Below are 69571 nucleotides of genomic sequence, written 5' to 3' on the forward strand. Positions count from 1 at the left end.
GTCACACCCCTGCCTGCCTCCCCGCCCTCCTCTCCCAGCTCATCAGGGAGACCTCCTGGGACTTCAAGTGTTTAGGGCGGCCCAGCCTGGAGCCAGCAGGCAGGCGTGACTTGGGGCGGCGAGCTGGTGAGGAGGATGTGTTTTCTTACAAAAACAGGTCTGAAGTTTTGGCTTCTCCCCGAGACTCTGGATCACGGTGGGTGTTTTCTACGCTTTGGCCTCAGCTTTTCACTGGAACACACCCACCACCCACACAGACACATGGTCACAGAGACACACATTCATTACTACACATAAACACACACACACATGCCCAAATATATGAATTAGACTCACGCACATCCACACAAACACACGAAGAGTTAGCCTCACAACCTGCACAAATACACACACTCAAACATTCCCAAACACACAAAGTCATACATACATAATCTCGCACCCACACCCACACCCCCCCACACACAAACTCATCCACACAGAGATGTCACACCCACACTCAGACATGCACACACAGTCCCTCACATGGTCCCAACTTGGAGAATGCCCTCTCCTTTTTCTCCTGTTTAAAGTGAGGTTAAAAGTCCCCCACCTTCCCTGGGATTCAATTTCTCACCCCTCCCTCCCATAAAATCCTTCTGGCCCCATCTTTTCTTGGGTCTTGTCCAGCTAGTGCTGTGTCTTTAAGGAAGTTGAAGCTGCTAAAAGTGAGTGAGAGAGAGAGAGAAAAAAAAAAAACAAAAAATTTGGCATCTTTTCCCCCTCAAGTTTCTGGTGTCACTTATGAAACACGGGTCCTTGTTGCTGCAGAGAGGCAGACGTTTTGCTGGAAGGAGGGAGTATACGGACTGCCTGGGTTCCCTTCTTGCAGCCTAGTCTCAACAGATGGTCTCAGGCACCCTGTCTGGATAAGGGCAGGCCCAGGTGTGCAGACTGAAGGTGGGACAGGGACCAGGCTGCCCCTTCCTCCAGCATCTTCCCTTGGCCCTGCAGACTGTCCAGGACTAACTCTTTCTTTGGTGCTTGTTGGTTCCATCTTAGAAGAAGCTCTGCTTGACCAAGAAAGAATAGTTTGAAGGTAAGTCAGCGGCAAAAGGGCTCCAGGGGCCAGTGGGAGGAGAAAGCAGTCTACTGGGCATGGGGACTGGGCACTTTCCTGTTGGTTCGGGGTGCTCAGACAATCCCTTGCTTGGATCTGTCCAGGGGCCATGGATCCCTCTAACAACCACGGCTCTGGAAACCCCAGCAGTATTTGGGTTGAGCCACTGGCCTCATCCAAGCCAGCTGAGAGGTCCTGGCAGGGGTTTATTTAGGCAGCTGCCTGGTGTAGTTTGAACCGAAAAGGCCAAGGGTGTGAGTCCGTAGAAAGGGTCTGGTGTGTGCTGTGGTCACGGCTGGTAGGAGCAGGAGAGGGGTGGGTGGGGCAGATGGGGGTGGTGTGCACTGCACAAGGGGCCTTGTCTAGGCCAGGGGGCAGAATGTACCTTTGGGGGCTCCAGGGGGAGGGGCTGTGGCCAGGATGTGGGAGGGCAGGAGGGAGGCTCTGCCAAATGCTGGGGGGAGGAGGCGGCTGGAAAACAGATTTCAAGTCACAAAGTCAGCTAGGAGCCGGCCGAGGCAGGGAGAGCTCTCGGCTCAGAGAAGGAGCTGGGGTCCTCTTCCGTCCTGTCTTCGCCCCCTCCTGACTGCGTGACCTCGGGCAAGTCTTGGACCTTCTTTGGGCCTCAGTTTCCCCTTTTGTAGAATGGGGGTGGTGGGCTAGGTGCTGTGGGGGGTGTCTTATCTGGATTATGTGGGCAGGGCCTTCTGATGGGGAAGAGCTCTGTGTCGGGGTGCCTTCTGTGGGTCTTTGGGGGTCACCTTGGAGGCATGTCCTTCTCCGCAGGATGCAGGAGCTGCGTCTGCTGTGCCTGGTGGTCCTCGCGGGCCTGGTGCAGGCCTGTCCGGAGCCCTGTGAATGCGGGGAGAAGTACGGTTTCCACATCGCCGACTGTGCCTACCGTGACCTGCAGGCCGTGCCATCCGGCTTCCCGGCCAACGTGACCACGCTGAGCCTGTCAGCCAACCAGCTGACAAGCCTGCCGGGGGGCGCCTTCAGGGAGGTGCCCCGGCTGCAGTCGCTGTGGCTGGCCCACAACGAGATCCGCAGTGTGGCCGCGGGTGCCCTGGCCTCTCTGAGCCAACTCAAGAGCCTGGATCTCAGCCACAATCTCATCTCCGACTTTGCCTGGAGCGACCTGCACAGCCTCAGCGCCCTTCAGTTGCTCAAGATGGACAGCAATGAGCTGACCTTCATCCCCCGCGATGCCTTCCGCAGCCTTCGCGCCCTGCGCTCGCTGCAGCTTAACCACAACCGCCTGCACACACTGGCCGAGGGCACTTTTGCCCCGCTCACTGCACTGTCTCACCTGCAGATCAATGATAACCCCTTCGACTGTACCTGCGGCATCTTGTGGTTCAAGACGTGGGCCCTGACCACGGCCGTGTCCATCCCAGAGCAGGACAACATCACCTGCACTTCGCCCCACGTGCTCAAGGGCACGCGGCTGAACCGCCTGCTGCCGCTGCCCTGCTCCGCTCCCTCGGTACAGCTCACCTACCAGCCCAGCCAGGATGGGGCCGAGCTGCGTCCGGGCTTCGTGCTGGCACTGCACTGTGACGTGGATGGGCAGCCGGCCCCCCAACTCCACTGGCACATCCAGACGCCCGGTGGCACCGTGGAGATCGCTAGCCCCAACGTGGGTGCCGATGGGCGTGCCCTGCCTGGTGTCCTGGCAGCCAGCAGCCGCCCGCGCTTCCAAGCCTTTGCCAATGGCAGCCTGCTCATCCCTGACTTTGGCAAGCTGGAGGAGGGCACCTACAGCTGCCTGGCCACCAACGAGCTGGGCAGCGCGGAGAGCTCGGTAAATGTGGCCCTGGCCACACCAGGTGAGGGTGGCGAGGACGCGCTGGGGCGCAGGTTCCAGGGCAAAGCAGCCGAGGGGAAGGTCTGCTACACAGTCGACAACGAGGTGCAGCCGTCAGGGCCAGAGGACAACGTGGTCATCATCTACCTCAGCCGCCCCAGGGGCCCCGAGGCTGCAGCAGCAGCAGAAGGGGTCTCTGGGAAGCAGCCCCCTGGCCTGCTTCTGCTGGGCCAGAGCCTCCTCCTCCTCTTCCTTGCTTCCTTCTAGCCCCACCCCCACCTGAGGGCTTGCTGACTCTTGCCCTGACCGCTGGCTGTCCCTCACAAGGGGTGCAGGGGCCTGGGGGTAGCAATTCTTGGAGCCTGCATCAGGGACTTCCCACCTTCCTACCTCCCCTTTTCATCCCTTCTAGGACACTCAGCACCCCAACTTCTAGACTTGCTCAAAGCTAGTGACTAGGATGGAATTGGATCCCCTAACTCACCGTCTATGGTGCTAATTGCTGCTAACCACACTGCACATGCTCCTCTGTCTCAGGGGCAGCATGCTGACCAGGTGATGCCCTAACCACCTAGGGGGAGCCTCACTGATGGAATTCTAGGCAATGGGACTGACGAGCTGTCAAAGGCTACGGTCAGGGCCTGGGGCTTGGGGCTGGGCGGGGAAGTAGCCTGAAGCAGATGGGCATGGGAGATGTAGAATTAGGACACAGAGCAACTGACTGGCGTGGCTTTGAGGCTCTCTGACCTGCTTGAGCTCCTGTTGACCTTTGGTGTTCTCTAACGACTTGAGGGCTTGGGAGTCTCTGCCCTCAGACAGGACTAGAAGACCCAGGATGGTGCTCATCTCCAACTCTTCCTCCCTTGGTGTACCCCTCCATCCTGGATTCCTGCCCTGCCTTCCTTTCCAGGTACACATCTACAGCCTGCCTTCCCCACCCCCACCCCCCACCTCGGGAGAGGCTAGCCAGCCTGGGGGCGGCAGAGAAATAAATAGCATTTCTGATGCTCCCCTGCGTCTGCCTGGAGTTTTGTCTGGATCTGGGAGCCCTGCTGCCTCCAGCCCCGCGCCTTTCCAGATCAAAGGGTGCAATGCTTAGGGACAAGAGCCTGAGAGAGAAGCTCTGAAGCCTCTGACCAGAGCCCCCAGAACTGCTGAGACTAGCAAAGTGGAGACAGGGAGGCCCAGGAACGTAGGGTAGCAGCTGTGAGACTTGGAGCCTGGCCAGCCCCGCTTCCCCCTCCTTCCACACGCAGTATCTCCCCATCCCCCCCGTCCCCGTCAGCTTGCAGCTCCCACTGAGCTGCTGTCACCAGAGCACATGTCGAGGATGACTGCACCTCTGATGGAAAACAGCAGGATGGAGCCAAGTCCCCTGTGCTATGTTACCTTGGGTGAGTCACTGCCCATCTCTGGACTTTGGTTTCCTCAGAAAACAAAGGACGGGGTAGGACATGGTAAAGTCACGGGTTCCTTTGACTCTGAGTATCTAAGGCCTTATAACCCTAACCAAACGTGGGCCCCTCGACATCCCTGGCTCTGTTCACAGCTGAGCAGGTTTAGCTTCTTGCAGTAGGATGTGGGCCTAAGACCTGAGTCGGGGGTGGCTGGGGAACATTTGTGCCCTGAATGAACTAGCTACTGGCTTGTTTTAAAGTCACCTGTGGCCCCCGTGCCCTCAGGACGAAGCCCATGTCTCTGGTCAGACATTCCTGGCCCCTCTGACTGGCTCTCTGAAGCCACCCGGCCCCACCCCTCTGGGAACAGCTAATTAATTGTCCCTTGAACGCTCTGAGATGTGTCATCCTCTGTATATTTACTTACGCTGTTCCATCTCTCTGGTCATCCTCCTGCTTGTCACTCGACTAAGTCAGCTTTTGAGACTTGGCTTAGGTACCACCTCCTCCAGAAATCTTTCCGGGATGCTTTCCCCTCACCTCTTCAAACAGGACTAGGCCCCCTCCTCTGGCTCACATAGCCCTGAGTGTCCAGTTGTCCCCGTCTGATCACTCTCTTGTGACTCTGTTTGCATATTAAGGACAGACCCTGTCAATCACAGACACAGGGCTAGAAATACATTTTTCAACGGGCTTCAGTGGGATCAACCCTGCCTTCCTTGCCCTCTTCCTGGGCACCCTTGAAGGTGGGTTGGAGCTCCCTGGCCCCCCACTGGCTTCCTGCCAGTTTGAGGCTGTAGTTTGGGTTTGGGAATGTGGTGGGGTCGGGGGTGGTCTTCACTAGCTGTACAGACATCTCTTGAGGCCCCACTGATCCAGGTATGTGGGGTGGCCACATTTGCCCCACTCTCGGTAGCCCCAGCCCCACAGTAGTCCCCACCTCAGCCAACCCCCCACAGGCGTGGGGGACCCCCTCAGCGGCCCTTCCCTTTGCAGGCCAGTCTCCTCCCACCTCCGTGTGTGTGTGTGTGTGTGTGTGTGTGTGTGTGTGAGAGTCAGTCTTGTCCAGCTCTTTGCCACCCCATGGACTGTAGCCCACCAGCCTCCTCTGTCCATGGAATTCTCCAGGCAAGAATAGTAGAGTGGGTTGCCATTTTCTTCTCCAGGGGATCTTCCTGACCCAGGGGTTGCACCCCCGTCTTCTGCACTGTAGGCAGATTCTTTACCCTCTGAGTCACAAGGGAAGCCCCCCCACCCCAACCTCCATACTCTTATTCATATTGCTTTCTCCTGAAATCTCTCTTCCCCAAATCCTGCACATTCCTGAAGACCCAGAATCAGTCCTACACCCAAAGCCCACATCACACAGCTCAGGGGTGGCACCCTGGGTCCCCAGGCTCTCCACCACCCAAAGGGATGTGGCCACAGGTTCCCCTCTGCCCTCTCCACCCAGCCCAGCATGTGACCAGAATACCCCAACCCCACCCAAGCCCCACAAACACAGTGTTGATTCACTGAGAGTCCGGGTGGTTTTCCCCACATATCCCCCTCCCCCCGCACCCCCCACCTTAGGAGGACTGCTTCTCAAGCACAAGTTTATTACAGAGAGCACACTAACCTCTTTCATAATCTCTAAGGGCATACCAACTACAAAAATATCAGGCTCTCAAGTGTGGCCAGCTTGGTGTGGGGCCTGGTTGAGCCACAACTTTGCTGTGGGGTAGGAGCCCATGGCTTCCTCCTGGGCTGCCTTGCAAGCCATAAGGGCCCCCAGAAAGAGAGGGGGAAGCTTTAGGAGACAGGAGGCACTGCGTCTCGTCATGGTGGTGAGGTCCGTCTGAAGCTGAGGGGGCCAAGTTGGAAGGCTAGGTTGCCCTGGCCTGAATCGCCAACCCCGGTCAGGAGAAGACTTCAGGGAAGCCTGGAGGCTGGCGGCAGGGCCGGGCATCGGGAGGGGCCTGAACCTGCTTCCTGGACCAAGAGGCAAAACCACCGCTTGCCTTCTCTAGAGCCCTCACTGGCTTCCCAAGGTCAAGAGGGGCAGACCAGAGCCTTCCCGAGGCTCGAGGCTCATAGTGCTGACAGACTTCCATCCAACCAGAGTGACCCCCCGGCTGGTCCCGCTAAATCACCGGGACCTGCGGGCAGAGATGGGGCCAAGCAGAGGGCTGCCATGGCCATGGTGATGATGCTGGGAGAGCCGGGGAGGGACGGGCTGGGAGGCAAGGACACGGAGGTGTGGGCTTCCCCCGCCTCAGGGCTGGGAGCCATTGGCCCGGGCACCCGGCGGGGCTGTCTTCCGGAAGGCCTGCAGAGCTGGGTTGTGCAGCAGCGTGTACGCCAGACCCCAGCGAGCCCTGCCTTGACGGGCCCTGGGCCCCGCTCCCTTGGCCACCAGGTCCTTGGTCTGTAGCAGCTGAATCCCTGAGAAGAGGCCTTCTGTGAGTCACTCAACAAACACCCAGCCAAACCCCCCCTTCCCCCCCCAACCCCAAGATGGGGGCAGAATCTGAAAATCCCACGTGTAAAGTGGGGGAGGTTGATGAGACAGGGGCTCCAGGTGCTATTTCACAGGGTGGGAAGCTGGGAGAAGTGTGGGGCTGCAGAAGGGCTTTGTTCAAGCTCAAGGGGTCATCCTCTGGGTAGCTGGTATGAGAGGGAGAGGAGGAGCTCTGTGGAGGCAGGGATGGGACAAGGGGCTGGAGCCAGCTCCGTGCCCTGCTCCCTACCACACCCAGGCAGAAGCGCAGGGGAAGGACAGACTGCTTAGAAGGCGAGTAGGGGGTGGCCTGGGTGGTGGGGGTGACTGAGCCCCTTAGCAAGACAGAGGACTCATTCCCCAAGTAAGAACTAAGTGTGTGTGCATACATGTGACAGTGTGTATATGTTAGTATCAAGGAAAAAGTTACCTTGAGACGGGCCAGGGAAATTCTCACTTCTTCTCTCCCACAGGCAGCCCAGAGAGGAAGTAAGCATTTTCCTGGCCCTCTCTCCCTTGCCCGTGTTGGAGACAGGGGCATGCCTTCCTCTTGGGAGAAGCCAGGTGGGTTACACTTGCCCCCCATCCCCAATGGAAAGGCGCACCTTCCTCTTCCTCCCCCAGTCTGAGGCCATCCTGCGGGGTGACGCGGGGCTGGGGCCTCTGAGTTCGCAGGAGCAGGGCACAGAAGGCCATTGCGGCTGGGTGTGACTGGCTGACCTCCATCTTCAAGAAGTTGCAGTATGTGTGGTAGCCTGGGTGGGCGGAGGAGGCAGCGCTAGTCAGGAGGACCCAGACGGCCCATAACACAGATACAGGGAGTGTCCTGCATGCCCACGTGGACACCTGAGCACGTGCACTGTGAGTGGCCCCCTGCCCAGGGTTACGGACATCCTCCAAGGAGACTAGGTCAGGGCAGACCCGCCCTCCCTGATTGGCCAGCCTGAGCATCCCCTACCCTCGGCTCCTGCCCAGTGACCTTACCGGGGTCAAGAGTGGCGGCTCTAGGAGGCAGCAGGCTGAGATCCATCCGGCCAAGGTGGACGGCATTGTAGAGGGCAGACAGGAGCACTCTCCAGGCGGCCACCATGGCGCCCACCAGCACGTTGACAGGGAAGAGAAGGAAGGTGGCTGCATAGAGCACTCGCCTGGGGTTGGGGAGAGGAGGGCTGAAGCAATTCCCCACACAGAGGCCCTTCCTCGGCGTCAGTGTCAGACTGACAGGACCACCGTTGCCGTGTATTTACTGAGTACACCTCTGTGCACCCACCTTGTGCCTTATGTAACCCAGCTCACCCATTCCCCCAATCTGGGAGGCCCGGAGAGATGGGGTGACTTAGCTAAGGCTGCCTAGCTGGTCAGTGGCAGATTTGGGGTTTCACTCCAGGTCCACCTGGGTCTTCCTATGATCCTTGTGTCTCCCACCTCCCTTCTCTGGGTCCCTTGTTCAAAATTCTAAGCCTCTCCTGGGGCCAGGATCCTCTCACAGCCTAGCAGAGAAATGACATGGCTATTAACCTCCTTCCTGCAAAGGGGAGAGCAGGGCTGATCCCCAAGATAGGGAAAGCTCAGCGGGTATTTCTGGCCCTGTGACAGGTAAACAGAGGCATTGTGAACTAAGCTGGGCCACGGCCGCCTCTCTGTGGATAAGGCGAGCTCTTTCTACCACCCGCTGGGGCCCCCTGTTAGAGAAAGGGGAAAGGCAGCAGTGGAGGGAGAAAGGCACAGAAAGGAAGACAGGGAAGAAGCGGCCAAGGGCCTGTGGGAGCCACGAGCCCAGGAGCCACCTCACCGGTTGGTCAGCCCCGGGCGTCCATGGTGAGTGTCCAGGAAGACCCAGTGGGCCGCCGCGTTCTGCAGGGTCACAGCCAGGACCAAGGTCAGCCAGAAGGGCCTGTGGGAGGTGAGGGGATGGGGAGGGTGTCACTGTTAGTGGCCCTTAGGGAAGGGGTCCCAGAAGCCTCAGCCCCTTCCTCACTCACCATGAGGACTTCAGGTAATGGAGGAGCAGGAGGTTCCTGCCGTGGAGCATGGGCATGAACACCAGGAAGGCCAGGGTCAAGGTCCCCAGGAAGAAGAGGATCTGTTGTACCAGGAGTCCTGCCAGCATCGGGAGGAGGGGCGCAGCCATCAGCCACCCCTGCCACTCCCAGACACGCAAAGCTTTGGAATCAGGTAGACCGGGTTTCAGATCCCTGCTCTGCTGCTGTTTAGCTGTGCCACCTTCAGCAAGTTACTTAACCTCTCTGAGCCTTGGTTTCCTCTGTAAAAAGGGGAGAGGGCCCCCCTACCCAGGAGGACCGTGCTAAGGAGGCAGTGAGACAAAATCTGTGGCCACTCTTGGAAAACCACAAAGTGCTTTGCAAATGTTATTTTTCCCCCCAATTGCTCCTGCATCCTTGAGGACAAGACAGTATTTGAAAATAATGTTTACATTCCTACTGGCCAGAGCCTGGCCCATGGTAGGCACCTGAAAGCTGTCTATTGAAATGATGGGCTAATTGTTTACCTAGGATGTGTACAAAAGGGCTTCGGAGGCTTAAAGTTTACTAATTCAAGGAATTATGACTTTTAGTGCTTAAAGTTCCTCTACCCCTTTTTATCATCTTTTCCTACCTTACCCAGAGGTGAGAGCTGAAAGAACCAGCAGGAAGGGAAATCAGACCCTTGCTGGCTTCGGCCTGCTCACATTCGAGAGGACTTTACTCACTGCAGTGCCCAAGGGAAGAATCAGAAACTTGAGGTCCATCTGGTCCAATTCTCTCAGAGTAGGACCCCCTTTGCAGCCCCTAGTAATGGCCACATAACCACGCTAGTGGAGGATAGGGAAGCCTGGCATGATACAGTCCATGGGGTTGCAGAGTCAGAGGTGACTTAGCGACTGGACAATAACACTCATGCTTGAATACTCCCAGTGACAGGAATCTCATTACCTACGGAGAGCCCATCATGATATAGCCCTCTCTTACAAAAGCAAGAATGTGCCTCCTTCAACTTTCCAGCCCTGGGTCACCCTCTGTGCTAACACCTGGTGGCACCCAGGAGCCAATCTAGTGATGAATGTTCTTTCACCAAAGGCTCCTGCACCTAGCCCCTCCCGCTCATCCCACCTATGTGGACTCCCTGAGGGCAGGGGAGGCAAGGTGGTTCTTTCCTTTTGCTTTTACGCCAGAGCCAGCTCCAGCACAGGCAGGCAGACCCGCAGGGGCAGCCAAGACCTGCAGCACATTCTCCACCCTCCCCACGCCCAACTCGGGCCAGTGTCTGGGGTCAGATGGAGGTCAGTGCTGAGGTCAGGTGGAGTGGACGAGGGGGGCTCACCAAGGCAGGTAAAAGCAGTCTGGTAGGCAGTGAAGCTCATCCAACAGAATACAGCCTGGCGGGAGGGGCGGGGGCTCTGGGTCAGGAGGCCCATGTCCAGGGCGCCCCCTCGGTGCAGAGCTCGCAGGTTGGTCCTAGGGTGGGAGTGAGGAAGGCAGGGATCTCAGGGAGCACACGTGTTGCCTTATTCTCAGCTCTGGGCCGGCCTCTGGCTGAACCCCCAGTCTACCCCACAGCCACGGGCAGGGAAGCCCAGGGCTGTGGGAGCCCAGTGGAGCCTACTAACCCAGCCTGGGAGGTTAGGGAGGGCTTCCCAGAGGAGGTGATGCCTGAGTGGAGTCTTAAAAAATGAATAAGAGTGAGCTGGTAGCGGGTGGGGCAGGGATCAAGGGAGACAAATCAAAACGGAAGACTCAACCTGAGCCAAGTCAGGAAAGTGAGACACAACAGTAGGGATGGAAAGTGACTTGCAGCTCAGCCACCAGGGCGGGAGGCCAGGTTCCAGGTAGGCAGAGGCTTGAGAGCCTGAGCCACCTGACGCGAAGAGCCAACTCATTAGAAAAGACTCTGATGCTGGGAAAGATGGAAGGCAGGAGGAGAAGGAGGTGACAGAGGATGAGATGGTTGGAAGGCATCATTGACTCAATGGGCATGAGTTTGAGGAAGCTCTGGGAGTTGATGAAGGACAGGAAAGCCTGGCGTGCTGCAGTCCCTGGGGTTGTAAAGAGTCAGACACAACTTAGCAACTGAACAACGACAACAAATGGTGCCAACCCAGTAAGAAAAGATTCTGGAGCAGGAACCATGAGACCTGATCAATGTAAAGTATACAGACCAGCTTCCTGCTAAGTCCCTGGCCCTCCCCTCCCCACCCACCCTACTCCCAACCAGAACCTTCTCTCCTTCTCTGCTCACACTTCTTCAGTGCTCCTTACCATTCACCATGAAAGGGCGAGGTAGGCGGCTTGGCATTCAATATCCCACAAGAATCTCTCCGGAGCCCCAGGCACCAGCCGGCCCACCCCCTCGCCCACACTCACACTTGCTCTTGCCCATGCAGCTCCTCCCACCCTGCCTCCCTCGTCTCCCGGTAGGATGCCAGCTCTCCCAGGTGACCCGTCCTCAGAAGGCAAACCCCACACTTCAGCCCTTTATCAGCCATGCCCTGCATTATTCACGGACATTTCTCCAACCAGACAGGAAGACCCCACCTCCACCCACCGCAGGGCAGCTGGCCTCAGGGACAGCTTGGTCCTGCAGGTATTCTCCCTCCCTCTAGTCCCGATTTCCCCCTCCTGGGTCAGGGGTCCTGCAGGCCCGACCTCTCCCCCACATCTGTATCAGGGGGTGTCAGAGCCTGCCACTGACCTGTGTATCACCAGCGAGTGGACCAGCATGAGGAATGTGAGCAAGCAAGACAGGACCAAGGCCGAGATGTAGCAAACTGGAAGGCCGAAAAGGAAGCAAAGTGGGAGGTCAGGGCCTGGGGCAGGTCTCCTGGGAACCTCTGAACTGCTGTCAAGGGGGTGATTGGCTGGGAGTTACCCCCACCCCACGCCCACACTGAGCGGAGGCTTCTCGTCACTTTCCCTGTTCTCAGATCCAGTGTAAGTCAACAACTTCAGTTGGTCCATCCTGCCAGGTGATGTCTGGTGGCCAGGATGGGAGAGGCCAGCTCTGAAGTTGTAGACCTGGCCCTCACCCTGGTCTTGCTGCTTCCACTGCTGTGTGGCCCCCAGTGAGGGACTCCATGGGGGTCTGCCTGGCGTGTGCCTCCAGCTCCATGACCTCCTGGCTGTGAGGCGTCAGGAGATCATGCCATCGCCCAGCCTCAACTTGTCCATACCAGGCACACCGCTGGGCTGCCCATCTCCCAGCATGTTGTGAGCCCTAAAATCCCATCAGGGCCAGCATCAGTGGCCTTGGTTCAGAGCACAGAAGATGCAAGCGACCATCAGTGTGACCTGAGTCCATCAGAATGAGGGATGTGACCGCTGCTACCCATCTCCTCCCCAACTCCCCATCCACCCTGGCCAGGAGTTCCTTGTATCAGCAGTAACTAGGAGAGAATGCATGGTGTGTTGTGGACAAGCCTGGTCTTTAAGCATAGCAGGGCTGCAACCCTTCCACCCTATATCCACAGCCAGTCTCACGCAGTACCCTCAGAACAACCCCACAGGAGAGGCCCAGGGAGACATGGGACCCACAAAGAAGCTGAGACTCAGAGCTGGTGGGCTTGACCCACCAGCCACACCGCTTGGAAGGTATGGAGCACGTTGTGCAATCTTCTGATCTAGGATAAGCCTGGGAGGTCTGCACCCTGGTCCCATTAGTCATCTGAGGGAAGTGTTCCTGGTTCCCATCAGAGACTCAGGAGGGGAGCAAACACACATGGGAGAGGCAAGCACTGGGTCCTTGAAGCCACAGGTACTGGAGATGTGGGTCTTATCACTGACAGCATATTAGGAGCTGTTTCGGTTCCCATGGCCCAGGGACTTCCAGTGACCCAGTGGTTAAGAATCTGCCTTGCACCATGGAATATTACTCAGCCATTAAAAAGAATTCATTTGAATCAGTTCTAATGAGATGGATGAAACTGGAGCCCATTATACAGAGTGAAGTAAGCCAGAAAGATAAAGACCATTACAGTATACTAACACATATATATGGAATTTAGAAAGATGGTAACGATAACCCTATATGCAAAACAGAAAAAGAGACACAGATGTATAGAACAGACTTTTGGACTCTGTGGGAGAAGGCGAGGGTGGGATGTTTCAAGAGAGCATTGAAACATGTATATTATCTAGGGTGAAACAGATCACCAGCCCAGGTTGGATGCATGAGACAAGTGCTCGGACCTGGTGCACTGGGAAGTCGCAGAGGGATCGAGTGGAGAGGGAGGTGGGAGGGGTGATCGGGATGAAAAAAAAAAAGAATCTGCCTTGCAATGAAGGGGACATGGGTTTGATTCCTGGTCGGGGAACTAGGATCCCACATGCTACTGAGCCTCTGCATCACAGCTGGAAAGCCAGAGTGCCACAAGGAAAGATCCTGAATACTGCAACTAAGACCCCATGCAGCTAAAAAAATAAATAATTAAAAAAATTCCCATAGCCCAAGCTGTGCCCCAGAGCAAGTAAGTCAGAATTTCTGGGCATAGGACCCAGACCTTAGCTTTTTGGAAAGCAACCCCAGTAATTCCAACGTGCACTTAGGGTTGAGAACCACTAAACTGGGTTTTTTTCCCCAAAGTCAGAGCCTTAATGATCTCTTTTAGTCAGCAGTTGATTGAAATCCATCAGGCCAACCAGCACATGTAGAGCGCCAGCTACAAGTGGTTCTCAGACTCAGTCTTGTATTTCAATCATGGAGAAAACTTGTCCAATCACAGAGGCTGGGCCCCACCCTCCAGATTTCTGAAGTCTGACTAGAGCCTTGGGATTTCTTCAAAGTTACCAGGTGATTCTCAGGCACAGACAGGGGTGAGGACAACCACTACAGAAACCTGGGGCCACTGTGCCTGCCCCTGGTTCAGTCGTGCAAGGAGGCAGAGGTGGGCCCTTTACTGAACAGAAGGCCAGGAGAAAGCCCTGGGCATGTGCAGCTCTGCTCCACCCTGTCTAGAGCCCTGCCCTCCTGGAGCCGGTACAGTGCCAGCAAAGATACACCCTGGACTGTCTCAGCCAGGAGGCAAGGAGTTTGCCTGCTGAGCCTGCCAAGGTAAGCAAACAGGTTAACTTTTAAGTTTGAGGTGTGTTGAGTAGAAACCAAATCCCCTGTCCTAGACATGTCTGCCTCTTGAGTTCCTGCTCTGTGAGAGGAGATCAATGATGCTGACCCAACAAGGCTGCTGTGAGCAAGGTCTGAGCTTGGATATGGACTGGTAAGGGTTATGTCTGCTCCTGCCTGTGGCTCAGATTGTGACCAACTTGGAAAATCTTAGAGATGTCATTTTCAGCCCATCCAGAACTTGTCACCTGTGGGCTTTAGCCACAGTTCCAGGACAGATTCTGGTAGGGGAGCAGATGCACTCAGGAAAGTGACGGTCAGGAAAGGAAGCAGTCACTGCATACACCTCTGCCCGCCCCTACTCCCTCCGTGATGGTCTTGGTAAGGAAGAGCTGCAGGGCAGTCACACCTCCACCCACAATAATGGCAGCCTAAGCTCTAACCATCACATGTTACTCCTCAGGAGCTAGGGTGCCTGTGCCAGCCAGAGACTCCCTGGCCAGAAGAGGGTGTAGGCCCCTTGACATCTGACCACCAGGCCCTGAGTCAAAGTGGTGGATAGTCCCAGCCTGGGTTAGGAGACTTTGTTCTCTCTTGGCTCTATTTCTGTCTGGCTGTACAAGACCAGTTCTTCCTCTTGTGTCAAGTGAGGATGTGTCTTAGTCTCCTGCATAGGGCTGTGGAGGTGAGGTAGGTGGGTAACAGGGCTAAGGGCTAGGGGAGGCATCAGACCACAGAACTGGGAGGAAGAGGGGCGGCTGGTATAGTTTCAGAGCCCAGGAGCTCATTGTCAAGGGAAGGAAGGAGAAAGGAGGTGCCTTAAGGACAGGCACTGGGGAGAGAAAGCATTTGCCCTTCCTGACCCCACCCACCTGCCATAGGATTAGCTCAGAATCCTGGCCCGCCATCCCACCACAGTGCCTCCTCTCCTGCTTCCCTCAGAGCCTACAGCTGTCCCCTCAGTTCACACACACCATGCCCTCCTGGACCTCCACACCTATAGAGAGGGGCAAGGTCGCTGGGGGTAGGGGTGGTGGTGGGGGTGAGAGATCCCACACAAGCTGACAAGGGGCCAGTGAGATGACCCCTTCAGGTCTCAGAGACTCGGAACTGGAAGCTCCAGCTGTCCCAATTTGTAGATGAGACAGCCGAGACTCAGAGAGGGGATGCCCAAGGTACCCCACGTGTCCGTGGCTCCTGAGACAGAGCTCAGGCATCCCAGCCTGGGTCCCCACTGTGGCACCTCGGGGGCTCCTGGGAGGCCTCACCTTCTAGAGCCCACAGGTGGTGCTTCACCAGCTCCACCACCTCCTGCCTGTCCTCTGAGAGCACGATCCCAAAGCCAGCCAGCAGGTAGGAGACGTCCGTGGTGATCCCTGCCCTCACCTTCTGGATGGTGGGTACCACGCCCACTAGCAGCAGCAGGGCCACCTGGAAGAACCCCGAAATCAGGGCGGCAGGGCCTGGCTGTGCTCACACCAGGCACTCCCATCCCAGGAGAAGTGTTTTCTGAGACTTCAGGAGATAAACTCCAGCAGCCCTGGGCTGTAGCCACGTGCCCATCACTCATCACAGTGCTCTTATCTGTCTCTTAAAGCAGCATCCTCGGGCCTCTAATCAGCATGTTACAGATACGACTTTAGCCTCATCGACCCCAGACATGCTTTCAAGCAACACAAGTGCATGTGCGCATCTCTGAATCATCTATCTAAATTTAGTATGAAATTTCCAAATTTTTCATGTTGGAGAAAGCAAGGTATCCCATAAGTGAGCACAGGCATTGAAGCTAGCTGGACCCGGATTCGAATTTTGGCTACCCTGAGATATCAGCTGTAGAAACAAGGCCAAGTCAAATTCATCTCTCAGCCTTAATTTCCTCCATATGTGAAAGGGAAAAGACTCATACCTACCTCCCAGGATCTTCAATTTTTTGGTCTTTTTTAGGGGGAGGGGTGATGGTGGCGGTGGGGATTTATCAAACATACATTATCTCACTAAATCTTCTCGACTGAAAGGAGAATAATTCTATTTCCTCCATTTCACAGCTCAGCTAGTGGGTACAGGGATGTTGAGTAACTCATCCAACATCACTCAGGAGGTAAATAAAGGAGTGAGGATTTAAATCTGTGTTTACATGACTCCAAAACTCATGCTCTGACCCTGTGTGAGCCCAACAAGGGTTAGCATCCCCTCCCTTCTGTGTAGGCCAGCATTCCCAAGATGGCCAGAAGCAACAGGATAGGATTGTGGGTGGGGCTCTTGGAGAGCTGAGCGGGGGAGCCTGAGTCATCTCAGGGTTGGGGGTTGGGAGCAGGGGTCCAGAGGCAAACAGCATGACAGAGGCAGGACATACCTGGTAGATGGCCGTCCCTGTCAGGGTGACTGAAAGCACCAGCTTCAGGGGGAGTCGGAATCCTGCAGTCCCCAAAAGGAGGGGCATGGTGAACCCCAGCACCACCCAGGCCCCAGAGCCCCCTCCCGCCCAAAGGACCCGGGAATAGGACCACAGGTCATAGGATCCTGGACCACCCAGGCCAGTCAGGGGCTTCCCCTTGTCCCAAGCTGGGGTTGTTGCTCCTGATGACAATGGTACTAAAGGTCGGAGCTGGCTTTCTACAGCACCTGTTCTGTGCAAAGGAGGGTTGAGGTCACCTGTCACTCTTGACCTCAGGTCCCCACCCCATACCTCGCTGTGGAATGTAGATGGAGTGTCTGAAGTAGATCCAGGCCCGAGATGCGAAGCCACGCTTGCAGGTGTGGGAGCTGAGGAAAGACCCAGTCAGGAGGGAGCTCTCAGGAGAAGCTCCTGCCCCGAGCCTGGGCCCCAGGGTCTGGTTGGTTCTTCATCTCTGTCCTACCATGTGGCCCAGTGCCAAACTCCCAAACAAACCTGCCTGCCCAGGCCTGTCCCCCAGCCCTAAGGATGTGCCTGGAACTTCACCTGCTTTTCAGCTTCTTCTGGCAAAGGAGGGTCTTCAGATATTCTTCAGAGTAGCTGCTCTGCAGGCCCTGTGGGGACAGAAGGACAAGAAGATGGGACCTGTCTTGAGCCATCCCTCGGGCCCTGGCTCAGGGTACCATGGTGGGCACCTTGTAGGTGCTCCACACAAACCTCTTGGCTGTGGTAGACTACAGAGAAAGGGCACCTTGTGGGGATAAGGGCCATGCCCCCCAAAGCTGCCCTCCCCTCCTCCTTAAATAAAAGACTAATCCGTCTCCTAGCTAAGAACTCTCAATGCTGGCAAGTTTTTCCTAAGGGCTATTTCCAACCATCCCCAACTTTACTCAGTCTCTTCACATCACTGCTTTCCCCCTGGCCCTCAGGCCTTTGCTAGCTGAGACGGGGGTTAAAGGGAGTCTATGTCCCATGAGTTTATCCCTTGACCAGGACACAGGCTGGGCCGTTTTGGGTCAGATGCCCCAGGCCTCTCCTACTCCAGGGAGATCACAAGGGTGACCTGATTTGGCTAAGCCACATTCCAGGCCTTAAGCTGCCTGCCAAGTGGCAGAGGCCCACAGTAAGATGCGGTGAGCCCCTGGCCCCTGATCATTTGGAAAATATAGGCCAAGTCACCCATTGCCATGGGAACCCTGGGATCCAGGGCAGGTGTGGATCAGCTCAAAGAATGACTGTGTCCTTTGAGGATTAAAACTCTTTGACCAAGGGCCAAAGAGGATTTTATTTCTCCTAAGACTTCCCAAGAGGAAAGGCGTGAAATGGAAGGAGAGGCTGAGAAGATCCCCAGGAGAGGAGGGAAGGGCCTGAGCAAGGCAGAGACGTGCCTGGTGTATCCTGGGGAGCCGCTCCCCTCCTCTGAGCATCTGGAGGGCAGTAGTGACAAGTACCGAGGACCCTACTGCTACCCTGTGAGCATGAAACCTGCAGTCAAGTGGGTCAGCGGGGGATCCAGAGCCACCCTGGAGATGCTGAGCCCACCTACCTCTTCTCCCCTCTGTGGGGACCTCACTCCTTCTCTGGTTTCAGTCCCAGCCCCTCTGTTGAGCTCCAGGTCCAGGGTCCAGCTGCCCGCCAGACCGCTCGGCACCACACACGCACAGCTGTACATCGTCCCCCGCATACCTGCTCTCATCCAGGGCTCTGCATGTCGCCAGGAACTGGCGCCAGCACCCACCCGCTGTCTGTCCTGGATGCCACCCTTCAAGCTTTTCCTTCAACCTCCCCATCTGCAGAGCAACCAGCCTTTTGCATCTCTGTGGGGTAGTTTCCCTCCTTCCCCTCTCTCACCAGGAAAAGACTCGACCCCTCCTCCACCCACGCTCTGGAGTTGCAATTCTCACACTGCGCTGTAAATATATGTCTCTGTATCCATTGCCCCCAGCACGCTGGGAGCCCTGGAAGTCCAACACAGGTCACCTGGCCGAGTCCATAGCCCCAGCCCAGGACCTGCATAAGATAGGTGCTTGGAAAATGGAGAATATGATTGCCATATCTAGTAAGAATTCTCCCTTGCCATGACATATTCATCCACACACCCACCTACCCAAAACTTCAGAAATATTTGCTGAGTGTCTACCATGTCTACCATCTCCATCATGATGCTGGGAAAGTTTGAAGGCAGGAGGAGAAGGAGGTGACAGAGGATGAGACAGTTGGATGGCATCACGGTGTCAATGGACATGAGTTTGAGCAAACTCTGGGAAATGGTGAAGGACAGGGAAGCCTGGCAAGCTGCAGCCCATGGGGTCACAGAGAGTCGGACACGACTGAAAGACTGAACAGTAACTCATGTGCTAAGACCTGCCCAATGCTGCAAATCATGCAAGAATGAAACAGATGCAGCCCATCTCTGTACCTCACACTCTTTGCTATGCCTGCAATGCCTTTCTTTTTCTCTCCCTACTCTAGGTCTTCCCTGTCCTTTAGCCCCTGCAATGTCTACTTCCTCCAGGAAGCCCTCCAAGCATTACTTAGTTCTTCCAGCCCTCCCCTTTATCCATTATCCAACCTAGGGTTGATTCATAATGCAATTCTGCCCCAGGTGCTCCCTGAATCATGTCAGCATCTGCAGAGCTTCTATTAGGCACAAGGCCCTGGCCTGTCTCATTTCTCCAGCTAGATCCTCCATGTTCCAGAAATAGAGCAATGAGTTCCCTGTCTTTCAGCCCACTTCTCCTTTGTTGAGTTACCACTCTGCAAACAGCTTGATGCTCTAGGTATCCTGGGTGCCAGCCAAGGGCCTGGCTTGGCCTTTGCTTGGGAAGGGAAGACTCACCAGTCCCTCAGCGACTCAGCAAATGTTTTCTGAGCACCTTTTATGTTCCAGGCCCTACACCAAGCATGACCACATATGGGAGACCAAAAGACCTGGGTGAGTCCAAGGTATCTTGAGTGCTGAGTACAAGCCCACCCCAGCCCTGCGCCTTTACCTTGGAACCCGTGGCTGCCCCACGACTGAAGCTTCTCACCAGCTGCGCTGGGTACCAAAGGCTCAGGAATCCCAGGCCCAGAAGGAGAGGCAGCGAGGCCAACAGGGAGTAGTACTTGTAGATCTGGAGGGACGGACAAACACCAAGGCACATCCACCTTCTGCCTCCTTTCCCCACTCAAAGACTGAGATTCATTTCTCTTCCCAGCTCACAGGGGCCCCTGAAGGTGATCGAGGGTGTGTGGGAAGGCTTCTGGCTCTATCACTACCCTACAACCTAGGCCACTTGGCACCGACTCCTACTTCTCCTTCTCTGGCCCCACAGAGGTGCTTGCCCCTCCCCCAGGCCCCTAGACTCCCAGGGCCTTTTCAGGAGCCAAAGGGAGGATGTTTTGTGAGCCCCTCCTACCCACCCCAGGGGGCTGCCATGGGACCTGAAACAGGAGACAGCCACCTTCTAGGTCCTGGTGCTTTGACACTGGCCTGTTTTTGGTTTTGTTTTTTTCCCTGTTACAGTTTGCAACCTGAGCAACTGCAAAGAACATGCCCTGCCTCCTGGGGCTGAGGCCCTCCTAGGGTTGAACATGGATTCATTTATTTGTTAATTCTGTACGTTTTTACTGAGAGTTTAGTATGTGCCAGGTCCTGGCTGGTGAAAAAGACCAACCAAGTCCTTACTCTCACGGAAACCACCTGAGCTTCAACTCTACCCTGAGGGATCTGTGTTATCAGCTTCATTTATGGGAGCAGGGTAGGTAGGTGAGGGAACCTGAGCCTCAGAAAGGTGATAAGGTGTTCTCAAAGAACCTGGCACCACCTGGCATCATTACATGCATTTGCTTGTTTGACTGTGTGTCCCCTTCCAGAAAAGGCAGCTCTTGGGATGCCAGGGACTTCATCGGTCTTAGTCACAGTGCTACTCAGTGACTGGAAATGCCCCTGGTACAGAGAATATCCTCAAATATGTTTATGGAATGAACTAAGGAAGGAAGGGATAAAGCTGGATTCAAACTTGGCTTGTCTGACTCTAGGCTACACCTACACCCTTTGGGCTCCAAACCAGGCAGCTTCAGACCCCAACCAGGCCCAGTGAACCAGGTTCTGAGGTTCTGGACTTCTCTTTTTAGCCCTCTGAGACCATCCCCCAACTCAGCGCTTGTGTTCTGCAACTTTCTTCACTCTCTCTCCAGCCTGGCCAAGGAAAGTCTGGGCAATTAATAATGGGGAGATTTCAGGGTTCCTCTCCCTCCTTCTCTGCCCCTTCCCTCCCCTCCCCCTCCCAGACAGGAAGCTCCTGAGGGCAGGCCCGGCTGTCTCTCCCACAGAAGGGCCAAGCTTGGAACCAGCACATGGCTAAAGGCATGAATCCCTGCCCAGTAGAAGGCAGCAGGGAAGCGTGTAGACAGAGACGAAAGGAGCCTCGCCGGCTGACGCAGCTGCCCCATACCGCACTGTCCCAGGCCATCCCGAGTCCATGGTTACCTTGGGTGATTCGGGACACTCTGCCCTTTGCCAGACCTGGACCCCTAAATGAGCCCAGGACAGCACGCTGCCTAGCAGGTGGGCGGCTCCATGCCTGACGGTGGCACAGGCAGCCAGCGGATAGTAGAGGGCAGGGTAATAGAGCAGAGCCAGTATCTTCCGCGGCCCTGGAAGGCAAGACGGGCAGAGAGACACGTGATGGAGGAGCAGAGGTGGGGCCTGGATCCCGCCCAACCCCACTTCTCTGCTATCTCTATCTTCCCAGCCCCTCGACTGGTTCAATAGGCAAGAGCCCTGCATTCAAGCCAGACTCTTGACTAGTATCAGCTCTGTGATCTTGGGCAAGTTACCTCTTGAAGTCTCAGCTTCCCCATCTGTAAAATGGAGTAACATAGCATATTAGCAAAGATCAAAGAAGAAGGTATGTGTAGGGTGCCTAGCACCATGCCTGAGTTAGTACTAAATAAATTCAGCTACTATTTTATCACTGTTCCCATCTCTGACCCTCGGCCTCCACCACTGTACCAATGGAGCTGATATCTGCACTTTGCGGAGTCATTGTGAGGATCAGATGACCTAAGGCGACCACATTGGAGGGCGGTGGCTCCTCTGGATGGTGGCTGTGCTTTCTACCACCACTTCCTTAAGCCCAGATCAACTCTCCAGGACCCCTCTCTATTCCCCTCCCCTGCTCCTTCACATTCACACGGGACTAGGCTGTCTGAGGTCTGGGGGACTCCGTCTGTGCCCCCTCACCCAGGGGGGTGGAGTTTGTACAGGAGCACAGAGGGCAGCATTGACCCAAGGATGGAGCGACAAGATTTCAGACACTGTGGTGGGACAGTTGGTGAAGGTGATGGGACAGCGTCTTCTGGGCGATGGCGCACAGCTGGGATCAGGAGCCCCAGTGCTCTGGATTCCCACCAGCCCCCTGCCATCCATCCAGCCCAGGGCCTTAGCCATGCTGGGTACCTCGGCCGGGTGGTGAGGTGAGGCTCAGGAAAGGCAGCGGGTCCTCGGTGGGGAGCAGCAGACACAGGGAGCTGAAGAGGACCATGAAGACGGCGGCAGGCACGGTCCGGGGCCTGTCCCCAGCCAGGAAATCCACAGGGCTGGTACAGAGCAGGGGCGGGACAAGAGGCCGTCACTCAGGCCCTGCATGCCCGTTACCACCCTGTGTTCCACACACTGGAGAGGTGGAATCCTTCCCCTTCCAGATGGGGAAACTGAGGCCCCTTCATGTATTCATTCCACAAATATCTGTGGAGTGCCTCCTATGGATCCAGACCCGGGCCCTATGGCAAGTGACTCAGGAACACGCCCCCCTCCCCCCAACATACAGACGCAGAAGGAGCAAGCCTAAGCACTGCTCCCCCCGCCCACTCTGGAAGCTTCAGGAAACGGCCGCCTCCACACTAATCGGTCTGTCTGGGCTGGCAGACCTTCAGAGAGCTGGAGAGTCACAACATCCTTATGCAACGGCCGCCGCCCTGGCCTGGGAGTGGCCCCAGGGCAGAGGGCAGACAGCGGGCACGGCTATCCCAGGCATTGCCCCTCTGAGCTCAGAGCAAGCCTCTGAGACCCTCTGCTTCGGTGCTCCAGCTTGCCTCCAGGCCCAAAGGGCTCCATCCTGCTTTGTTCACCCCTGGGCCCTCCCCTAGGCAGGGCAAGCTCTTTTTCCTGGCCAGCCAGTGCAGCAGAAACCCCCGGCTCTTTCCCGTCAAAACCAGCATGGCAGGACCCACTCCGGTGTGCGGTGTGCATTCCAAGTTCAAGGCTGTCTACACTGGGGCTCCACCTACCACTTCCCCCGATTCTTCAGTCTCTCCCACACACACCTGCCCAGTCCCAACTTCTCAGGGTCATCCCCATCCCAGGCTCTGGGGTTGCAAGGCTGAAGGAGGCTGGGGGAGAAATTTCAGCCAGAGGGGCTGGAGGTCAGTCCCTCATAAAACTGTGTCAGGTCTAGGAAACACCCTCGGGGAAGAGGGTGAAGATGGCGTGGAGTGATCATGGCCTGTCTAGACCATGGGTTGCCTGAGGGGGTGTGTCCTGGAGCTGGGCCCTCTTGGGCCCGATCTCCCTGGGGTCTGGAACAGGAGTGGGTGCCCCTGAGCGGGTCCCTCCCCTTCTCTCTGGGGGTCCCAAGCAAAGCTGGAGATCTCAGTGAAGGGGGGCGGGATGGGAGAACCTCCAGACTGAGAAAGTTCTGGGTGGCACGGAGGCCCAGGGACCTAACAACTTACCACCCCTCCAGAGTGGCCCTGTCAGCTGGGCCCCCCAGAGAGGAGAGCCGAGGCTAAGGCACCAACCTGGGCAAGCCGGGCCTGCTGCGCCCACAGCGGGGCCAGAGCTGGCGGCGCCTCACCAGCATGGCCAGCAGCAGCAACACGAGGATCTGAAAGAATAACACAGAGGCGGGGCTAGGGTGCCCAGGCCTTCCCCCAGGGGCTGAGTCAGAGCCCTCGGCCCTGGGAGGCCCCTAACCCCCCGTGCACACTCGGGCAGCATGCTGGGGACCAGCAAGGAGGTGACAGAAGTTTGAGAGGTTAGACTCTGTCTGCATCCCGGTTTGGGTTCCCGCCCGGGGAGAATTCCCAGTACCACCCCCCGACCATCGTCTCCCTTCACCACCCCAGCCTACATCCCCCTGGCAGTAGGCCAGTTTGGACTCACCGACAGCACGGCCAGGCAGGCATGGTAGAGGCCGGGTGGCACGCTGGGCTGGCAGGAGGGGACCAGCCTGCAGAGCAAGTGAAGGCTGGTCAGGCCAAGGTAGGGAAACCCCAGGTGTGCGGCCAGGTCTGGGGTTCCAGGCTCACTAGGCTGGGTCTCTACCCACCACCTCCCTTGACCCCTCTGATCGCTCACACACAGTTCCACCTTCTCAGGGCTGTTCTGGGCCCCATGACCCTACGGGTGCCGCTCCCATACCAAGGCTTAAGGTTATAGGGCTGAAGGAGACAGAGGGCTCCAGGGGAAGACATGGGACAAACAGAATGGGTCAACTCAGCCTTTCTCTCCATCAAGGCTCACTTCATTCCTCCCTCCTCCAGGAAGCCTCCCGGACTGCTCCAGGTGTCAAAGACCGCTTCTCCGAACTGCGGCTGAGCATACCACCTGGATCCAGCAATCAAGCACTTGGTTCTGTGATCTGCCTTTCATTCACTGGCATTTGAGTTTGGTCTGTCTGTGACTGGAATGATCTACCTTGGTCTTCCAGGATTTATGTCTCTACTTGTTTTACTTTTGCTAAGGGCTGGGTCATGTGTCAGAGAAAGGTATTAGGTGGAAGCCCTGAGCTCAGGATTGGACCTGAACCTAGAAAAGCAGATAGGATTGGGTTCCTGCAGGAGGGCTAGACCTCTGGGTTTGCCCAGCTGGAGCCTGGGAGTGCCAGAGGGAGGCCACCAGTGTGGATGGGGCCACCAAGTTCTGGCGGACGAGGCATTGGAGGAAGCCCCTGCTGCAGCTGGGCCTGTCCTGCCCAGGGGTGGGGGCAGGGGGCTCACCCACCCTGATGGGCTCCGTCCCCTGTGTGGACAAGACGAATCTCAAGGGTGGGCCTGAGGACTCTGTGCTAGAACAGCCCAGGCTTCCTGAGCTTGGAAATCCCAGAGAGTGAGGAGCAGGAAAGAACCCAGTCCTGTGGACTTGTCCTTCAGGTGGCAGGGTACAGAATAAGCCTTCTTTGTGCAACTTCTTGGCTCAGGCAGCTCCAGCCTCTTTCCAAAGCAGAATAGTGCTCGTGGTAGAGTAGAGTAGGCGCCACAGGGGATCAGGTTCCTCCTGTCTGCACTCAGGCCTCACACGCCCCACTTACAACCCTACAGCACCTTACCGGAGTACGTGGGGTGGGGTTTGGGTGAGAAAGGGTCACTTGCCAGCCCCAAGAGTCCAGAGCCCCCACTCCTGGCCATCTCTGCTGGCATCTCATCACTTGACAAAGTCCTACTCAGTCCTGCCCCCCACCCCCAGGCCCAGCCAGAGCAGGGGCTCAGCAAACTGTCCCTGGGCAGCCTGACCCTTTCCCATTCATCCTAGACCAGGAGGCACCCTGGACTCCCTTAAGGGCCCTGTCTGGGGGAATCACTGGCCTTTCTGTACCACCTGGCACCCGCCTCCATCTACCCTTTATTTAGCTCCGTTTGGCTGAGACTCATGAACCCTCAAATGTTTGCGGTCTGGGCAACAGAAACTTGGCTGAGCAAATGTTGATGGCACGTGGACCCATATTTTGCGCCGTGGGGCAGGCAAGATGGCACAGACATGAAGAACACCGTGGTAGGGAGGGTGGGAGCTTGATCCTAGAGGGAACACAAGCAGATGCTGAAGGATGAAGAGGGGTAGACATTTGGGGCAAGGCCTCAGAGCGGGTGGTATCTGAGTTTGGAAGATGGTTAGCATCTCTTCAGGCAGACAAGGGCCAAGGGAGCTCCAGGTAGAGGAAAGAACAGGAGGAAGTGCAGTGACAGGCAGCAGCGAGTGGAACTGGGGCCACACGAGGTTTTCAGCTTGATCGGGGCCCAGAGGGCAGGCTGAGAGCCGGTGATAGCAGGCATGGGAGGCACTGAGGGTGTTTAAGCGGGACAGTGTTCTAGATTTTAGGAGATTTCTGTGGCTACATTTGAATAAATACAACAGCAGGGACTTCCCTGGTAGTTCAGTGGTTAGGAATCCACCTCCCAATGCAGGGGATGTGGGTTCAATCCCCGGTCAGGGAACTAAGATTCCACATACTGTGGGGCAACTAAGCCTACACTCCACAACTGAGCCCGAGTGCTCTGGGGCCTATATGCAGCAACTAAGACCCAATGCAGCTAAATAAATAAACACTAAAAATAAAAAAATGCAACCTAGTACTTACTAAGCATTGAATAAGTGCCATGTACTGCCTGTTCCACATACTAACTCAGTTATTACCTAAGAGGTGGATGCTGTTAGTATCCTTGTGTAAACGAGGAAAACAAGGCTCAGAGAGGCTAGGTGTTTTGCCCAAATCACACAGCTAGTAAAGCACCAGAGCCAGGATTCAAACTGAGGTAGTCTGACTCCAGCAGCCGCAACTGAACAGGATATGAAAGATAAGGAGTATGTGGAAGCCATTAAGTTGAACCATATGAAACTGCCATTTCTTTACATCAGAGAGAGTTGCATATCAGCATTGTCAAATGGCTCACCGTAAACAGTCTCAGAGGTATTTAGGAGGAAGAACTGACATGACTTAATGTGGAGGAGTGGGAGGGAAGGGGCGTTTCTGGGATGGCTGTAGGGTCCTGGGCCTTATTCCAAGATGAAGAGTGAGGACCAGAGTCAAACGGAGTCCAAGGAAGCAGAGAACTGGTACTGGGCAATTCAGAGGTGGTGACAGGCCCTCGGGAACAGAGGCCAGACTGCCATGTGGTAAGGACAGTGGGACAAAGGAGAAGCCAGAAAATTGTTTCAAGAGTTTGACTCTGAGCAAGAAGCTGCAGAGGGCCCCACCCAGAGCAGAGGGTAAAGCACAGCTCTGGGGGTGAGAGAGGCTGACTGTCTGGGGCAGGGGTCTGCAGGCCTGGGCTCCAGGGGGGCCTGGAGCCTTGCTCCCTGGCCCTGTCCCCCTCCCACAGCAGAGTGACCTGCAAATCACCCTGGCGTTAGCCTCGCTTGGTAGGAGGGCAGGCCATGGAGGAAGCCTCCCAGTTCCGCTTTCCAGGCAGCCCTTTGAAGTGGTGGGGAGGTGACTGACATCCTGGACAGCTGCCACAGATGTATTTGTGTCCCCAGGCTCTGGCTGGGGAGTTCAATATTGATGACGGGTGGATGACACATGAGCACATGGCAAGTAGCACCTGGCCGGAGGAGCCTCTGGGGGGAGGAAGGAGCCAGCCTGGCTTCTATAGATCAATCCTATGTCCAGAGAAGACCCCAGCCAGTGCATCCCAACCCCATCACACTCACCCCCACCCCACAACCTCTCCAGCCAGGCCTTGGTGCCAAGGGGATGCTTGAGTAAGTGTGACCAGGAGGTTGAGTCCATCCCAGACACTGTCACCAGTGCCCATGACCCCGACTCCAGCTCACTGAGGCACAGGGGGAACCCCTGTCCAGAGCTCCTCCAAGTTTTGGGGCACGACCTCACCGGGGTGTCTGACTCACTCAGGAAGAAGTGAGTCCAAATTCACCTCCTTGGGATTCCCCTGGGATCCCAGCTTCCCACTCCCACCTCCAGCAGGAAGCTCGACTTGGTTGGGCCAAGTACATAGAGTCAAACAAAGCTCTTCATTCTCACCTGCAGTGGGAGAAGGGAGCTACAAATGCGAGATGTCACCTACCGCAGAGGTAGTGCTGTTCGTCACCCAGTCCCTGCCATGCTTCCAATTTATTCTAAGGCCATGTCTAAATACCGGAGCCACGGAGCTGGCGGCGGGCACCCGGGCCCAGCCAATGCCTGGCCCTGAGGTGGCTAAGGACACAGCTTCCAACTAAGGCCTTAACTTGGGTGGAAGTCTGTGTCCTCCTGGGGCTCCTGGGCCTCTCTCCATTCTTCTGCTTCTCTCAGCTCACACACACACACACACACACACACACACAGGAGGAACCACATACACACACACACACACACACACACACACACACACACACACACACACACACAGAGCAGGAACCTGGGGAGCCCTGGGCTTTTAGGCAAGGGAGGCGGGTACATTGCGCTGACAGCAGGACTGCTTCCCAGGTGGTCAGAACCCCAAGTCCTCCAAACAACACTCCTTCCCCCAGGCTGGGGTGGGGCCTCCCTGCCTGCCGGGTGACCCAGGCCTGGCCAGGCCGCAGCCCGGCCCCTGGGAAGGCACCAGAGCATTTTCCCTTCTCCAGTTTTGGTTGCTGATGGAGAACAGATGTGCACACATCTGGCTCGACGCCGCCCACCCCCCACCCCTGGCCCACCTCACCTTTCCAGTTCCCCAAACCCTCAGACAGAGCAGGGAGGTGGGGGATGGGGCTGAGGCCAGGAACAACAAGAGGAGAACTGGGCTCTGGGGCCCACGCAGGCCGGGCGTCCTTGGCAGCATGGGGGCACAGGGAGGCCCAGCTCCTCTGCCAGGGTGCCCAGACTAAACAAAGATAGAGGGATCTGGGCAGAGGCGGCCGTGGGCCGAGTCCTCAGGCCATACAGACTTAAGCGGAGGCCGCCTCCCTCCCCTGACCTGGCCCGAGCACTCCTGCTCAAGAGAACTGGATCTCCTATCTTCACGGAGCCTCAGATCAGCCTGCGCCAACAGGGCAGCCTGTTCCCCCAGGCCTCCCCCTGACCCCAGCCTGCTCCGAGAAACTGACGCTCATTAACAGCGCACCCAAGATGGTCACCACAGAGACCAGTAACCCCTTGAAGGCAGGCCTGACTTCCCTCAGCCACTCACCCAGCACTCTCCATCTTGGCTACCGGCCAGAGTCACCCAGCCCAGGTTGATCTGAGTTTGCAAGAGGGGCCCCAGGAGTCTGTTTTTGAAACGCACCACAGGGAGTTCCCTGGTGGTCCAGTGGTTAGGACTCAGCGCTTTCATTGCCAGAGCCCGGATTCAATCCCTGGCCAGGGAACTAATATCCCGCAAGCCATGTAGCATGGCACCACCATCCCCCCCGCCAAAAACAGTCAAAAAATAAACACACCACACAGGTGATAGTTAGGTGCCTAGCCTGGCCGAGGTCCCCCACCTCAAGTATCTTAACACCAGCGCGAGGGCTGTTCTCACAGAACAGGGGAGGAGCTGAAACCCAGAGAGGCTGTGACTTGCCGAGGGTCCACACAGCGAATGAGCGACAGAGTCCCTCTTAGCAACCCTTGTTCAGGGTCTTCCCCACCCGCCCCCCAATATCAGTAACCTCTGCCACACCCCTCATGCTGGCCAAGAAGAGCCAGAGAGAGTCCAACTCACCCCTCGGGCTGGAGCTCCTGGCCACCCTGGGGCTCGTCGATGTACCAGCTGTCATAGGAATCCTCGTCGTCAGTGGCCCCGGAGGAGGTCTGGTTCCCTGCTGCCTGGGTGGACATCCTCCGACCCTTCTCCTCTGACCCAGAACAAGAGGGAAAAAGCCACTACAGATGTGAAAAGAGGCTTGGGGGGCGGAAAAAAAGAAGAAAGAAAGAAAACCCAAACAAAGAAACGTTTCTCTTTAATCCTAAAGGTTACTTTCTTGCTTTTAGCTCTCTGGGAAAAGCCCGTTTGGGAGTGAGGGCGCAGGAGGAGGGAAGGGCTTCTTCGGTCCCCTCCTGTCCCTTCCCGCCCAGTCTCCTGCGGTCCTGCAGGAGGCTATTATCCCTCGGGGTTGGTGCCCCCTCGGGGTCCCTGGGCTCTTGCTAGAGCACCTGTCTGTCTCTCTCTGTGACTGGCCACGGGTAGGCTTTGCCTCAAAGCACCATTTTCAAGGAAGTTTTATCCAATCCAAGCTGCCCACAGAGACCTCCCCCCTTCCTTCCCCTCCTCCCAACCACCCAGATGGACCCACAGACACACACTCAAGGAAGGACCAGGGAGGAAGAAGCTGCGGAGATGAAAGGGTGGGCGGGCAGCAGGCGGGCTCAGCACACCCGGCTGGACTCTCCCAGCTGGGCTCCTGTCCCCTCCCGCTCTCAGGGGTCCAGCCCAATCCCCTCCTCTTTGTTCAGGTTCCCTGGAGACCATCCCCCAGTCTCAGCCGGCCCCTCGCTGGCCCCTGTGGGCGCCAGTGAAGGGAACATACCCAGGGTCCTCGCAAGCCCCCCTCCCAGAAGTGGAGGCCCAGCTCCACCGGCGGCCCAAGCCTGGGAGGAGCATGATCTGGAGGGCCGGCACCTGACTGCACCCACATACCTGCCTTCCGCGCCTGCCCCAAATCGCTCACACCTTTGCCCAGCACATCTACTGGGCCCCTGCTTATAAGTCAGGCATTCCGGCAACCCAGGGAGACTGCTGGGGCTGGGCCAGGGGTGGAGGCAGGGGAGGGAGCCCGTCCGTTCCTTCTCCTGGAGGAACATGTGTCCCTCGCGGGTAAAACCTTTTTGTTTCTCCAACTTGATTTCACAAGGAGATAACTCACCCCCACAAGGCAGAAGTTAGTCCTTTAAACTCAAACCAGACCCACGGGTAGGCAAGAGCCCTGCCTGCCTCCTGTTCCTCCCGGAGTGTGGGATGTGGGTGAGGAAGGCAGGAGTGGGGGTTCCTCTCCCCTCCCTGGTCCCCAACCGTGAGTGGGAATACAGCAAGATACAGAAGAGGCAGAGAGGGGTTCTCAGGACCCTACTCCTGGGTGGGAGTCAGACCCCCTCCCTGAACTTTTGAGGGTCCCTGTCCTTTCAATACCCCACAGGTGCCTGGGCCCCTGCGTTACCCAGCTAAGGCATTCATTCAACAAGCTTCAGAAAAGGACATTTATCTACTTATTGTTTTAACACACATCCACTGAACACCTACAAAGTGCCAGAACTCTTTGGGGCCCTGTGACAGGAGAATCTACAGTTTAGGAGGACGCAGCAGTTTAGGAGGAGGTGGTAAATAAGCTCGAATCTGACGGTTACAAAGAGAACAGATTGCCCTGACGTACACCACAAGAAACTGAATTTAATCTGAAAGGATGGGTTGGGTGGGCTGCAGGGAAGCGTGTTCCTGATAGAGGGAACAGTGATGCTCAGAAGGGTCAGAGCTTGAGATCCTAAAAGCTCTCCTTCCAAATTCTGTAGCCAGGCCCACAAAGCCTTCCAGAATTAGGACATGATTTTGCTCAGTTGGCCTTGGCTCCTCCCTCTCCTTCCCATGGCCCCTCTTCCAGGAAGAGGGTTCTGGCCACCCCTCCCCTCCCCCACAGAGACATCAGAATCTTGCTGACTCAGAGCTGAACCTGAACTTTGATGCAATGCAGGAGCCCACACTGCCCATCTGATTCCAGGCATTTGGGGGTGAATCCTGCCTCCCAGGCCCCGCTACGATCTCCTAAGGACTGAGCTGGGTCTCTGCTCCTCTGCCCTCCTTCCCCTGATGCACAGTACACTGGGGCCACAGACTATCTAAACTGGGTTTGGCTCACTGCCTGTTCTGGTGACCGTGACTCCTCCATGGGCCTGTCTCGAGCAGGCTGCTGTTTCCCCAGGCAGGTTTCCAGAGCCCTGTGCTCCAGCACTGAGCTCACCTTCCCTTCACTGCTGAGGAGTCCTAGATCCATAGGTTGCATGCATGCCCGCTAGGTTGCTTCAGTAGTGTCCGACTCTGTGACCCTATGGACTGTAGCCCACTGTCTATGGGATTCTCCAGGTAAGAATACCAGACTGGGTTGCCATGCCCTCCTCCAGGGGATCTTTGAGGGAACAACTAACTCTCTGATGTTAAATCCCCCTCCTGATTCCTCCAACAACTGGATTCCAGTCTGTGCTGGGGAGCTCACTTGCTCTACCAGGTAGAGAAGTTCAGAGCTGGATAAATGCCCATCAGAAACTGCTTCCTACCCTACAGGGAGCCTGAATCTGCCTTCCCAGTCTGGTTTGTTCATCCCCTCCTTCATTCAACAGCTCTAACTGCAGGCCAGTTATGTGCCAGGCAAGGTTCTCCACGCTGAGAATAGAGCAGCGAGCAAGACAGAGAAAGTCCTGCACCCCAGGGACCCTCATGTGTAGTAGGGGTGGGGAGAGAGAACATGTGTCAGGTGTGCTGCAAGGGAAAATAAAGTGAGGAGAGAGAGGAAAGACAGACAGACAGAAGCAGGCTATTTTCGGCAGGATGCTGAGGACAAGCCCAGGTGAGATGGTGATGTTTGAACAAAGGTGGGCACCCAGATGGGCACTGAGGAAAGGCACTCACGCTGCCTGGAGGGCTCTGCATCAGCCTCAGGGGCTGTAGCCAGAACAGCAGGGAGGGGCCCAAGCTACAAGGTCCAGGCTTAGCCCCTTCCCCATAGTGCCCTTCCCTGACCCAAAGCCTGCTCTGCTTCCAAAGAGACCTCAAGTGGAGACCGTGCCTTTTCCCAGGGCTAGCCCGGTGCCCATGCAGAGTATGCGGAGACTACTTTCAGGAAAGCCCTAAGCAGAGGTAAGGAGATGATGAGTTTTGCCTCTCTCCCCAGGTCCGGGCACAGTGGAGAGAGGGCAGCCTTCTGCCCAGTTCCCCTATTCAGGGCCAGGCTGAAAATGGTAGGAAGCAGGTCCAGAAGAAAAGAGCTGTGTTTCTACATGGCAGGGAGAAGTGCCCTGGTTGGGCAGGCAACCTACCTGGATTTGAGCCCTGGGATGGGCTGTGTGACCGTGAGTGATTCCCTTGGCTTCTCTGAGTCTCAACCCTGCCTCTCTCCCGGGATGGGGCAGGTTATCCAGCCAGGAGATTCTTTGATTGTGGGCTCTCTCCTCTCTCCAAGGCCCCCGCTCCCTGCCCTCAATGACTTCACGGCCCAGGAATGTGGAGCCAGCACACCAAGCACTGGTTGTAGTAAGAAGGTCAAAGCCACAGAGAGGGACTGCGATTGCCCAGGGTCCCCCACTGTCTTCCACCCACCCACCCTCTTAGCCCCCCAGTGGAGCGGCCTCCACGCTGGTGGGGGCAGGGAAGCAGGCTGGGTTGAAGATCCATGGCTACCCGGTGGTTGCGGAGCTCAGGCTGGGAAGGGGACCCCACTTCTTGAGCCCAAAGCACCACCCCAGCTTGAAGGTAGGAGAACTCACATCTGTGAAATGGAAGGTTATCACTGAGGTGTTAGGAAGGATGCCACCCAGTCAGATTGTGAGCTGGTGAGAAGAAAAAGGTGGCAAGGACATGTTCCTGAATTCTCCCAAAGGCCTGGAGGCAGAGGAGAGGGCAGGCCCTCTGGGGTTGGCTGTATAGGGGAACTCTATCCAGAAGAGTCAAAGACCGGCACCTGCCCTCAGGAGAGGAAGGGATGTTGAGTGGAGGTAGTTGGAAGACAGACAGTGAAATCCTGGAGAAGGGAGAAGAGGGGAGGAAGAATAAAGAGATGGTTTGAGAAGTCTTGGAGGCTTCCTGGAGGAGGGGGCCTGAAGCAAGGCCCAGAGGCCCAGAGGCTCAGACAGTAAAGAATCAGCCTGCAATGCAGGAGACCTGGGTTCAGCCCCGGGTCGGGAAGATGCCTTGCAGGGGGAAATGGCAACCCACTCCAGTATTCTTGCCTGGAGAATCCCATGGATGAAGCCTAGCAGGCTGCAGTCCATGGGGTCGCATAGAGTTGGATGCGACTGAGTGATTAACACTTGAGCAGTCTTGGAGGCTTCCTGGAGGAGGGGGCCTGGAGTGAGGCCTTGAGGTCAGACAGGGTCAGCGATGGCAGCAAAGATGAGTTGTGTCGTAGGAGAGTTGACAAGGGGAATTTGAGAGGCAAGGACAGTGCAGAGCAGGGTTCGGAGATGCCTGGCACACTCAGATGAGGCCAATGCCAATACCCAAGGAACAGCACAGGCCAATAGGGCTCCCAACTGAATACAGATCTGGGGGTGTTCATGCTGAGAGGGGGTCACCAAAAGCTTCTGGGCTTGAGCAGACAAAAATCATCTGCCATCTGGGCTTGGCACTGAACTGCCTGGCCCTGCCCCTTGCGCTGGAGTTGGCCCATGCAGGTCTCAGGACAGGGCTTCCTTCCTCTCCGTGTTTTTGTTCAAGTTGATTAAATCTGAGGAATTTTTGCGTCCAGGAACAGAGGCCCACGTGTGTGCCTTCAGCAGCCCATGGTTATCAAAATCCTTAAAAGGCAAAGTGCTAAGTTTAAAATGAACTGACAGTGGGGCGGAAGGCATGAGGAAGAACCTCAGACACACCCCCAAGGACCTGCAGGTCCTCCAGAGCCCCCCACTCAGCATCTTAGCAATATCCACAGAACTTTAGTAACACCACAAGAAATCCCAGAACCCAGTGTCAACCCTCTATGAGCCCCCAGAACGTCAGTAACACGCCAGAACATCTAAAACACCCGAGAACCCCAGCCACTTTCCGAGGACCCTCAAACTCTGGCAAATCAGGCATGGGTGGGGCAAGATGGTCAAAACCATGGTGGGTAGGTTCTAAAGGCCCAGAGACCCCTCACTGCTCACCACACTCCCATCCCTCCCAGCTTTTGCCTTGGAAGTCCAAGTGCACCCCCAAAATTTCTGCACCCAAACCTCAGTAACACCCCAGAGCCTCAGCAACACCCCAGTCTCCGGCAGCACAGCAGACAATGGCCAAGGAGTGCTTCAGTCCAGGAGTAGGGGGACGGCCCATGTCCCTGCCTTTGCAGCCCAGCCCCCTATGACCGTGTGGATAAGCAGCCCCATGTGGATCTATGAGTTCTGGGTCTGTCCCCATCTACACAGTGCCCTCACTCACACACACACACATACTGAACTGCCCCCGGCACACACAGGTGCCTAATCCTGGCTCCAGACCTAGCCTGACCCCATTCAGTGGTTGGAAGGCAGGGTTATTGGCTGCTCAGCTCATGATGGGAAAGCGTGGATAGCTCTCTACTCCTACCTCCCTTGCCACATAGGAGCATCAGTAGCATCATCTGAAATGCCTTTCTTGGAATTCTCCTGCCCCCTCACCAACAGCATCACACAGCATGAGGGGTTGAAGCCAGAGTCCTCTGGCATGAGTGCGGGCACTGGTGGGAAGGTGGGCAGCCAGTTCTTGCAGGGGAGCAGTTGTTCTTCCCCTCCCAGAGTGCTAGGCTAGAACTGGTTCAGAGGAGGGAAGGCAGGGAGGCAGATTTCAGCTCAAGACAAAGGTAGGTTTCTTAATCTCACAGAGTAGTGAGCCCACCACAAGAGGAGGCAATCAAGAATTGGCTAGTAACATCAAGATGCTGCAGAGGGCTCCCTGCCTTCAGAGGAGGACTGGTCAAAAGGCCATGAGGATTCCCCCAGCTTTAGAGGCCTGGATTCTCCCTTCCTAGCACATCCTCCCTAGGATGGTACCACCGTGGTCTGGTCTTGAGATGTGGGCTTTGTGCTTTCTCGCTGAGGACACCAACTACTGGGCAGATCCCCAGTTCTCCTTCCTCGTTCCCTGCTGACTACAGGACAGGGCTCTCCATCAATCTCTTGCCCACTTGCAAACCCTATGTGCTCAGTCACTTTAGTCGTGTCCGACTCTTTGTGATCCTATGGACTATAGGCCCCCAGGCTTCTCTGTCCACGACATTCTCCAGGCATGAATACTAGAGTAGGTTGCCATGCCCTCCTCCATGGATCCCAACCCAAGGATCAAACCTGCGTCTCTGGTGTCTCCTGCATTACAGGCAGATTCTTTATCTACTGAGCTATCTGGGAAGCCAACGAAGACCGTATGCAGACACAACTGTTTTGATGTCCCCCTGCCTTTTGGAGCTTGCACTAGCTCCCCAGAGTACCCCAAGTCCAGCCATCTCCAGGCCTCCAACCTCATCCCCCAGAATTGCTCGACCCTACCATCCCTGCCACCTTCCCGCCCCATGCCTTCATTTGTACTCTGCCCCCCGCCATACCTTTTCCTGGCTCCCCAACCTGTCGCAATCCTACCTGGCCCGCAGGCTTGGCTCCAGCCCCACTGCCACAGCGTTCTCTTGACCTCTGCCTTCTGTATCTCTTCCTTCTCCTTAGAGATCACCCTGGGGAGTCCTGTGCCTCCCGGCAGAGTGCTCCCCACCACCTGGGACCTCCTCCTCCTCTGAGCACCAGCCCCAGCTCTGGCTGGGATCCCAGAGGGATGACTGGCCGTACTGCTGTCTCAGCACTTGGCCCCGAGCAGAGTCCCCAGCACCTGCTTTAAAAGGTGTTTGATCTCCTCCCTCTCTCCAAGAAAGGCAGTTCCCTCCTTCCTACCAGTTCTGGCCCTGCCCCTCCTCCCACCCCCCCAGGCCTCCCCCACCCCCCAGGCCTTCTGCCTGTGATTCCAGGGATCAGAGAAGCCCACCCCACCCCCATCTCTCCAGCTCAGGCCCACAGCCCGGTTGGGGCCCCACACAACACACAGGGCGGCTTGTTTTTGGCGGAGACTCTCCAACCCCCAAACCATTTGCCCGAAACTTGATCTCCTTGGCCCTTGGTCACCTCGGTGGAGAAGCCTGCACGGGGCTTTCTTTGATGGCTGAGTTTCCCCAGCTGTGGCCCTGGGAGGGTTCAGGAACCCCCTACCTACCTCCGTTTGTCACCATCCATCACTCCTGGGGGGCCATTGCCTGATGAATTGCACCAGGCCGGAGGGGAACCACCAGCTAATCTTTTAATAACCCGATCAGCGTCCTGCTGCTGCCCAGCTGGGCTGAGGGCCCTGACCCTGGGAAGAGGGGAATCTGTCACACTTTCATGGGGCCTTGGGGCTCAAATTTCAGGTAGGATTCATTCCAGGGGGAGAGCCTAAAGCATCTCTTGAAGAGCCTTCTCTCTATTCTAGAAGGCTGGGGTTCTGGGGGCTGCTATTCACCCCAAGCACAACCCCCAAGGCTGCAGGGACAGTCACCCCATCCCTGTCCCTGAGTTGGGAAGGGGAGGTGTTTGGATCAGATTTTCCCATCCTCTCCCCTCCCCCTCCCCCAGCAGGGGTGACCTGGAAGGGTGTGAACCAGATAGGGAAGGAAAGCAGGGCTCAGAAGGTGCAAACATGGTGCTACGGTAGTCAGGGAGGGAAGGAATGAAGGTGGGGACCAGAAGCAGGGCCCTCAATTTCCAAGAGAAGGATACCAGGGGAGGTGTCTTCTGCCTCCTCATCCTGGGAAGGGGATCCAGTCAATGAAAGGATGGGACAGCCTAGGCAACAATTAGGATGTGAGACTGGCTTCTGGTGATGGCACAGACCCCAGAACAGGACTTTCCTGGTGGTCCAGTGGTTAAGAATCCACCTGCCAATGCAGGGCATGCGAGTTTGATCCCGGGTGAGGGAAGATCCCACATGCCATGAAGCAATTAAGCCTGTCACCACAACTACTGAAGCCCACGTACTGAGCGTGAGCTATGCAGCAAGAGAGTAGCTCCTGCTCACCGCAACGAGAGAAAGGCCACGCGCAGCAATGAAGATCCAGCACGGCCAAAAAAAAAAAAAAAAAACCAAAACCCAGAACAGCGGGCACAGAGATGAGGATGGTGTCAGAGCTGTGCCGCCAAACGGAAGGGAGGGAAGGAGGGCAGGAGGGGGAGGGAGCTGTCCAAGCCAGGAGGGAAGGGCTCTCTGACCTGACTGTTCTCTTCCCTGTGGAGAAGAAGGATTTTCACAGAAAGGGTTAAACCCCCAACACTAGGAGAGAATTCAACTTTGGCTCATTTTTAGGAATCTGTTCTCAAGGACCACTTGTAAATGTATGCAGAGAAGATGTCTAAGACTGTTAGTAATGTAAAAATTTGTCAACAAGCCCAATATCCATCAATAAACTTTGATAAGTCTGTATGGTAAAGTACTGTTCCACTGTCACAAAGAATGAGGTACCTCCTTGTGAAAAAACAAGGTAGAACCTCCAAGACAGAATGCCATGTAATAACCAAAAAGGCAAGTTGCAGAACGATATATACATATGTTCCTTTAAACGAGGTACACATTTTGTGTGTGTGTTGTTTGTGTGTCTGTAAACACATAAAAAATGAAATGGACAGACACATAGCAAACTGTCCACAGTGATCACACTCAGGGCAAGGATGAGTTTAGGAAAATGAAGGGCGATTTTCACTAACAAAAACTATTATCTGTCTTTAGTAAACAAAGGAAAACATTGTAAGGCTGTGTTGAAGCTGCTGTGAGGAGCTGTGACACCATCACTGAACTGAGTGAAATGGATTCTGTGCCCAACCTAGTACTGTACATTTCACAGTATTCCTTGAAGTTAGATGCAACCCTGTGTTCTAAGTATTAGCCAATAAGATGGAAAAAGAAATGTTGAGTGTGACTTCCAAAGAGGTGTTCTTTTAAAGAGGGGTGGTTTCTTTAGCCCTTCCTTCTTCCAATTGGTTGAAATGTGCTTGTGATGGCTGGCCCGCAAGCAGCCGTCTTGGACTATAAGGTAAAGGTCATGAGTTAAGTAGGAAAGAGCAATAAGTCAGCAGCAAAAACAGAGTCTGAGTTAAGACCACATCCTAGGGCTGGAGGAGACCTCAGAGACCCCTGCCTGAACCCACATCCAGAGGAAACTAGGGACGAGAAAGGACACGTGATGGGTCAGGGGCAGCGACTGAGCTAGCAGAAGCTTTGCCAAAGATCCCCCACCCTCATCCCACCCACACATATACACAGAGCTCATGGTTCTTTTCCCAGAAACCTCCCCCAGAGCTTGAATGCTGCTCTGTTCTGTGACTAGGAGATCCCCTCTGCGGCCCAGTCTTAGGGTTGAAAGAAGGCCCCCACAGTTGCTTACGTGACTGGCCTGGGACATACCTCTCGTACTCTGACTCAGGTGAGAACATAGCAGAACCTCTGCCCACCGGTGGGGCTGTCTGTCAGTATCTCCAGTTTCGTTTCTCTCTCTCTCTCTGTCCTTCTGTCTTCTTGTCTGTCCCCGTCCATTAGCGCCTCTTTTCAACCCAGTTATTTTCTCTCTCTCCTGTATTCTTCTCTTTCCATCTCCCTCTCTCTGAGCCTGACTGTGAAGCACACCTCTCAACATTTCGGGCAGTACCTTTCCTTCGGTCATGCTGTGTGCTGACTCGGGGCCGCCCCTGCCAGCTCCTGCCTCCTCTCCCCCCCTCTACCTGCTCTGCCTGCCGTTGGCCCCCAGGCAGGCTGGACGCCCTCTCGCGCGTTTGAGTCCTTGAAGCCAGCAGGGCAGCTGGGCAGCTGGGCACACAGAAAGCAAAGCTCAGCGCTGCGGATGCCGGTGGAGAGGCCAGCAACCGCTCCCTCCTGCGACCCCAGAACTTTATCCCTTCTGACCAAGGCTGGCAGAGGGGGCTGTTGGGGTGAGCCCAGGGACCATGGGTATGACTCCAGCTCAGGCTTGGCTGAAGGCCAGAGCCAGAGGGCTTCAGGAATGACCTAAGACCCTCCAGTGTTCCATGCTGGAGGCTGGAGCAAAAAGCCACCAGGGGAAGGGTATGTAAACTGATGGGGTCGGAGGCGTGGGGACTAGTTCAGTCACCACTCAGAGAGGAGAGTTTCAAGGTAGCCATACTCCAATCCTGACCACCACAATCAATGGAGGGAAGAAACCAGGCTTCTAATTTTGCCTTTATCACTCACTAGCTGAGTGACCACAAATAAGGACCTTTCCAGCGCCGGGCCTTAGTTTTCCCATCTGTGCAATGGAAAGAAACAGGCTGCAGTGTTTCAATTTGTTGGTCTGGGTCTGTGATTCTATCACCCCATGAACCTCTGGCACTGTGGATTTGAAGGGAGTAGGGTGTGGGGCTCAGATGGTTTCCCTGTTGGGGAGGGGAGTCTAACTGGAGAGGGGCTGGGGGCTGAAATTCCAGTGTGAAGCAGTGATGATCACATGATCCCACTGGCCTGGGAATCAGGAAGTCTGAGGTCTGAATCTATCCCTTCACTCAACCAGCCTGGTCTCTCTGTGTCTCTGTTTTCCCTTCTGTAGAAGGGGATAATAGTCCCAGCCCCCAGGCCTCAGGAGGACCCAGTGAATTCCTCCTGGTCCCTTCCAGGAGGACTCAGCTCAGAGTGCGGAGGTGAGGGGTGAGGAAGGGGGGAGCTGGAGGTGGGCCTTGGGAGGTGGGAGTCTGCGGGCCCACAGGAGCCATGGGGGCTGTCAGCAGCGGAGCTATTGTGGGAAGCAGGAAGGGGGCTCTCTGGAGTGGGCTAATCACAGGCCCCGGCTCTTCCAGACAAAGCCAGCAGCCTCTGAATGGCCACTCTTCTGGAGAAGAAAGAACACTTGAGGGCCCCATTGAGGCCTTGCACGCTGGGACTGTGGAAAGCAGCCTGGAAGTCAACCCCGTTGCCTCCTCTCCTCATCCCACACCCCCGCGCCTTCTTGGTTCCTTCTGTGGGAGCCAGGCTTTTTCCTAGAGTTTAAACCTTTTGAAAAACCACAGGAGGCTGAATGCTGAATCAGGGAAACAGCTGGGAATAGAGAAAATACTAGGAAGGGAGTCAAGATCTGGTCCTGCTCTACTATCCTGGGCTCAGTTTTTCCATCTGTAAAATGGGGGTACTACCCTGTCCTGACCTGCTAAAATTCATGAGGTGTCCAGACTTTCTTGGTGGAATAGAGGCTAGGCTCAGAGAAGCCTGAGAATTAGGAACAGACCTACTTGCCCTACCACTTGCTGCCCTTGCTCCTGGCACCAGCCTGTCCCTTGAGACACCAGGATGCATCTCCAAGTCCAAGTGCGGGTCAAAAGCCCAAAACGGTCTTCATTATCACAGATGGGTTCCAGATGAAATGGCCAAAAGAACTATTTCCTATTCTTTCATGCACCCGCGGGCTTCCCAGGTGGCTCAGTGGTAAAGAATCCCCTTGCCAAAGTAGGAAACACGGATTCGATCCCTGGGTTGGGAAGATCCCCTGGAATGGGAAATGGCAAGCCAATCCAGTATTCTCGGCCTGGCAAATTCCATGGACAGAGAAGCCTGGCAGGCTACAGTCATGGGGTCATAAAGAGCCACACGCGACTGAGCACGCACACATGCTTGCATGCACAAGCAAAAGCTGCGTTGGGTCTGTCCTTCAATTCTTCCTTCTTTCCTCCCTCCCTCCCTTTCCCCCTCCCACTCTCCCTTCCTACCTTCCTTCCTTTCTTTCTACAAGGCCTTAAGTTCCCGCAGTCACCTATCCTTTGCCCAGCCCTGTCTTGGGCACACAGACATGATTCCTGAAAAACCTTCGGTTGAGCATGGGCAAGACATCATTTGAGACAGGAGAGGCATATGCAGTGTGTGGCAATCAGGTGGAGTCAACAACCTGATTCCAGAGGAGGAGGTTATTAGCCAGACTGGAGGGTGAGTAGGGTGACATCAGGGGAGCCTGTGCAGTTTGGGCAGAGAAAACAGCCCCAGCAAAGACAAGAAGAGGAGACAGGGCAGGCCTGGCCTGGGGCAAGAGTGAGCCCTCCCCAGGACACTACGCTGAATGAAATAAGTCAGCCACCAAAGAACAAGTACCATGTGATTCCACTTACCTGAGGTGCCTAGAGTAATTTCATTCATAGAGACAGAAAGTAGCCTGGTGCTTGCCAGAGGCTAGGGGAAGGGAAGCAGAAAGATGTTGTGTAATGGTGTAGAGTTTCAGTTTTACAAGATGAAAAAAGCTCTGGAGCTTGGTTGCACAACAATGTAAATATCCTTAACACTACTGAACTTGCACACTTAAAAATGGTCAAGATGATCGGTTTTATCTTATGTATGTGTGCGTGCGTGCGTGCTAAGTCACTTCAGTCATGTCCAACTCTTTGCAACCCTATGGACTGTAGCCAACCAGGCTCCTCTGTCCATGGGATTCCCCAGGCAAGAACACTGCAAAGGGTTGCCATGCCCTCCTGCAGGGAATATTCCCAACCCAGGTCTCCTGCATTGCAGACAGATTCTTTACTGTCTGAGCCACCAGGAAAGCCCTTATATTACATATATTTTATCACAAGTTAAAAACAAAAACAAAAACCAGCCACACATACACACCAAAACATGTCTTACCCGAGACTAAGGAGGGGAGAGGAGGCTAGCAATGGGAGGAGTGGGGTGTCAGATGCAGAGGGCCCTCAAACCACACAATCGCCGACATAGTCATCCCAGATCCTCTGTGGGAAGTTGGAGGGAAGGAAAGAAGAAAGGAAGGGGAAAGAGGGAAGCGTTGAGGAAGGGAAAAGGACAGTGGTGTGCAGAGGCAAGGGGCTGGCCTGCAGGAGCAAGGGTCTGGGTGCAGTGTACAGAAGTTTGTCCGAGGGCAGAAGGGACTGGTTCACATCTTATAACAGCTCTGAGGGTCACTTCAAACATGCAAGAGAAGAGGATCACTGACCTTCTAAGACTTCAGACCTAGAAGAAGCATAGCATGGCTTTTGGACCCAGGCTGGTTGGCCAGGCCCAGTTGTGGAGTCAAAGGTTTCTAGATAACCTCTGCCAGCCAAAATGGCCAGACTGTGGCCTTTCCCAATATGACTTACAGAGTTTTAGATCACCAGAGTTCATCCGGGAAGACTTGTCCATCTGACTCCTACCCATTATACAGATTGGTCCACTGATACCCAGAGGGGGAAAGGACTCTGCCCAAGATCACCTACAAGTCAGGTGACTACAACTCTGGTCTTATGAACCCTCTCTGTCTCAGTTTCTCCTTGGAGGAGCTGAAGAAACTGAATTTTAATCATTGCAGAGGAAGCCTACCACATACCCCAGGGCCCTTAGCTGGACTGGCCAAACCATCTTTAGACTGTGTGCGTTAGTCATGTCTGACTCTTTGTGACCCCATGTACTTCAGTCCACCAGGGTTCTCTGTCCATGGAATTCTTCAGGCAAGAATACTGGAGTGGGCTGCCATTCACTTCTCCAGGGGATCTTCCCAACCAGGGATCAAACCCAGGTCTCCTGCATTGCAGGCAGATTCTTTACTGTCTGAGCCACCAGGAAAGCCCACCCATAGACTGGTTCTCTTATTTTTTGAGAATGATGTCTTCCAGTCAAGATGACTTCAAATGAATGCTTTTGGATGAAATCTATGCTGTCCATAAATCCACTCTTTAGTCTCAGAACTTTACTTCTAGAGTTTTAAGGTACGGAAGTCCTGAATAGTATGATTAAAATCCATGAGCCAGTCCCAGGATGTGTTTAGTAGGGGGAAATGTAGATAGATTTAGAATCTCTAGGTTCAGATCTCAACTCTGCTTCTTACTAGCCACATTATCGGAGATTCTCTCAGCCTCAGATTCTTCATCTGTAAGATGAGGATAATTATATCTATCTCATAGAGCCATACAATGTCTGGTACCTGTAGCTGCTCAATGAAGAGCCATATAGTGTCTGGTACCCAGTAGCTGCTCGATGAAGAGTATCAGAAATGATGGTGATGATATTGGCTAAGGATGAGAATGATGATAGTGGTGTTGATGATGGTTGTATTGGTGGTGATGGTAGAGATGGTTTTTACTGAGGAGTGTTCAGAATCCCCCTTCTCCCAATGAGTATCAGCAAGACCCAGGGTGAGGAAGGATGGGTTCCAGCTTGACAATTCTTTGGACAAGAATTGTGGCAAGCTCTGGGCTCTCTGTAAAGAGAAACTGTGCCCCATATTCTATGTTTTGATTCAGAAGGTTAACAAACTGGTTCTAGAAACAGGTGTTAAGGGTATGTTCCCAGGGAACAGACAGTTTCCTAACTCAAGATCTCCAGGGAATGAATAGACATGTGGAAACAGGCTTTCCTGGAAATGGGAAGTCCTGATTACCCCATACCCACATGCTCCCCACACAGGGATAAGTACTCCTTAACCCTGACCCTGCTCGAATTTTTCCATAGAACTTATCATCATCTAGCAGACATCACAGTTTACTTATTTTCTACATTTAGTGTTTACTTGTATCTGCCCCACCTCCCTCCTCCACTAGAACATAAGCTTCAGGAGGGCAAGAATCTTTGTCTGGCTCACTGCTACACTCTTGATGCTAAAAATAGTACCTGGCACATAAGACATGCTCAATAAATATTTGTTGAATGAACAAAAGCTAAATGGGAGGAATCTACTGTTGCCTTTGTTCCCGGGGATAGGCCCAGCTTCCTAACTTGTTACCTGGGTTCTCCACAAACAGAGAAAGGTGGGGTGTGGCCCTGAGCACCCAGCATGTAGGTTTTTAGACTGGGCCCAGGTAGGGACTGTGGGTGGAAGGGGGCTGTGTTGAGCCCAGGGGTCAGTCCCCAACACAGGCAAGGCCTTCAGGAGGCCTGAACCCCAGGTCCCTACATCCCTGCTGAGTCAGAGGCTAAAGACTGAGGAAAAGACACTGGACTTGGAGTTCGAGGTCTTGAGTGTGGGGTTTAATGAGGAGGGCAGGTATGCCGTGCAGCTGTCAACTGAGAACCCCCTGCAGGCTGCTCTGGGGCTGGGGTGCAGCTGCAGGTGATTGATGGGGACCCCTCCCCACCAACTCTGCTGTCACTGATGTCACTGAGCAGAAAGACCCTGGGCAGAGCCTCACCCTCACCAGGAACAAATTAGTCTGTACTTTTCCTAAAGGTATGAAGTAAAGGTGGTGGCTGGGGAGAGACAGAGACCCTGCAAATCCTCCCCAGCCCCTGTCAGGGACTCCAGGGAGCCTCAGGGGAAACAGGAGGAGCAGGGCCAGAGCTCTAGACTGAACCCACAGTTCTGCCAGTGTGACTAAGGGCAAAGTTGACCCTCTGTGAGCCCCCACCTCCTTCAGGGTGACACGGGGACACTGATGCTGGTCAGGGTCAGATGAGGAGGGAATGAAAGGACAGGTGAGGAATGGCTTTGTGAAACTGTGAGAGCTGAGCACACAGCAGGTCTGGGGCCAGTCCTGCTGGGCATCACGCTGAGTAGCCACTGGACTGTGGGCATGCAGGGTAGACAGAGAGATGAAGACCTGGGCCCCACCTTCTGGAAGATTCCAGCAATCAGGCAGAAAGGCAAAAATTCCAAATAAAGAATAGTTAAGTGATCTGGAAAGAGGAGAAAATCCATGCCTGGCTTGTGAGGCCATCCAAAGAGGCTTCCTGTAGGAGGAGGCAGTGAGGGAATGGGGAAACTAAGTCCCAGGCTTTCACGTGGTCAGAGATCAGGGTCAGGTTGAACCCCTCCCTGGGTGGCAGGACCCAGGATCATCTCACAGGCTAGGAGCCCTCAGCTCCCCACATGAGTAAAGTGAAGAGGCCATGGGGGGGGGCCTGACAAAGGGTCATCCTCAAGAAACTCCTAGCCAAGCCTGGCTTCAATTCGAAGGCCAAGCTGCCCGGGTTTCCCAGGGGCCCTGCCTGTCATCCTCATTCCCTGGGGGAGGCAGAGAGAGAGATTCCAGAGTCCCATCTCTGGGACCCACGTTCCCTACCCAGGTTTCTGCAAGAATCGTGGACAGCACGACACATAACTGCATGTGGAGGCGCTGAGCCTGGGCAGGGCCTCGGGAGGGGCGGCCCAGTGGGTGGACGTGGCCACCTTCCCCATCTACCCGTGCCCAGACCAACCCCGATGAATCGCTCCGTGCGGGACAGGAACACGAGGACTTGTACCACTACTGCCGCAATCTGGCTCTGCTCCAAGCCAGTGCAGGCCCCACGGCCCACCACTGAGGGGACCTGGCCTTCCACGTGCTCCCCGCCCCTCAGCCTCCTACTACAAACTGCCATCCTGGTGCCAGCCAGCCGGAACCAGTGTCACTGCACCCAGAGCCCCAGCTGCCCAAGCTGCAGGGAGGTATTCCCTGGGTGCCCATCAAGTTCTAGCACCACTGCTCCCCTAGTTAGAAAACCCTGTGTCTCTGATGAGCCTGGCTGCCCCACAGTCCTTCACTGAGCAGAAAGGCAGAACTTCCCAAGGTTGCCTCACTGGGTTCTGAAGAACAGGCAGTCTGAGGGTGGAACGGGGAGTTCCAGTTTGAAGTGAGAGACAAAGGAGCAAACGAAGGCCACACAGATCAAGGACATCACTGGGTGGGGTTTCTTTGCCCAGTGGGTGAGTGTTCCCAGAGACACTTCAGTCCTCAAACTCACTTTCACATGTTCTCACCCGGTTTCAACAGAGGCCTGGAGTGACCAGGAGACAGAAGTCTTTCTTTTCCCTCCCTCAACCCCATCTAGCTTCCACCACAACCAGGAGGGACTCAGCCCTGAACTGGGACCCTGGCGGCCTCAGGCCCAGGTGAGAGGATCTAGCTCTTGTCCAAGCTAAGGAGGATTCATTCCCCAATGAGGTAGTGTTCTGCAACCAGACAGTGTATCTGGTGGGCCTTGCAGCCAGTATAGGCAGAAGCTAGTAGAGCAAGCAGCCCATTTCACAGGTGGAGAAACTGAGGCTCATCCCCCAAGGATGCTTGATTCCATCTAATGCCAACCACATTTCCTGGGGACCTTAGTGCACAGTAGTGTATGGGATCCAAAGCTGGGTCAAACCCTGGGTTCAAAGTGCTGCCTGGCTTGAAGACAGCCTGGCACAATGTGGGGATCCTATGGGCCCAGAAGTTATGTGCTGGGAGGAGAGCTCTGATGAGGGAGTGTGCAGGTCTGAATTTGAAGCCTAGGAAAGGCTTTTCAAAAGAGATGTCATTTGAGGTGAATCCTTCATTCATTCAGGCTTCCCTGATAGCTCAGTTGGTAAAGAATCCGCCTGCAGTGCAGGAGACCCCCGTTTGATTCCTGGGTTGGGAATATCCACTGGAGAAGGAGGCTACCCACTCCAGTATTCTTGGGCTTCCCTTGTGGCTCAGTTGGTAAAGTATCCACCTGCAATGCCGGAGACCTGGGTTCAATCCCTGGGTTGGGAAGATACCCTGGTGAAGCAAAAGGCTACGCACTCCAGTATTCTAGCCTGGAGAATTCCATGGGCTGTACAGTACATGGAGGTCGCAAAGAGTTGGACACAACTGAGCCACTTTGACTTTCATTCATTCAATCCCTCATTGATCCATTCATTCATCCATCAAACATTTGTTAAGTACTGACTCTCTCAGATTCCATGCTAGGTGAGTAAGATTTGGGAATGGTAACTGTGGGCTTTGAGGAGAATATTCCAAGGAGGAGTGAACAGAATAAGCTGACTGAGAAGGAAAGGGTTTGGCTGGCAGAAGAAATGAGCTGAGGGTGAAACCAAAAGTTTACAACCAAAGGTGCGTGGCTCTCCTGCAGTGCCTCCGTCCCATGATGCATTGGTCTGAAATTGAGCCCAGGTGGTGCGCTCAGCTGGGCTGGGAGATGGCCAATCAATGGATGGGAGAAAGTGGAAGGAACAGTGACAAAAGAGCTAGATGGATATTTAGGTCAGGAGGCAATGGGGAGCCACCAGAGGGGTTTGTGCAGAAGAAAGACAATCTGATCTGTGGTTTAGACAGAGTAATCTGGCAGAATGTGCTGGGACAACTGGAAGAATGGACCAGGGACCAGGGACCACCTTCTCTTGCCCAGGTCTCAGTTTGTGACCTGGACTACTTTGGCCTCTGTTTGGTCGTTAATCAGTCAATCAGCAAATACTGTTGATCACCTACTGTATGCCTAGCTCTGAGCTGGGTGCTGAGGGTACTGTGGTGAGTTTGTGAATGAAATAGATAAGGCCTGGATTCCTATGTGTTCTAGCTCAGGCAGAAGCAGTCCTGGGCTGTCTAGGTCCCTGTGTGCCCTGACCACCTGTTCCAGGGGCCACGTGGACAGTTTTTGTGCAGGCTGCTCCTCTGAATGCCTCTGAGGGAGGGTGGGACTCCTGCAGGGAAGGGGGGCTGGGAGATGGCTGAGCCAGCCGCTGCAGCTCTAATTTCTGTTATTTAATGCCATCATCTCCCTGCCGTTCTCCCTCTTAAAGTGTCAGATGTCTGCTTCTACCAAGACAAGAAAATGGCTTTCAAGGGAGAGGAAAATCACTTCCCTCCTAGGGGAGGGGTCAGCCATCACAACCCTGACAACAGGGCCAGGAAGCCAGTGGGGGGAACAGACAACGGAGAGGCGTCCTCCAGAGGATAGAAGGGCTGTCTCAGCTCAGGCAAACTCACCCAGCAGTTCAGCATGAGGAAAGCGGGTACCTTTCTGGCATCTTTGGAGGCTCAGAGACACAACTGGTGGGACAGAGCATGACCAGGCACTCAGAGAGGGGTGGGCTTGCAGGCAGTCCTCTGGATCTCTGGGCAGCTCCTTGGGGAAGTGGATCTGGCCTAGAACCACAGGGAGGTAAAACCACCCTCTCTCCCCTCATTGCAGATAGGGAAAATGAAGCCCAGGAAGGAAGGACTTAACCCAGTTCTCTTTGATTCTCAGATGAAGAGGAGGAGAAAGCAATCTAGAGGGGTTGAGGGTGGCGAGAAAAGAAGACAGTGAGCAGCGGGGAAGGAGAGGAGAGGAAGGAATTGCATTCTCAAATTCAGCCCAATGTCAGCAATATTCAGTTCAAGGCCAGGAATGGATTTCTAGGCTCCAGATGCTCATGGATAGACCCAAGGCCACCTCCTTCAGGAAGCCTTCCGTGCACTAATTTTGTTCCTTCCAAACTAGCCTCCGTCCTGTCTGCATCAGTTATTTCAGTCATTCAATCTATTCAATTGTGAACTTTATTGTAAATTCACAAGTTGTTCTCCAACTTGTGTGTCAGGTTTTTTTTTTTAAGCCAGAACTGATGATGGTCATGGGTTGAGAGATGGGGTAAGGGTGGAGCAGGGGGCAGAGGGCAGGGGATTAGGAATACCATGCTCAAGAAAGAGTAAGGGGCAGGAGGCAGGGCTCAGTGTGAAGCTGCAGTGACTGACTTTGAATCACTTTGCTTCTCAGCCATGGTCCACAGGTTACATAGCCCTAAATGGCCATGCAGGCTAGTCACAGGTTTCCAGAAATACTGGAGACTCTGCTGGGACAATCAATTCCCCTAAACTAACATCTTCTCTTAAGGTCTCAAGTTACCTCCTCTGTCTGGGGAGCTGGGAGGATGTTGGGGGTAGGGGGAGTAGGGGTTGGTGGTAGGGAGGGCTAACTCCCCTGAGTATTTCCAGTGTGTACGGCCAGGCCACAGACCCCAGAGCAGACCCCAGACCCTCGGGACCTGACCCACAAATTGGGGGCATTGGCTGCAGAGGGAAGATTACCGCGCACAGGAGGGAACCAGCTCCAGGCTTCCTGCCAGATGCAAGGGGTGCTCCGGTGGTTTCCTTTCCAGGCAGAGCTCCGCCAGACTCATCCTGTCCCTGCCTCCTTCACCGCTTGGCTGGTTTGAGACCGCGAGGCTGCACCACCCCAGCACTCCCAAGGCCCTTTCTCCCCAGGGCGAGAGTTGATCTGGGCAGAATGAGGGTGGCCTGTCCAGTGCAGGACAGTGTAAGGTACCCAAGGGTGAGGGAAGCAGCAAGTGTTAAGTCGCTCAGTCGGTGTCTCACTCTTTGCAACTCCATGGACTGTAGTCCGCCAGGCTCCTCTGTCCAGAGAATTCTCCAGGCAAGAATACTGGAGTGGGCAGCCATTCCCTTCTCCAGGGGATCTTCCCAACCCAGGGATCGAACCTGGATCTCCTGCATTGCAGGCAGATTCTTTACCATCTGAGCCACCAGGGAAGGACAGACGGAGGAGCAAGGTGCAGGCCAAATCTGGCTGCTGAGCCCCTGTGCGGGGCTCCTGCTCAACTCCTTTAGGGGCATATGAGGCCTCTTGGGAAATAAGGGGTGGGGGGAATGGGGTGGTGAGGACGGGGTGGGGGGTGGGGAGGAGGCCACCGCAGCTTGGGCCGGGAGCTACAGGGCCCCAAGGCGCCGGCCACAGCCCCTCCTCCCACCTCACTCACCTCTTTAAGAGATCCTGAAGGTGTAAGGACAACCTCCTGCGAGCCAGGCGGAGCTATTTAAGAGGGAAACTGTGGCCTGGAAATTCCCAGTGATGAAATTTCTGGAAACATGAACTTGAAAATTCCTTGCTGCGGCTCTGTGAGCCATCCTGGGGGCTCCTGCACGCTAGGCCCTGGAGCTTCCTCCCACGCAGGGGTGGGAGCAAGAATGGGAGCGGGAGGCTGGGGAGGTGGGCTCCCTCCCCTCACTTTTACCTCTTGCAAACAATCGCAGTTTTGTTTCAAGGAAATGATTCTGTTCCCAAGAAGCCTTTTAAATGATGCTTTCAAGGGTCTTTTTTTTTTAATTCTTTCCATTTAAAACATTTTTTTTTTTTTTTTGCCCTGGAGGGGAAAAAAAAAGAGCAGAGTAAAAGCTAATAAAGCAATCACCAAATACTGAGGACCTGGCTCTAAGCCTGCGGAATCTGGTTGTAGCTTTGGCACCAACAGGCTGGGGGGCTTTCATTAAAAAGAAGTGGAGGGGAACGAGCAGTCAGTGGCTCTACCCGCATCCCTGCCGCCGGCTGTCCGTCTGGGCGTCTGTCTCCCTTTGTTCCCTCCTTCCTCCCCTCCCCCACCCCCTCTCGGATTCTCTCCTTCCTCTTCGGATCGCAGTTCCGGCTGGCTTTCCAGCCCCAACACTTCCAGCCCCAGGCATCCTTCTGCCTTCGGGCCAGCGCACTCCAGGCCTTCACTCTCTTCTCCTTTCTGCTCCGCTTTTCAATTTATTTTGCCTTTTATTGCTCGCTATTGCATAGACTATTGCCCTGGAGACAGGAATAGTTCTAGTAGGGAAGCGCACACTTGGTGGATTTCATTAACATTCCTGCCCGGTGCGTCTGGGGTGGGGGCGGGGAGCTGGCCCGGCGAGGCAGCAGGGTGCCTCTTTGCTCCCACCCCCACACCTCACTGCCAGACCTTTAGGGTCAGGGTCCGCTGCCCAACTGTACCCAGTCTTGTGGTGGAAGGGGAGGGCCCATAGCCCATTTCACAGGTGGGGAGACCGAGGCTTGGACTGCTACTAACAAGATGGGAAGGGTGAGACCAGGTTAGATCAGAACTGCCAGCCCCCTCCCCAGCTAATGCCCCAGTTCCTTGGTATTGGGGGCCCCATGTCACCCTCCCCTCTCCCTTCCTGTCCTCCATCACGTGACAGAGGCTGAGAGCAGGTCAGCCCCTCCTTGCAAATGAGGCAGTTTTATGGGCTTTAGAAAAACACTCCAATTGTTCCCTCAATTACCCTGAGCGGATTGAATATATTAATCTCTCTCTTAACTGGAGTGAGAGACTCGGCTGCTGCCCCTCCCCCAGCCACCAGCATCCCTTCACTGGCACGTGCCACGGAGTGACTCCCAGTCCCCGCTACCCTGGCCTGGGCCCCTGAGCAGGCCAGCCTGGGTCCAGGCAACATACTTCTGCTGTGCCTAACACACACACACACACACACACACACGTGTGCACATGTGTGCACACTCACACATGCACACACTCATAGACGTACACACGCACACTCATACACAGACACACGCGGCTGCTTTACATCTCTCTCTCAATTCGTATTGATTTTCTCCTTTGCCGCTATTTGGAAGAATCTTTTCCTTGTGTAAAGTTGGTCAGGGGGCCGAGGGGGGTGGGAGGGGAATGTGGGCAGCTCCCCCTTCTGCTCCTGTGACAACTGCCTCCAGCTTAAACACACTCTGCCCCAGGCAGCCGAGCTCCGTTAAAAGCTACCCGAGGTTTCCCTTTGTAGCTCGATTTTCTTTTATTTCTGGGGAACAAAGACACTGTCAAGGCGTTCCCCATGTGCTGTCACCCATGCAGGGAAGGGTGTAGACCCATCACCAGTCACCCAGGTGGAGAGACCAGGCTGGTAGGAGAGGAGGGGCTGGCCCAGGCCGGCCCCAGGGAGGGCAGGGGTGAGGGACATGGCCATTCCCCCCTCAGGAATAGAAAGGCTCTTGGCCATTTGTACCACGATGACCCTGCCAGCTGCCTTCTGTCCCCTCATGCTCCTGGATGGCACTGAAAGATTTTCTGCCCATGGGGGTCTCCGAAGGGCCGCAAAAGTCCCTGAGTAAGGCCTAAAAATATGTTATTTGGGGGGGTCCCATATTTAGGTCCTCGCCCAAGCTGGTCTCTTCTCTCCCACGGCTGATTTCCATGTCTCTGTATGTCTCTGGAGTCGGTGCCTGAAGCTCAGAAGAGTAGGGTATAGGAGAGGTTTGGGGTCCAGCCACCTTGCAGTGAGAGGCAGGCATATTGAGGTCAATTGGATCTGGGTTCAGGTCAGTCTCTGGCATTTATGTAGTAGCTGGGTGACCCTGTGCAGGTTGTATAACTTCCCTCAGCCTCCATTTTCACATCTGTAAAATGGGGTAGGGCCATTCCTATGCCCTCTATTGCTGGGGAAATTAAATGACCTAGTGTATGGTTAGCTCTGCCCTGCAGGCAGGGTTTAATAAATGCTGTCTTAGTCACGAGTTGGGATGTCTGGGCAAAGCAGATAGGTCTGAAATGGCCTCAGTTTCTGCATCTAGGAAAGAGGGTAGCTCCTTCATGCCTAACTGGTCTCCCAAGGGGAGGGCATTGGGATCTTGTGAACCCCACTGTCTCTGGGACCCGGGTACCAGGTTTCCAGGTGGAGGAGGCTGGATCAGCCTGGGATGCTGGTCTGGGAAGAAACTCCATTAGCAGACTGCTGTATCCGAGCACACCAGATGGCCCTGCTGCCCAGCCCCCATCGCTGCCTTCCCTCACCCCAGCCAGGGGCTGTCGCTGATTCACACCTCTTAGAAGCAGTGTGTGTGTGTGAATGTGTGATATATGTGGGGTGAGGGGGAGATGGAGAGGAAGGGGTTACCTGGCTCTGATGTCCTCCCAGCCAGCCCAGGCCCAGCAGCTGATGGGTTCCAGGGTGGGAGTGAGGGGGGCTGTGATTGCCTTCTCATCTCCAGAAGTTACCTTCATGGGAAAGGAGGAAGGAGGGGCAGGAGGGCACAGTTGTCTTGACCTTTTAAGGTCATCTTCCTCTTTTCTCCTTCACTCACGCCCTTGGAAAGTGGAGGCTCCCCCAACAGACACTCTGGAACACAGCCACTCTCACAGACGTGCAGACACATAAGGACATGCACATGTTGAATATACACAGACCCACCACATCCACCCCAACATCACAATGATAAGACTCACACCAGCTCAATGATGGACGTACTTGGGGCACACCCGCTCCCACACAAACACAGGCCCACACCTCCTTGGGGACCTTCTGGCTTTATCTCGGTAGGAATTCTCCAAGTGCAGCCTCTACCAGATGCTTTGGGGACACAACATGTGTGATGTAAGAGGTGAAATTAAAACCCTGTGTGAAACAATCTTTAATAACTGGTCTTTAATGAAACAGCAGGTTGAGGAGGGCAGGAGAGAAAGAAAGCTGACAGTGCCCAGTTGGCCTGCCCTGGCCCTGGTGAGGGCTTGGCCCGTCAGGAGTCAGCCAAGACACCCCAACCTGGATTCCGAGCTGGTACTGCAGAGTCCCTGGGCTAGGAGCAGCTGAGGCCAACAGGATGGATGGAGGATGAGTTGAGGACATCCTTTCTCCCACCTGGATCTGACAGCTTGTCCTTGGATCCAATGGTCTAACCAACCTTCTTTAGCCCACAGTGGTCCTCTGTCCATCCATCCAGCATCCATCCACTGCCCCAGCAGTAAGCAAGGTAGCTGATCTCTCAGCCCTTAGGGAGCTGCCAGGCTAGGTGGGGAGAAGAGACAGGAGAAGTTGGAAGATCATGACCTAACAAGCGCACTCTGAGGGCTGCTGGAGCTTGCGGAGGAAGGGATGTCTTCAGTTGGGTGGTCATCATGGCCTCAGTCTGCTGTAGGAAAGCCAGTTCTGACTGGGAATCAAAAGACCTCAGTTTAGGATTCCATTTTGAGGTTGCTTAAGAGCTGTATTGTTGTTCTGTCGCTAAGTCATGTCTGACTCTTTGTGACCCCATGGATTGCAGGCATGCCAGGCTTCCCTGTCCTTCACCATCTTCCAGAGCTTGCTCAGACTCAGGTCCATTGAGTCAGTGATGCCATCCAACCATCTCATCCTCTGTCGCCTCTTCTTTTCCTGCGCTCAATCTTTCCCAGCATCAGGGTCTCTTCCAGTGAGTCGGCTTTTCACATCAGGTGCCCAAAGTATTGGAGCTTCAGCTTCAGCATCACTCCTTCCAGTGAATATTCATGGTTGATTTCCTTTAGGATTGACTGGTTTGATCTCCTTGCTGTCCAAGGGACTCTCAAGAGTCTTCTCCAGCACCACAGTTTGAAAGCATCAATTCTTCATCGCTCAGTCTTCTTTATGGTGAAACTCTCATATCTCTACATGACTACTGGAAAAACCATATCTATAAGAGCTGTATGACTTCAAGCAAATCACTTACTTCTCTGGGCCTCAAGTTCTTCATCTGTGCAATGGGCAGAGCAGTATCCACTGACAGGGAGGTTGTGAGGCTTAGATGAGGAAGAGGGTGGGAAATTTCTTGGTTCATTGTAATCCACCTCACAAATGTCAGGGGGTGGGGCATCTAACCCCTGCCTCAAAGAATGTGAGGGTGTGATTACAGTATGGATTGAGGAAAGTGGTTTTCAAGTGGAGAGGACAGGGTGAGCAAAGGCGTGGGAGCCAGAACATGGAGGTGTGTGAAGGAACAGCAAGCAGGGAGAAAGGATGGAGTGGGGTGAACATGCTTATGGGAATGGGGAGTTGCAGGGAATGCTGAGGCAAGGGAGGGTCGGTGCCAACTCCAGGTCTCTGAGCCCTCTGCTCTCACATTTGCCCAGGCTACTGGAGCCAGGCTGGCACATGCAAAGGGCTCAGAGTCCATTAGAGCATTGCATGGACCTTGGGAGGGGGGCAGGGTAACCTTGATAATGTTCATTTTCTGGAGCAAGAAACTGAGTCCTTAGGAAGTAAACCACTTACCCGAGGCTTCCTACTGACTCAATAGCAAAGTCAGGCTGGAATCCCAGTTTCCACGATCTATTTTGTTTTTTTCTGATACAGTAATCAGCGCAGAGGTGGGAATGACTTGCTGTGCTCTTTCCCAGGGAGACTCATCCTTCAGTGGGCTTTCTAGACAACGTGACGGGATCATGGGCAAGCATTTGGAGGAAGAGATTTCTTCCCTGTCACCCCATATCCTACCACATCCAGCCAAGATAAATTAGTCATGGTTATGCTGACCCTAACAGCAAGTGCTCATTGTGCCTGATGGTTTGGGAGCAGGACTGGGAAGGAGGTTGGGGTGGTCAGTGACTCAGAGTCCCCAGGCAAACTCCCTAGACCGCTGGAGTTGGCTGAGGACACTTAGAAAAAAGTGTTGCATAAATAGCCCCAGCGCAGAATTAAGCCCTTACCCACCCTGTCTGAGGAGTGAGATTGAGTTACAGCCAAGAAGATGCTGTGGATAAACATCAACTTTGGATTCCCGTATGAATTCAGATCCCTGCTCTGCCTTGTATTACGTGTTCCTGATGAAGTCACTTCACTTCTCTGACTCTCTGTTTTCTCCTATGTAATACGGGATAATAATGTCCACTTTGCAGTGTGACTATGAAGATTAAATAATATGTTAGCCTGACTGCAGTCCCGGAGTCCTCCCTGGAGGAGAGGGGGATTCCAAATAGATTCCAGTTCCAATACAGATAAACTGGAATACACCCCTGGAAGGATACAGCCTCGGAGGCAGGAGTGGGCCACACATCAGCACCCCTACTGTCCCTGCAGGGAGGTGCATCAACTCTCATGCAAGAATGATCTGTTAAACCCTGATTCTGCTCTAGGCCTGGCCTCTCAGAGCTCTCAGGGAGATGAGACCCCACAGAGACCACAGCAGTCATGGGGGTGGGAGGGGAAGCTACTGGGCCTACCCTGGGTGTGGGGTGAATGTTCTTTAATCCCTGCACTGCCACTTTCCAGCTATGGGAAGCTGCCTCCTCTTTCTACATCTATAAAATGGGAATAATGATGATAGTTCCTGGACAGAATCATTGAATTGAATAAGTAGTAAATTTAACTGGGAGATTAGGTTGAACATGAATACACTACCATGTGTGAACTAGTTAGTGGGAAGCTGCTTATAGCACAGGGAGCTCAGCTTGGTGCTCTGTGATGACCTAGAGGGGCGGGATGGGGGACGCGAGGTCCGAGAGGGAGGGGATATGTGTATACGTCTATGTATGTGTACAGCTGATTCACTTCAGTGTACAGCGGAAATTAACACAGCATTGAAAAGCAGTGATACTCCAATTTTTAAAATTATGGACAAAAAAATAAATATACTAAATGCTTAGAAAACTTAAGTGATGATTATTATGCCAAGTGAATGGCAGCTTGCCAGGTAAGCAGGGGTTGGAGGGCTACATTCTAGGCAGAGGGAACAGCCTCTGCAAAGGCCCAGAGGCTTGAGAGGGCGTGGTTTATTTGAGGATCTCAGGGAGGTAAGTGGTGGTGGATGGGGACAGGTAAGGGACCAGGCCTTGGGAGCACATGTAGGAGGGAGCGAACTGAGTCGGCCTCACCCCGCACCCTAGCAGCAAGCCTGCCACTGTCACTGTTGGGAGGTGGTGGAGGCTGGGTAGACATGAGACCCTCGGGTGGGGCTAGGGGGTGGATATTATTTTAATCTTCCTTTTAAAGCATAATTGCTTTCTGTCGGTGGGTGTTCAGGGAGGCGCCTCCCCACAAGATTGCTTTCCAGGCTCCTCTCCTCCAGGAGACAGGCAGGGCTGGGCCAGCTCTGTGCTACTTTAATATGCTGCAAATGCGATTTCATGGCCGCAAATGAGATTAGGGCCAGAGTCTCTGCTCTCTGGTAGAGATGGTGGGCGGGCAGTGTGGGCCAGGGGCTGGTGCTGAGCACGGAATGAGATGGAGGGAACCAAGGGATCCCAGCAATTGAGGCCTGAATAAGCAGTTTCTTGTAACTGGAGCTCCCCAGACTTGCTGGCTCATTCCAGCTGCAGAGGAGGCCCTGAGGCCCTGTCCTGGGAGTGGGGTGCTCTGGGCTGTCTCCCCCAAACTCTCCACAGCGCCTCATTAAGGTGGAGGGCTGTGATGACAAATGCTGGCTCTATAGCCATATGGCTCGTGTCTAAGCTTGGCTCTTCAGCACCTGCTACTGCCTGTTTTTTTAATCTGTAAAAGGGGTTTACAGTTGTACTGACCTCACACGCAGCTGTGAGCACTAAGTGAACATATATAAAATGTATAGACAAGTGCCTGGCACACACACCTTATGAGGTGTGTGCTGAGTCGCTTCAGTTGTGTTTGACTCTTTGCAACCCCATGGGCTGTAGCCCACCAGGCTCCTCTGTCCATGGAATTCTCCAGGCAAGAATACTGGAGTGGATTATCATTTCCTTCTCCAGGGGATCTTCCCAACCCAGGGATTGATCTTATGTCCCCTGGAGGTGGGTTCTTTACCACTAGTGCCACATGGGAAGCCTGCTTATGAGGTTCACACTCCAAATATTCATGCTCTAGTAGGGGGAAAAGTCCCCTGAGGGCTTGCTCTCTGGAAGAGGCAGGGCCATTTGGGAAGCAGGCATCACTATCCCAGCTGAAGTGGGAGCATCTGGAGAACTGGCAGGGAGGAAGGAAGCATCTAACCTTAACAGCTTCCCTCACTAATTCGATGAGAACCCACCTGGCACCCATCCTGTACCAGGAAACAGCCTGGGCCTTGGGGACAGGGCATCACCAGGCACAGTCTCTGCCCTCAGAGACAGAAAAGTCAATAGTGGGTCATGAGCCAGGCCAGGGGGAGGCCCAGGGACTGTGGGTCTGATGCCTCTGGATGGAGGTGGGGGAGGTGGGGGAAGGTGTCAGGGAAGATTTGCTGGAGGTTATTGCATTTGTGTCTTGAAGAAGAAATATCATGAGTTGTTCAAACTGGTAGAGGGAGGACACTCCAGCCAGAGCTTAGGTGAAAGGCAGAAGGCTGGAGAGACCAGTGCCCATTCAGGGCACCGCAGGCACGTAGTGTGGTGGGAGCCTGGGTGTGAGGCAGGGATTGGTTGCAATGAAGCTGGAGGGGCTGGGACGAGCAGACCAGGAGACTCCTAAGTCAGCACCTCTCCCGGGAGCAATGGGGAAGTGTTTATCGAAGCAGAGGAGGGACATGGTCAGATTTGTGGGTGGGAAGAGTAGGGGTGAGGGAACTGGTTGAGCCTACTGCCACCTCTGCCCACTGCTCTCTCCTGAGTGGACCCCTTGGCAGGGTCCCTCTTCTACCCACTCCTGACAGAAGGGAATGGCAGGTGGCCTTTCCTGCTTACCCCTCTATTCAGTCCTTTGTTAACAAGTTATTGATTTTTCCCAAGAAAAATGCCCAAAAGCCACATTTCATCTTTAACAAAGTGATTCACAGCGTGATGATGGGACCGGGGCTGCCCCAAACAAGAGCTCTGGTTACCAAGTGCTGAGAGGACTCCTTCAATGCGACAATCAATAAACGTGCCCGCTGAGCTCAGGGATGCGGTATCGGTGTCAGACAACAAGGAGAACAGCACACCCATAACAATCATTGCAAGTCTCCCATTGCAGACTTGCGGCTGCAGGGGCTCCAGATTGGCACAGATTGGCATAAACTTGAGGGAAGCTTGTTTCTGGGCTGTTAGCCACGTGCCAGGTGTCCATTCTCGCACCTGATCCTCACCGCACCCCTACAAGGTAGATTATCCTTGCTGTTTCACAGATGAGGAATGGAGGCCCAAGGCAGTCAGAAGTGAAGTGAAGTGTCAGTCATTCAGTTGTGTCCAGTTCTATGCAACCCCATGAACTGCACCCCACCAGGCTCCTCCATCCATGGGATTTCCCAGGCAAGACTACTGGATTAGGTAGCCATTCCCTTCTGCAAGGGATCTTCCTGATCCAGGGCTCGAAGCCGGGTCTCCTGCACTGCAGGCAGATTCTTTACCATCTGAGCCACCGGGGAAGCCTGATAAGGCAGTCAGAGGACTTGTCCAAGTGCTTAGTGCGGGGCCTGGAGGAGGCAGGGTTAAAGCCTCACCTGGCAGATTTCAAGCCCACTGGTAGTGTTCTTTGCTGCCCAGTGTGGTGGTGCTGGGCCAGTCTGGTCAGGCCTGAAGGATGGAAACGGGGTGCAGGACAGGATTGAGATTGTCAAGTACTCCGTGACAAAATGTGGAGGCACATGTGTTATACCCAGCAGCCATCGACAGAGCAGATCCAGGTCACCTCCTCACAGTGGAGCACCAGAGGAAGGTCAGAAGGAGAGCCCCCCAGTGCCTCCAGGATCTGCCACCCCGTCAGCAGCAGGGCTACACTGAAGAGGCATAGCTGGAGCTGGGAGCAAGCTTCCATCAGTGATCCCAGACTCAGCCTCTGGGCACTGGGACCCTGTCAGACAGCCCTGCCACCCATTTGTTCGGGATAGAATGGGCTCCTCTGACTTCTGCCCTGGCTTACAGGGTCCTGGCCCACCTTACCCAGCTAAGCCTCCAGGGTGCTCCACCTCTCTCTCCTTTGACTGTGGTGTCTGCAGGTGGCACAGTGTCACAGAGCATCTCTCTGGACCCATTCAAAAAGTCAGGTGTTTCCATCTCTGAACTTCACCTGTTTCTTTTTCTAATTTATTTTTTACTGAAGTATAATTGAATTACAATGTTGTGTTAATTACTTCTGTACAACAAAGTGAATCAGTTATCATATATATATATATATATATATATATATATATACACACACACACACATACATTCTTTTCCATATTCTTTTTTGTTATGGTTTATCACAGGATATTGAATATAATTCCTTGTACTATACTATATCCTTGCCTGGGAAATCCAGAGGAGCCTAGCAGGCTACAGTCCATTGGGGTCACAAAAGAGTCGGACACAACAGCAACTCAACAACAACTATTCAGTAGGACCTTGTTGCTGATCCATTTTATATATACCAGTTTGCATCTGCAGTCGCAGACTCCCAATCCATCTCTCTCCCACTCCTCTTCCCCTTGGCAACTACCAGTCTGTTCTCTATGTCTCTGATTCTGTTTCAGAGATATTACAGGTTCATCTGTGTTGTATATTAGGTTCCACATATAAGTGATATCATATGGAATTTGTCTTCCTCATTCTGATTTACTTAGGATGATAATCTCTAGTTGCATCCATGTTGCTGCAAATGGCATTATTTTGTTCTTTCTTATGGCTGAGTAATATTCTGTTGTATACATGTACCACATCTTCTTTATTCATTCACCTGTTGATGGACATTTAGGCTGTTTCCTTGTGAATCTGATCTTCTTCATGTTGTCCCAGTTTTAGGAGTGAGGGATGGAGTAAAGGAAAAGTCAATATGCTTTGGTGGTTATGACCACAGGCTTTGGAGCCAGCAGGTCTGCATTCGAATCCCAACTCTGCTGCTCTGAAGTTTGGACAAGTCCCTTAATTTTGCAGAGCATCTGTTTCCTTGTCTTAAAGTGGAGTAGCAGCAATAACTCCTGGGGACTGTGAGTGTGAGGATGGAAGGAGTCAGTGACTAAGTGCTGGGCACCGCACCTGGCACATAGTAAGAGATCCCTCATGAGCAGGGAGTGAAGGGTGTGAAGATGTGGAGGTAACAAGGATGGCAGTGATACCAGAGTATCAGATGGGTGCTCGGGCCCACAGAGAGGGGCTCACACAGCAGGTGCCTCAGTCAGGGGCCTTGTGGGAAAAACAAGGCATTCAAATTCAGTCATTTGAGGGGAATTAATCAGAGGGGTTGTTTGCAAAGTTGAGGGTGATGTTTAGGAAAAATAAAAGGGACAGTGTAGTCCCCTGGGGGCTAGTAAGTCAGAGGACCCCTTACTGCCCCTTAAGCCTTAACAGGCAAGAGAGGGGCAGCTATAGGAGAGTGCTGCCTGTCAGGCCAGGTGGCCCTGGGGAGGGGACCGGCCTACCTAGGAAACCAGCTGGGAGGATCTTCCAAGCTCCCTGATGACCCTCCCATATACCCAGCCCAACCAGAACCCGGTGAAGTAGTGACGTAGATAGCCTCCTGGGCACAGGGCAGGGTGGAGACGCAGGAGAACGGGAGACACCCAGTGCTGTAGGTGACAGGAGAGGAGACTCAGCTGCATCCTCCAGCCACGCTCACCAGCTCTCCAGTTGGAACTCTCAGAAGAAGCCGACGGCCGAGTCCTTGCGCTGCTTCTTTGGTGTAGGAGGGGCTAAGAACAGGAATGGGGACAGGCTGGAGGGAACCACAGACCGAGGGGTTCCGGGTGCCCCCAGCAGATCTCTGGCTGCAGTGACTGAAGCTCAAACTCTGCCCAGCACCTTGAGGGGTAGGATGTGAACCGGCCCCCAGGCGCCCCAGTGGGAGTTGTAATTGAAGCACAAGGCAGAGCCAGTCTCCGCTACTCACCCCCAAATCTCTCTAGAAACTTCCACTTTGAGCCTCAGCTGATGTGAGGTCAGAGCGGCTGTAGATTCACCACTGTAATTGGAGGAGGGGGCCTTCCTGGAGTCTGCCAGTCTTCCGACAACAAGTGAGCACCTCCTGCACACGCCACTAGGGCTCAGGGGAAGTGGCATCTGGAGCGCACAGATCCTTTTAGGGAACTGTCTTGGCTGACAATTGTTGTCAGTAAGTCAGGGAGGGGCGGGGACTTGACCTCAGGTTTGTGCAGGCAGGTGTTACCGTGAACAGAGGACTGTACAGAGCAGGAGAGAAGGGGGTCAGGAAGGGCTCCTGGATGACATGTCTTGAGCTGAACCCTAAGGATTTAGGTAGGAAGGGAGGAGAGCTTTCTGGAGAGGGGGCTACCTTGAGAATGGTGGCTGTGGGAATGGGCTTGGAAGCCAGGAACAGAGTGAGTCTGGAGAAGAGAGGAGGTGGGGGGCTGGAATATCTGGGGTGGGGTGAAGGCTCAGGTCCTGGGTAAAGATGTGCAGACTATGCCCTGAAGATATTTTTTTACTTCTCTGGCTCATTTCTTCTGGGGTAGAACCTGCCAAGGCAAAGTTGTTTAGCAAGGAAAAGAGCAAGCATTTGGGGAACACTTAACAGGATCAGCACTAAGGGCTTTGCCTGCATTGTCTCATTCAGTCCTCATAGCTGCCTGATTTCCCCACTGTACAAATAAAGAGACCCGAAGCTCCAAGAGGGTTAGTATTTGAATCAGGGTCACACAGTTATCAGCTGCCATTTGCTACGAAACCCACTAAATTTCCCACTTCGTCTATCCCCTCCCTGTCCCTGAAGCCCGGTTCAGCTGCCCAGAAGAAACGGAGATAAAATGTTGGGATGGGGGATGGGGAGCAGTGGTGGTGAAAGAATGGGGGAGGCAGCAGGACCCCTCCTTCCCCAAGAGCTGGCCTCAGATCCGGAACCGTGGCTGTGGGCTCCCTAACGGCTGTGTTTAACCCCTGGCCCCAAGGAAAGAGGCTGCTCCAAGTGTTCTCTCCTAGGGGGAGGGGGTGGGTAGAGTTACCTATTAGCTGGGAGATCAATCATTACCTGCTTCCCCTCACAGTGGAATCTCCCTGAGTCATCAAAGCTTGGGGCTGGTCCCCTGGGGCAGGGGAACAGAAGGTCTTCTAGGGCACTTGGGAAGGAGGTTCGTGTCCCTTGGCAGGGGGAGGCCAAGTTCCCTTTACTGGGAAAGGGGGATGAGGCAGGTAGAACAGCTGGGGTGAGGGGAGGTGGAGTAGCTGGGGAAGGGGGTTCATAGTGTTGTGACGCAGGAAAGCCACATCCAGTCCCCTGGCTGGTGGCCGTCTCCCTGGTGAGGAGTAAGCAGTTCTGGGGGGTAAGGTTAGTGAAATACAGGGGTGACTGTCCCCGGGGTCCTTGGTCCAGGGAGCCAGGGAGCCAGTGAGGCGGTGGGAAGGCCCTCTTTCTTTCCGGTGTTGCTGAGTATGCAGGGATCACTAGCACTCTGGAGCCAGACCGCCTGGAACCAGCCCTCAATTGCATTATCTTCTTCCCAGGCAGGAAGGTCACTGGGCTGGGAGCTGCAGAGACAGAAAGTTCAGAGGCTAGAAGGGCAGCCGGGTGAGAGCCTGAAGCCCAGGGGTCACTGGGAGGAGCTGCGGGGCAGGGCAGGGGCCATAGCAGGGCAGGCACGGCAGTTAGGGTGCAGAATTTAAGGAGTTACAGTGGAGGAACACTCACATAGCCCTGAGAGCCAGTGCCTCTTAGATGTTTGCTCCCTGAGAGCCCTGCTGCAGGGCCCTGGACTGAGCCACGAATGGCCACTGGAGTAGCGCTGGTCCCCTCCCCTCACCACAACTTGCTGCCAAAGCTTTGGGGCTGATAGAAGGGGGAGACACTCTAGGGAGACTGGGGAACCATCCCTTGAGGCCTTCTCCACGCACACCAGATTGTGACAGTCGGCCTAGGCCCGGGAAGGGAGAAAACTGGGAGTGGGACTCACAACTTCCATCCCCAGCCATCTGAGTAACCTTGGCTGGTGACTTTTCAGTTCTGGTTAAAGGTGAGTTCTCAGCTCTTCTGCTCTAAACTAGTGAGAAGCACATCCTCCCTTCATGGATCACAACCTTGTTGTGGCGAAGGGAATTGCATAACTCAATGAAGCTTTGAGCCATGCTGTTTAGGGCCACTCAAGACAGATGGGTCATAGAGGAGAGCTCTGACAAAATGTGGTCCACTAGAGGAGGGAATGGCAAAACACTCCATATACTTGCCAGGAGAACCCCATGAGCAAAACCCCATGAAAAGGCAAAAAGATATGACACCAGGAGATGAAACCCCCTGGTCGGAAGGTATCCAAGTATGCTACTGGGGAAGAGTGGATGACAATTACTAATAGCTCCAGAAAGAATGAAGCAGCTGAAGTGGGAAAAATGCTCAGTTCTGGATGTGTCTGGTGATGAAAGTAAAATCTAATGCTGTAAAGAACGATACTGCATAGGAACGTGAAATGTTAGTTCCGTGAATCAAGGTGAATTGGACATGGTCAAGCAGGAGATGGCAAGATTGAACGCCAACATCTTAAGAATTGATATCTTAAAAAATGGATGGAATGGGTGAATTTAATTCAGATAACCATTATATCTACTACTATGGGCAAGAATCCCTTAGAAGAAATGTAGTAGCCCTCAACAGAAGAGTCTGAAATGCACGACTTGAGTGCAACCTCAAAAATGAAAGAAGGGTCTTGATTCATTTCCAAGGCAAACCATTCAACTTCCAAGTCTGTGCCCCAGCCACTAACGCTGAATAAGCTGAAGTTGACCGATTCTATGAAGACCTATAAGACCTTCTGGAACTACACACACACACACACACACACACTAATGTCCTTTTCATCACAGGAGATTGGAATGCAAAAGTAGGAAGTCAAGAGATACTTGGAATAACATGAAAGTTTAGCCTTGGAGTACAAAATTAAGCAGGGTGAAGGCTAACAGGGTTTTGTTAAGAGAACACACCAGTCATAGCAAACACCCTTTTCTAACAACACAAAGAGCTGACTCTACACATGGACATCACCAGATGATCAATACTGAAATCAGATTGGTTATATTCTTTGCAGCCCAAGATGGAGAATCTCTGTACTGTCAGCAAAAACAAGACTGGGAGCTGACTGTGGCTCAGATCAAGAGCTCCTTATTGCAGAATTCAGGTTTAAATTGAAGAAAATAGAGAAAACCACTAAGCCACTCAGGTATGACCTAAATCAAATCCTTTATGATTACACAGTGGAGGTGACGAATAGATTAAGGGATTAGATCTGGTAGACAGAGTGCCTGAAGGACTATGGATGGAGATTCATAACACTGTACAGGAGGAGGTGATCAAAACCATTCCAAAGAAAAAGGAAGGCAAACTGACTGTCTGAGGAGAGCTTGCAAATAACTGAAGAAAGAAGAGAAGTGAAAGGCAAGGGAGGAAAGGAAAGATACACCCAACTGAGTGCAGAGTTCTAGAGAAGAGCAGGAAGAGATAAGAATGCCTTCTTAAATGAACAATGCAAAGAAATAGAGGAAAACAATAGAATGGTAAAGACTAGAGAGCTCTTCAAGAAAATTGGAGATATCAAGAGAACACTTCATGCAAGGATGAACACAGTAAAGGGCAGAAATTGTAAGGACCTAACAGAAGCAGAAGAGATTAAGAAGAGGTGGCAAGAATACACAGAAGAACTATACAAAAAAGGTCTTAATGACCCTGATAACCATGATGGTGTGGTCACTCACCTTGAGCTGGACACCCTGGAGAGTGGTCTTAGGAAGCACTACTATGAACAAAGCTAGAGCTAGTGGAGGTGACAGAATTCCAGTTGAGCTATTTAAAATCCTAAAAGATGATAATGTTAAAATGCTGCAGTCAATATATCAGCAAATTTGGAAAACTCAGCCATGGCCACAGGACTAGAAAAGCTCAGTTTTCATTCTAATCTCAAAGAAGGACATGCCAAAGAATGTCCAAACTACTGTACAATTGCCCCCATTTCACATGCTAGCAAGTTGATGCTCAAAATCCTTCAGGCTAAGTAGGCTTCAGCAGTATGTGAACCAAGAACTTCCAGATGTACAAGCTGGTTTAGAAAAGGCCCAGGAACCAGAGATCAAATTGCCAACATTAATTGTGTCATGAAGAAAGCAAAGGAGTCCCAGAAAAACATCTACTTCTGCTTCATTGACTATGTGAAAGCTTTTGACTCTGTGGATCACAACAAACTGTAGAAAATTCTTAGAGAATTGAGAATACCTGTCCACTTTACCTGTCTCCTGAGAAACCTGTATGCAGGTCAAGAAGAAACAGATACTGGACATGCAACAACTGACTAGTTCAAAATTGGGGAAAGAGAACAATAAGGCTGTTTATTGTCACCCTGCTTGTTTAACTTATATGCAGAGTACATCACGTGAAATGCTGGGCTGGAGGAGGCACAAGCTGGAATCAAGATTTCTGGGAGAAATATCAACAACCTCAGATATGCAGATGATACCACTCTAATGGCAGAAAGTGAAGAGGAACTAAAGAGCCTCTTGATGAGGGTGAAAGAGGAGAGTGAAAAAGTTGGCTTGAAACTCAACATGAAAAAAACTAAGATCATGGAATTGGGTTCCATCACTTTATGGCAAAGAGAAAGGGAAAAAGTGGAAGCAGTGACAGATTTTATTTTCTTGGGCTCCAAAATTCACTGCAGATGCTGACTGCAGTCATGAAATTAAAAGATGCTTGCTTCTTGGAAGGAAAGTTTTGACAAACCAAGAAAGCATATTAAAAAGCAGAGACACCACTGACAATGGTCCATATAGTCAAAGCTATGGTTTTTCCAATAGTCACGTACAGATGTGAGAGTTGGACCACAAAGAAGTTTAAGTGCCAAGAATTGATGCTTTTGAACTGTGGTGCTGGAGAAGACTCTTGAGAGTCCCTTGGACTAGGAGATGAACCCAATCAATCCTAAAGGAAACCAGCCCTGAATATCCATTGGAAGGACTGTTGCCGAAGCTGAAACACCAGTATTTTGGCCATCTGATGAGAAGAGCTGACTCAATGGAAAAGACTCTAATCCTGGGAAGGGGCTTCCCTTGTAGCTCAGTCGGTAAAGAATCTGCCTGCATTGCAGGAGACCGAGGTTCGATCCCTGGGTTGGGATGATCCCCTAGAGAAGGAAATGGTGACCCACTCCAGTATCCATGAACAGAGGAGCCTGGTGGGCTGCAGTCTATGGGGTCACAAAGAGTCAGGCATGACTGAGCGACTAACACTAATCCTGAGAAAGGCTGAAGGCAAAAGGAGAAGGGGGCAGCAGAGGATGAGATGGTTAGGTAATGACATCACTGATTCAGTGGACGTGAATTTGTGCAAACTCCAGGGGATAATAGAGGACAGAGGAGCCTGGCTTACTGCAGTCCTTGGGGTCGCAAAGAGTCAGACACAACTTAGTAACTGAACAACAACAACATCCTCCCAGCTTCTCTCTATCTCTTGCTTTGGAGTAAGGAGTGGGAGGTAGGCTAGGAGGCCTCCGTAAAACAATAGGCTCCTGCCTCTTGATGCCAGGGTGGGCTTGCTTTTGGTCCTCAAACCAAGGAAAATGGGGAAGAACCCTCCGTACAGTGTCTAAAGCAGCTGGCGGAAGAATGAGGCCGGCCACAGGAGTCTTCCAGACATTGTTCAACCCCACTCAGTGTCCGTATTTCACCTTTGCTAGCCCAGGATTCCTGGTCATTCTTTGAGGCCAGTTCAGACCTTGTCTCCCCATGGAGCAGACCCCACCTCAGGCCAAGGGCCAGTCACACCTCATTCTACAATCTCACAGTGGCAGAACCATGCCTGACATGTGGTAAGTACCCGATAAAAAGAATTATTATTTTTGTAACCATTTCTTGTGGAGCTAGTGTTGGGTTAGTCATAATCTTTGCTTCATACTCTAGAACCATTGTTGACCTGTACATGCCCTCTTTAGTCATTTGTTTTCAAGACTATAATGAACACTCATGAACTGGCCACCCATTCTAAGAGACAAGGTTACAATAACACATCCACCTATTTCCCATTCTCTCCCCTGTCTTCCCACCCACCCTCCAAGAGGAAACCATTCTCCTGAACTTTGTGTTTATTATTATTAAACAAACAAAAGACCACAGGCATCCACAGAGGCAGGATGGCTGCAGATTCACTAACAGAAATAGCTGTTTTCCCAATTGAGTTGCAACTTCCTTGCCGGCAGCGGCAGGGTTTCCTCCTTTCCTGCAGAGCGGTCAGCATGTGGCTGGGTACACAGGACCATCGGTGAATCTTGGTTGGTGGGCTGTTTGGGGTCCCAAGGGCAGGAAGGATGAGGACTGAATGCCGGAGAGCAGCTCCAGGAATAGGGGGAAGGGCTTCTGATTGCCCTGCACTGCCCCAGCCAGGTGTCTGTGTGACTTCTGCCTGCCCTGTGAGCTCACAGTGTTGCCCAGGTGGCCCAGCTGGGTGGGAAAGCCCACTGCTTTTCCAGGTCTGGACAGAGAGAGGGCCACTCCTGTTTTTACCTTCTGGGGTGCCAAGAGCCAGTTGCCCAGCTGCTGACCCTGCCCAGCTGGCCATGACCCAGAGCCCCCACGGCACCTCTGCTTACAGCATGTCTCCCTGCTGAGAAAGCCCCAGACCCCTGCCCTCCCCCTTCTGCCCAGGTCCCAGAGCCCGTGTCTGGCACCCCTGAGACCACCTTCATGTTCCATAATGTTCGCCAACCCCAAAGACTCCAAGGCACCCAGGCCAGCTGTCTGGGCAGGATTGATCACCCAATGATACCAGGTACTGGTCCCCAAGATTGTTAAACAAGGCCAAACATTCCTGTCCCAAGAGGATGGTATGGAAAAAGAGAAAGGTGAGACCTGAGGGTATGGGCTGTGACGGCCATGAACTCATCTCTCCTAGGGAGTCCTTTGTTTCATTTGCTCCTGAATCATAACAGAAGCTTCCTTTCTCTGGACCTCGGTTTTCATAACTGTGAAATGGGGATGGAAGTGGGTTTGGTGACTTTTCCAGGTGAGGTTCCTAGACTCCTCGAACACGTGGGATCTGAAACGAGGTGCACCTGCAGGTGTTCCCAACTCAATCTGGTGATTTTTGCCTGCCTCCTTGTGACCCAGAGAGAAACACAGCTTGAAATGGGTATATCACCTCCCCTCCACACACACACAGTCTAAAAAGGAGTTTCTGCTTTCTTGTTGCTGGGGGGTCACAGAGGCCCAGAGAGCCTGCTGCGATGGTTCCTCATCATCCTCCAAGATCTTCCAGGAGATTTCCAGGCTGCTGCCCTGGCAGTGCACATGCCCCACTGCTCCACAGTCTCCCAGCCCTGACCCAGCCCTCTCCCTCAGCCCCAAATGCCCCAGTGACTGGAGAGAAGGGTCTTTTGTCTGCTTCAGTCACTGCGGAACAGTGACTGATACATAGTAGGTGCGTAGTAACTCTGACAGAGGAGCATGACCCTTACCATGTACTCACTGAAAGCCCATGCCCTTCACTGTGTCACTTACCAAAGCATACAGGTACTTGCTAACTTGGGAGCACTCTTTTTGTAGTTACACTCTTAGGTCAAATAAACCAGACAGCCAATGTGGTTTCTACTTTACCCTTGACTTTGGTGTCTCTGGTTCCTGATGTTCTCTACCCCCAGCTAGTTCCTCCTCTTGGCTCCACCCTCCCCCTTTAAGCCTCCCTCTGGAATGTCACCACAACTTAGGGCCAGGAACCCAACTGGACTGACCTGGGGGCCCTGAACTGCCAGCTGCTTCCGGAAGCTTATTCCCACCTGCCCCCTCAACTGGATTTGGGGATGTCAGGAACCCTGAGAAGGAGCCAGATGTGTTTTATTTGGTTCACAGCTTTGGGAAACATTTTTGATAGTTGGGTAGAACCCCCTATAAGGAGGTCGGTAATATACATAATCACATGTCACATATTAATAATACGTATTAGTATTTCTTTGTGAATCCTCCATTCATGTTTTTTCTGATATAGTAATATTTATAGGTTTCAGTGTTCTTTGGGCACTAGGGATATCATCCTTTTATATATACTGCAGATATTACCTCCAGTTTGTCTTTTTTCTTTTTTGTATTGTGGTGAATTCTGTACCATTATAGAAGATTATATGGATTTTTAAAATTAATTTTATTGTTTGGCTGTCCTGGGTCTTCGCGGTTGAGCACGGCTTTCTCCAGTTTCAGGGAGCAGGGACTCCCCTCTAGTTGGGGTGAGCTGGCTTCTCACTGCTGTGGCTTCTTTTGTTGCAGAGCAAGCAAGGGCTCTAGGACCACAGGTTTCTTAGTTGTAGAACAGGGGCTTAGGCATGTGTGTGATCTTCTGGGACCAGGGATCGAACCTGTGTCCCCTGCGTTCACAGGCAGATTCTTTTTTTTTTTTTCCACAGGCAGATTCTTAACCACTGGATGACCAGGGAAGTCCCCTGGTATGGATTTTTAATATAATCAATCTATCAGTCCTTTTCTTTATGACTGGGGGCTTCTGTGTCCTTTTGAAAAACCTCTCCTGCTCCAAACACCACAACTCCTCCTGTTAGTACTGTTTGCTGGTACTGGCTACTCAGTTACGAGCCTGCATGCATATACACCTTGTGGTTCACAGAAATCAGGTCACCTCCAGAGAACAGCTGGTGAGAGCAGAGTAGGGACAGAGGATGTGGAGGTGGACGGATCCTGGTTCCATTTCCGGCTCTGTTGCCTATGAGCTAAGCTGTGCGCTTTGGTGAAAGGCCTTTTTGTCCCTGAGCCTGCCTCCTCACCTATTAAAAGGGCCTCACCATGACTGTCATAACTCCCAGGCAAGTTTAGATGCTGAAACGAGAAGGAACACAAGGGGCATTTTTAACTCCAAGCCCTTGTGATGTAGCTGGAGAAACAGGGGTCCCTGGAATGAATCAGCCAAAGTGACTGATCAGGGGCATTCCTTCCATCCCTCCCAGCCCAGCACCCCCTCCTCTTGCCCCAGTCAGAGCCTCTCCAGTGGCATGGCTTTCAGATCCA

General features: G+C 53.7%; 2 protein-coding genes across 5 annotated transcripts; one reads left to right on the plus strand and one right to left on the minus strand.

The window, feature by feature from the left end:
- The first annotated feature begins 766 nt into the window (after nucleotides 1–766).
- ISLR (immunoglobulin superfamily containing leucine rich repeat) lies at nucleotides 767–3913 on the plus strand. 2 transcript variants are annotated; one of them, XM_020897954.2, is made up of 2 exons: nucleotides 767–1075; nucleotides 1883–3913. In XM_020897954.2, exon 2 carries the CDS (start codon nucleotides 1884–1886, stop codon nucleotides 3168–3170), a length of 1287 nt encoding a protein of 428 aa, XP_020753613.1. In that variant the 5' UTR covers nucleotides 767–1075; nucleotide 1883; the 3' UTR covers nucleotides 3171–3913. The 2 variants fall into 2 exon arrangements, with proteins under 2 accessions (XP_020753613.1, XP_020753614.1); XM_020897955.2 differs by lacking the exon at nucleotides 767–1075 and adding an exon at nucleotides 1594–1696.
- A 1965-nt stretch (nucleotides 3914–5878) lies between these two features.
- STRA6 (signaling receptor and transporter of retinol STRA6) lies at nucleotides 5879–49075 on the minus strand. 3 transcript variants are annotated; one of them, XM_070477549.1, is made up of 19 exons: nucleotides 49013–49075; nucleotides 28618–28750; nucleotides 23378–23444; nucleotides 23014–23099; nucleotides 21674–21813; nucleotides 21052–21075; nucleotides 20702–20868; nucleotides 19221–19343; nucleotides 16774–16841; nucleotides 16519–16595; nucleotides 16186–16247; nucleotides 15101–15263; nucleotides 11469–11544; nucleotides 10101–10234; nucleotides 8762–8879; nucleotides 8572–8673; nucleotides 7764–7927; nucleotides 7385–7534; nucleotides 5879–6724 (listed from the first exon to the last, which is right to left on the minus strand). In XM_070477549.1, exons 2-19 carry the CDS (start codon nucleotides 28731–28733, stop codon nucleotides 6555–6557), a joined length of 2007 nt encoding a protein of 668 aa, XP_070333650.1. In that variant the 5' UTR covers nucleotides 28734–28750; nucleotides 49013–49075; the 3' UTR covers nucleotides 5879–6554. The 3 variants fall into 3 exon arrangements, with proteins under 3 accessions (XP_070333650.1, XP_070333649.1, XP_020753612.2); XM_070477548.1 differs by lacking the exon at nucleotides 49013–49075 and adding an exon at nucleotides 29533–29633; XM_020897953.2 differs by lacking the exon at nucleotides 49013–49075 and adding an exon at nucleotides 29049–29178.
- Between the last annotated feature and the right edge of the window lie 20496 nt (nucleotides 49076–69571).

The sequence above is a fragment of the Odocoileus virginianus genome, chromosome 16, assembly GCF_023699985.2.
Source record: "Odocoileus virginianus isolate 20LAN1187 ecotype Illinois chromosome 16, Ovbor_1.2, whole genome shotgun sequence".
NCBI lineage: Eukaryota > Metazoa > Chordata > Mammalia > Artiodactyla > Cervidae > Odocoileus > Odocoileus virginianus.

Excerpts from the sequence above, each read along its gene's own strand:
- STRA6 (XM_070477549.1), bottom strand. The coding sequence starts at position 28,733 with ATGTCCACCCAGGCAGCAGGGAACCAGACCTCCTCCGGGGCCACTGAC. Across the intron at positions 11,545-15,100 it reads CCACCTGTGGGCTCTAGAAG|TTTGCTACATCTCGGCCTTG; the intron begins GTGAGGCCTCCC and ends TCGGCCTTCCAG. Across the intron at positions 7,535-7,763 it reads AGCCGCCACTCTTGACCCCG|GCTACCACACATACTGCAAC; the intron begins GTAAGGTCACTG and ends CCGCCCACCCAG.
- ISLR (XM_020897954.2), top strand. The coding sequence starts at position 1,884 with ATGCAGGAGCTGCGTCTGCTGTGCCTGGTGGTCCTCGCGGGCCTGGTG.